This window comes from Styela clava, chromosome 13 (assembly GCF_964204865.1).
Source record: "Styela clava chromosome 13, kaStyClav1.hap1.2, whole genome shotgun sequence".
In the NCBI taxonomy this organism is placed as follows: domain Eukaryota; kingdom Metazoa; phylum Chordata; class Ascidiacea; order Stolidobranchia; family Styelidae; genus Styela; species Styela clava.
The window spans coordinates 18,502,689-18,574,777 of record NC_135262.1 but is presented as its reverse complement, the minus strand read 5'-3'; the positions used below and the strand labels follow the sequence as shown (position 1 = coordinate 18,574,777).

Genomic DNA, 72,089 nt, shown 5'->3' with positions numbered 1-72,089 from the left:
CCATATAATAATTATTATCACGAACCAGTTGGTAATGATATGGCAGGTACATATCCACCCCAAAGTATTACTGACGTCAATCAACACCCCGGTACAACATACTACAGTCATCAGTCAGATACATCAAACCACTCTCTTCTCAGCACATCTAACAGTTCTGATCCATCACGAGTTCGTCCAAATAGTTCAACAACACAAGAATCATTTGTTGCCGCATCTGGAAGTTCAAGTTCGGCAGCGTCAAATGTGCTTGGTGCGCCCCAACATTGTCACACCAGTCCTTCACCATGTCAGCCAAACACCTCTAAAATATCGGAACGACGTCCATCCACTTGTCAAAACATGCCTTACTATGATACATCAGATGACACATCTGCAACACCGACAAGATCAAGCGTTCCACCTCCGCCGTACGCAAGCCAATGCAAATTTGGAAGCAGTGCCTCACAGTCACAGTCGTTTCTCGGGAACCCACCCCATGCAGAATATCCTTTGTCGCACAGACCAACAAACTACGACAGCCTGGATCCAACCTCAAACAAATCCGCCACATCACATTCACCAAGACCAATTACAACAGGTACTGAATGTATATTTATGCATATTATTTCTACAATATCAATAGTCATTTGAGGTCATTATATCAAAATATAATTGTCTATTATTCAAATATATTCTCTCTTTTTGTAGGAATACATTCGCGTGATGGAGGAAGTTACAGCTGCAGCATTCCCTCGGAGTAAGTATTTTACGTTAACTGTACATATTTTTTCTTAAATATTTGATACTGGGCTTTTTTGTGGATTCTGACATGGAAGTGATAGACTTAAAGCATAACAATTAAAGTATGACATCACCAAAAAGTTGTTCCGCGATCGTTTAGGAAACGAACGAATAATGTATTCAACCAAATTATCGCAAGTTACTTGCTAATTTGCACCCATTAGCTAGCGACATTAAGTCTGCTGTTGACAATAAATATTACCGGTAATAATCATTTCTTGATTAAAGAGTAAACGATTGTGTTTTATATGAGTAACGCAATCAAATAATTGCCGCTTCCAGACAAAAAACCGACAGGTAGATCATAAAAGAATGCGGGGTAATGGCGACCGCAACTGTATATGAAAATGCCATTAATTTGTCGCACTTGTGACGACATTGTCACATCAGCGGCGCCGTCTGGTCAAATTCGATATTGACATTTTCGGTGCAGATATGATACTTAACATTGAAAAACTGCTATTTTGATTACGTTTTTTTTTTGCAATACCCATATTTTTTAAATGGCTATTTGCTGTTGAACCTTTAAATAAGAGATTAAGTGAACCTGCTTTCGTGGACAAGCTGATCTTTATGCAGCAGAATTTAATTATTAAATTTTACCTCAATTCTAAGTCTTTTTATACATGCTTAGCACCGACACTAACCAATTTCAAGTTTGCAATAAAAATACTTAAACGACATTTTTACTTTTATAAGCCCAATATAAAAATATTACCTTCAATGATATATGCAATTAAAATTATGTTTATCCGTAGCGGTTCTTAATATTTTCAAAACTATTTGTTGAAATGGTTTTATGATATCCAAATAGTAGAATTTTGTGTGTTTTAGAAATCGGAAAATATAATGCGCATCAAAATCCTTCAGTAAATCCACAATGTAATCAAACACAGTGTAGTGCTTTGTAATTCGATACGCTCCATTTATAATAATTTTTAAGCTTTGACACGCGACTTCTCATTTAATCCGGAAACTTTTTATGATTTGAAATTTTCTGGCTTTATAGAAACAAAAGTGGGTAGCCTAAATTGGCGCCATGACCAGCGACTGTAACTGAGCCTACCGGCGCCTACATCATGCTTCGCCGTGAAATATTGAAGTTTTTGATACCTTGTATTAAACATCAGTCGATCAATAGATTATTTTTGTCTAGTTTTGTTTTGTTTGAAAGTGCCATATCTACTTATTTAATGCATAAAAATATATTTAACACGATTGATACTTAGAAACAAAAGATTTGAGGTGTGATTTGACTTTTTCACTTTTTGGAACGCCATTGTCATCTCGATTGGCCCAAGGCCGTGGCGTGTCACATTATAGCGACACGACCCCCAATTTGGCAAAATCCCTTGTTTTATTATGTGATTAGTATCAATCAGTTAGTTGACATTATTTGACACCATAATTATTTACTTAAAATTATTTCAAATCAAGCACAGTCTGGTATGATCAAAGATGTATAACATTGAACATCACGGTATGTTAACCACGGCCCAACCTTGGAAGTGGTGTTATATTTTGTAGATTTTTACCTGACCGGGCAATATTGTATCTCAAAATTCGACACAGAAGAATTGTTTACAAATAATAACTAACTATATCTGAGTTAGACATAAACAGACGTGTCATAGAAACCTCGCTGACGACACAGATAACTTAAATGGCGCCTTTGGTCTGTTATATTGAAGCCAAATTTCTGGCATGTTAGGATTTTGTATAAACCCCTAATTGCAAAATATCAGTAACTTACTGAAAAACCTACCATTTGATATAGGATAACAATTCTGTATGGCCAATTCTGTAAATAACATCTAGGATATAAATTAACTTCTACTAATACAATCAATTTGAATACAGTTTGCATAAAATACGGGATTCTTTTCAAACTTCACTTCAATGGAACCTTGAAGGGCGCTAGTAAAAGTTGGCAAATATTACATTTTTCGATAACCTATTTATAAAACCTATTCGACACACTAGTATTTTTTCAAGTTTTCCTGTTTTTATCAATGTATCAATGGTATTTGCGCTTTTCGAAAAAAAAATTCGAATCGAAATAACTTCAGAACAAATATTCCTAATCTGATTTTTACCAAGCTTATCAAATTATCACGCTTGGTATAAAAATATAAAACGCTTGAGTGATTTAAATATGAATCATACTTGATGAATAATAATCGAGAATGATAAACCCACCTGTTGTGAATTAACTATTATATCATTTGCCCTATTTAAATTTCCGGTCAAACAAATCGAAGTCAGTATACACGATCTTAGTCTTTCTTTAAAAATGCTTTTATTTTGATATAAAACTTTGTAAACACGCTACTAGACGTCTACATATTTGTTATTAGCATTGGCACTTGAACTCATAAATACGAGAAATACGATATTCTTATATTGTTTAATAAGCATAGGAAATATGGAGTCGGTAATTTCTACGAAATGATTTTCAGTGATCCATTTGACCTATCCCGCGCCTAAATTTTTCATATTTGGAAGGGGAAAGTATTTCGTCTTATGTGGCAATTCGCTACAATATAATACGACACAGTAAATTTGCTACGTAATCGTTTGTAATTACATCCAAAATGACGTCATTTACTTGAAATAATGAAATCAATTTCAAAATTTATTGAATTAAGTTCATTGTTTTTGGCATTTTAGATCAAAATTCGATTGGGTTATATCCAGTAAACACAACTATACCTTGAACAGCAAAATCAGTCAACAGCACTGCTGCTTTCTCTGTTGTGTTGCCTACATTAGGGCAGCCAAAAATCGGATTACCAGTTACATAATCAATGGCTCACGTTTGTTCGCCTAAATAATATTAAACTGCATTAACCGAACAAGTAAATCCCCACGCCGTCGCCATTTTATTTTCGACTATACCCGTTCGTACAACAAACGTTTAAGAATTTCCTAGTTTCCTAAAGTGTACTTACATTTGTGTTGCCAATAAAACAAGTTAAATCTGGAAATAGTCGTTCCGGTCCCCAGTTTAATTTGCATGTTTATTTTTCTAAGTCATTATACTTGATATTCATCTCATTTATGGGAGCTTATGTGCGATACAATCTTTAATATTTGTACAAAATAGATATACCGGTTGCTACATATGGTTTAGTCATGCAATACGGCATATACAATAAGGTACATAATCTTAGATCGCGATTTTATGCTATTTATTACGGTGATGTAAAACTCAGATATAGCCTCGTTGATTTTTTTTTTCAAATATTCCGACACACGTTGCCTATTTACGTCTACCTACGATTGCTAGTTTTTTTTAGAGTATTTTTAATTCCTAATGTAATATTAGGAATAGAAAGCAAATATGACCTTCTCAAGATGATTAGCTCGTGGTTATGACGTGGTTAGATTCCATTAGTTCCCATTAAAGCTATAAAAATTGTACCTAAAAAATGATACTTAATCGGAAAACCGACTGTTTTTTCCTTTTTTAACACAGACAGAAAAGTTCACTGCACTCTGTCCCTAGATAGGATAGTTCATCTGAGATGATCATCAGGTCCAGATGTTTATCATATAGCGATCTACCGAATTGCTCCGTTATATAGTCAGTTATTTCTCCTTTATTTGCAACATGACCCATCAACCCAGGGAAAAATCGACATTAGTCCTCAACCTCACTCCGCGCACCCGTAAAATTATTTGTTGAAAAGCAGTTCAAGGTCTTGGCGAGGTCTAAGATGACAATTCTCAGTTTTTGAAATTTTGAAGTAGCATCTACCACGGGCCATTTAACTCATTTTATGTTTTAATTATTTCAGACTAACATTCATCAATTTGAGCATATGTACTTCAGTTTTTCTAGTAACAATAACTATTCTATTGAACAATACTAATGTATTTTATATACGAAAGTAGTTGAAAATTGATTTCCGAGCGCATCTAACCATTAAAAACATCTATTCATAAATTCGAGAATTCTTAGTTACTTGAATCGTTGTGTGACTGATTCATAAAACAAAGCCTTTAACTAGATCAGGAACGACAATCATTGATAAAATCAAATACTGTCATTTTAGATGTAAACAAATCGTTTAACAGAAAAATTTAAAATTCAGCAAAATACGATCAAATCGAGAATAAATGAAACTATAATTTATTGTTTATGTCAAGATAACGTAAAATTAATTTGTCAATTGACAAAATGGTCCCATTGTAGTAAATAGTTTGACAGCGGTAGAATAGTAGCGTTACCAATCGAGATGTATTGTAAATATTCCAAGACTAATTGAAAATTTACCATTTATGTAATTTTAATACAAGCTTAAGTGAAACAGTGTAAAGTAGGTATGTAGTCATGCCATGCACAAAATGAATTATATGACAATATACAATGACCATGCTGTCATTGACAGTAGTTTTTGACCGGGAGGGTTCTTGTTTTACATTGTACACTTTCGACACTGAATATCTTATTGCGTTCGCTTGTATTCACCGTTATAAACATCAAACTCTTTTACATACCTATATTTTCTTATCATGACCGTCTACCAATGAAAATTGTGACATTATGTCGCTAATGCTTTCGATTGAATGACTATATTTCATTCCTGTCTAAAGTAAATAAATAAAGACCAAACGAGTTAAAAGTTCAACTTGAAAACACTAATCGATTAATTCGTTTTGAATTTGATTAAATAGAAAATTACGACATTCGAAAGCAACAATAGGGAGTACAGTATTTTAATAGAACCTTTCCGAAAATACCTTGTTGTCTATTATCGATTTCTTGGGATGAAAAATTAGTTCTTTTAATAAATGCAATCGCCATACTCACACTATCATTACCCAGTTATGTTTTTTAATAAAAGTTACATCTATGATATAAAAATTTCACTTTTTTCCTTTCAGCGATGAAGCAAGAGAAATGAGGAAGATGCAACCGAGTGAAACTATAAATGAAAAATCGGGAAGATAATGAAATGTTTGCAAAACATAAGACGGAGAGCGAGAAAAAAACATGAAAGCATTCGATTGTGGAATTCGTGAAGCCAAAAATAACATCGACAAGAGAATGTCAAGGATGAATTCAGCATTGCTTGAGATTCGGAGACAAATGGCAGTAGAAAATCTTAGACAAAACTCATAAAATTAGCCGAGAAACGAGATTTTTGAGAGTCAAAATGAATAGATCGCTGGGCCCCTTTGCAAAAAGTGTATTTTGCGTCAAGCAAGTTTCAAGTTATTATAGTTAACGGAGGAAGTTACTATTACCTCTGGGCCTATATTCGATCGTACCACTATGGGGATTGTTTGAATCAACAAAGCAGTTGTATTTTAATTGAATGCTTAGTTATGTGAGTAGTGTGCGCTAATATAGTTGGTGTAAATTCACTACATAATTTATTTATTCTCAGAAAAAAATTGAGTTTTTTTACATAGTAGGTAATTAATCATAAAGGGGCCCATCAAACTTTACTGAAAAATCCAATACTTATATAGTGCTTAATTTCTTTCCCATTTCTTATATCATTATGATGCGACGACACACAAACATTCGAGTATATCTCATAAGAATTTGACATATTGACGATCTATTTACAAAAACCGACATATTTTCATTACTTTCACCGCTTCCATATTTATCACTGGAGATTAATTCTACGGCTTGAGGTATTATGCTTATGATGATGATCAATTGACTGGTCGAAATCGTATTCATTGTTGATTATTTTTTGACCTTACTTGGCCATGAATAATCCAATTATAAATTATTTCCAGCCTGAAAGGTTGCTTGTTTGTTTATTATATTTTAATTGCACGATCATTATTTTGTTTGCTTTTTTATTATTATTAATATTATTATTTTTTTGAAATATTCTTCTTATCCATTTCCTTCGATAAAATTCCGAATTACACGATGACAAATAAAAATTAAAATGGATGTCTGGATTGAACATATACGTGAGGGTATTAGTTCGTCAGTCGCTAACAAATCTCTAAATGTTTGCATACGCCTTGTCAGCATTATTTAAACAGCCTGGTTGTTGATGTCAGTCAATCAGAGTCGCTGCGCCGAAGAGCAAATGTAACTTTTACGTCTTCAAATTAGCTCTCGTGTTTTGAATGTAAATAGTAATATAGGATCGGCAGACCAAACGATCATTAGGTCATTACTCCAGAGAGGCAGATTATGATGCGTGATCTGTATAAACCGAACATAAAGAGCTTCTGTTCTAAATAAATGCGACAGAGTCGCGATAAGCAAAATGGAATTACTGTTACTATAACTAAATAATGATAATTTAAAGTAAAGGGCACCGGTGTCATTTACTCTTCGTCCGATTTGGCGGATATAACGAGAGAAACGGACGATGGTGAGAGAGCTAAAATAACCGCATTGATCTTAGATAATCCCTTGTATGTGCAGATTGGAAGTATTCGTTGTACAAATTGACTGAAATTTCCGTCATATCATATGTGGAGTAGTAATATTTTCAAGGCACAAATAAATTTTAATAATGATTATTGACTCGTCATAAAAGCGTGCAAACACGAACATCCGAAAGTACTTTATCATTTTAAAATCAGTAGGTGTTTATTTGGTTAATTTGTCACCTTGCTTCAACATTCGCTTGGTGACGCTAATTTTCAGGAACCTAAGCGGTTATCTTTTCCGAATCCTTTATCTATACCAGGGGGTTGGCAAGTAATTTTTGCAAGAGTCTTAGTAGTACTACCGCATTCGAAGAGTCTTTTTACAAAGGGCCGCACTTTTCAAAAGACCATATCATATATTTTTATATAACTTTATGATGGTGTCAAATGTAATGATGGCTGACATTATTGAACCGGAGATGAAAAAAGGCATTGCATTATTTTAACAATTTATAGTTTAGATATTTTATATAAAGTTTAAAAATGAATTTAAATTTTGCATGCGATTGCAAGTAATTTTCACAAATTTCTCCAAGAGCAAGGGGCCGCACGAAATGCTTTGGCGGGCGCTGCGTCCCGCGGGCCTTAGTTTGCCCATCCATGAACTAGACTGTAATATAGTTATGAGAATTTTAAAATAGCACATGAACTAGTCGAAGTAAGGGTGTGTTAATACTATATCGTTGATATTATAAACTACACTAAAATACATTAGGACAGTTTATAATATCCGTGGCGGAATGTTCCTAATAATAGATGTTATGAGTGGCATATTCACCAACCAAGTTCTTATCTTATATACCACACCGGCTAGAATACGGAAGAATTATTAAAACTTTCACGGAAAAGATACTTTCTCTTCAGCGTCTTGTTTTAGTACGATGTATACACTAAACAAACAAAATGCCTCGCGGTATAGTCGCTACCGGGATAGAGATATATTTTTAAGATTACTGACTAATTGTCAAAATAACAAAAAAACAAGATATAAATTTTATTTGAACCAAAAACAAATTACCTGCGATCATTTCAATTGTAAAAAGATTGGGCTAACGAAGCACGAACGGTCAAGATCACGTACGCAATGCATTTTTTAAATATGACTGGGGAGTTCGACAATATACAGGGAGGCCCTCGTTGTGCCAAAACGTAATATGTATTACTAAAACAACAGCCGTTCCTAAACTATTTTTTTTTTCAATCCTTCAATCCCTACAAAATCTTCCAATACAAGTCGGCGGTAGGTGTAGTTCTTAAAGCCAGAAAATTTAAAAACAAAATGAGATTCTCGACAATATCATTCTTCACAGTCTCAGTAGCTCTCGGCACTTAAGTCGGCATCCACTAAGTGAGTGTACGTGGAAATATTTTGAGTACATTCCGAATGCAAAAGCTACAATACCAAAACCCTATTAGTTTGGTCACTTAAGAAGGCCTGGCTATCGACGAGAATATGAAAAGGCCCACTCTTTGCAAACGGGACGATTTCGATATTTTATTTGTATTAAAAATAATCTGAACGAATTGGCAAAAGAATTTGCAGATCAATATTCGGTTCTTGGCTGTTGCTGTCACGGTTTATTCACTAAACTTCACTAATTGCTACACCCAGTATAAAAGTATTTAGGCATGATTTTATATAGCATTCTAAGTAATTTCCAGAATAAATAGACCCAGTAACGTTTTGTGTATTCGTTTATAGATAATATCGTATGTCAGGAGTTTTATTAGGAAAGGAAGGTAGGTAAAGCACAATTCAATAAATATTTTTTAAAAACATTCTCTACAAGTAAATCCGTCTAGATATCAAAACTGAAGACAATGTATATGATGATATTAATACAATTTTACTTAAAACAGAATATAATTTATTAATTTCGTATTTTCTGAGGTCATTGGGCATGAGATAAAAATCAAAACCAACACAAGGTAATCCTTCTAACTGGCAGATACCTACCACAATTTCTCGTTACCGATACATTTCAACATCAGCCATTTTGTGAAGCTTCTTCGAAGCTGATTTGTTTGTGGCACGACTTTTCTAGGAAATTTGAAAGTTTGAAATTTTTGCACTAAACTGTGTTCAACACCAGACCAAATATAGCCCCCTGGTAAAGTAAATGAACACTCAAAGCATCGCGCATTTCAATATGAGGGACTAGAGTGAGTGCTAGAGGGCAAATCAAGATTCGTATGGCTTTTAGTTCGATTTTATTTTATTTATCGCGTTTCTGTTAGACTTCCCAAGGTGCCGCCGCTCGATAACCAGTATTGGTTTCGGCGTCTTCTTTCACCCTGGAATACGAATTTTTTATAATTCCCTTGATTTGTGTATGAATAGTTCGCATTTTCAACATGGTGAGGGAATAAATTACTGATTACTGACTGATTTTCATTAGTTAGAAGTTCATTTCATAATATAAAAAATCCCTGAAAACAAAACAAAATTTAACGAGTGCAGTAAATTAGTCTTTGTTAGTCGGAATCAAAATACTTTTTACATGCCTTTATTTCAGGATTGCAATGAATTTAAAACTGAAAAATCACAACTTCAGCACTTTGAACAACCATAATAAATGAATAAAAAGCTGTATAAAAACATATCAGTTGGTATGCTTTTATAGCAATACGTCCGTGATTTACGTTCGGTGGTTTGGACAAGGAGATCGTGATCTGTTTCACGTTTTTGCGAATAAAAGCGCTTACTTTTTCAGATTTCTCCCATCATTCTGAAAACTGGAGATAGACACTAACATCGTGGGCATTTAATAGACTGGTAATCTTGTTGATAATTCCAGGACATACCATTCATAGCAAACTAGATTAATATGACGAAATGATGAACTTGCGCGGTTATGAAAACAGTATATCGTGGGACAAACATTCTACCTTCCTGTTATTACCGTTTATGCACCCTTTTTCTGGCAGAAATTTGCGAACAATGAGTTTTTTAATTTGTTACTTTCACATGCGGCCTATATCACTTCGTTTTGTCCTCTTAAATAAGTTTCGTTACTAAATAATGAAATGATATAATTGGTTACGTTACTTGATAATTTATAGAATAAAACTAAATTTATCGTGACAAGCTCAAGATAACTTAAACATCCTAAATATAAGTAATTGTATCGCTTTGGGTGAAATCTGTTTTTTTTTTTTTTTGAAAGCTCAACCATTGAATAATATAGGGTTTTGTTTGCAAACTTTTTTCAAGAAAAATGTCACATCTACTCCAGATTATTATTTTTATCTTCCTATTAGCCACTATACAGTCATATTATTTAGTAATTTGTAAATTACTAGTACTAACAAGAGTAACATGTGTGGTCGAGAATCGTGAGGCAATGAGCGCTCCTAACCACGAGAGCGACGTCTCACGCCCTGACCCTGTGAACTTATTCAGAACGTTTAAACTTTAAAGTCTGATTGAAAAACTGTTCCAGTGATGCTAGATTTGACCCAGAATGCAGAGAGTTGACAGGTATACTTTCGCATAGTTACTATTCACATGGTTATCATTTGCCCCACACTTAACGCCCACTTATCTAGACCAGTCGTTATCAAACGGTGGGGCGCGCCCCACAAGGGGGAGGGAGGCGTAGACAATTACTTTCGCTTCACTATCTGTTATTTGTAGCTTACTGTTAGCTAGTTATTTTTGAGGTGGGACGCAAATTCTAAAAAAGGGGCGCGACTTGAAAAGTTTGAGAACCACTGATATAGACATAACACTGAAATCGGTATATTTACGTACGGACTACATGTGGTAAACGCAATTGGGTATTAGTATAACAGTTGTCATTTGTGTCTAATAACGCAAACCAACGTTTTCGACGAATAAAAATCAAAACTAGTTGAACATAACCAATCGTAGGTATACATTTTATAGTTATAAATCTCTTTTTTTGACCAAAAGTATAATGGCTATGTAAGTGAATAAAAAGAGACGAAAGGTGGATATACAGGTCAGTAACGTAGATACTGGAGATGACAGATATTCGAGATGAAATCTGATTACTCGTTCAAATACTTACCAGCCAGATTTTCAATCTCTTTCTAAAGTCTAATCGAGAAATAATGAATGATAGATATTGCTGCATGTTTCATAGCAGAGATTGCCCATCTGTCCAATTACATGAAATTTCCAACAGAAAATTTCGACTTGAACTACCGTTATATAAAACGTTCTTTCCTAATTGATTTTTTGTATTAAATTGTTGCGAATACAACAGAGAAAATAAGTTAATAATGTTAATACAGATAAGTGTAATATGTTTATTAAAGAGGATTGGGTAACTAATGATTTCGAAGCCCTGTTAACCCAGGCTATCGCTGAATCAATCCCAACTTTGCTTGGATTGCAAAGCAAGTTCATAATCTCAAAAAATCACAATTGCTCAGATGTCGAAGATCAAACATAATTTGATAAACATAGTTTTTCTGATTGAAAAACTTGCGTAATCACCTTGATATGTCGGTTCTTGCTCAAAGGCGACATCTTGTGGAATATAGGTGCTGTTCGCCACGTGGAAAGTGGTTTTGAGCCCACACGTTTTCGCTAGTATTTGCATTATAAACAAAATCGGCTTTTTATGTCTTGAGTCATGGATGAAACGGTATGGAATACAGATGTATGTAAAATAGTATTTCGCTGAAAGAATGAGACTGTCCCGAGAAAACCAGTATTGCAAGACAACTTGACACAATACGATAAATTCCGGTCGAAGCAATGGTAGAAATAAACTACATTTGTTTCTAATTTTGTACTCAATGAAAAAAAACGTAACGAATTGATATCTTTTACTAAGAAAACGTGGATCTTTGGTTCACACTTAAAAGATTACCATGTTTCTAATCCAAATAGCTGCATTCGGTTATGCGGTTCTTTTTGGAGCGCACTGAACACTAGAAACTATAGAACAGGTGGTGGCAAATTTTTTTAATATAAGAGCCGCATGCATCAAGTCAGAAATATGTGAGAGCGGCATAATTTTTGAAATTATTAATATCAGGACTAATTAAATCAGATTGCATTGTAACTGTTACGGTGGTATAAATTTGGGAGATGCGCCTCTGTGCAGTGCGACGTGAAACCGACGTTTGGGCTATTAGTCGCTTCGTGCTGTTTGGATCCAAGACTGCGACAGCATCAGAGGATCGATGGTCAGTTACGGCTTCCTCTACCATCATGTCCATGCATGTGAAAACAAATAACTGGCTAACTAATTCCATACCCGACATTGACTGGTAACCGGACGAGAGGCCGTGGTTCGCAATATGATCAAGCCGTCACATCGGCTTCCCTTTCCCCTGGGATAAATGTTAGCCGCATGTAGCCCGCGCGCCGCGGTTTGCCACGCAGTCAAATTTGTTGAAAGAAAAATCTTGAGTGTACAATACTCCTCACATGAGTCATCGCCCAGAGTAATAATGAAAAATACAATATCATTGCAATGAAAGCCAAAAACAATTTACACAACCAAGCTTGATACAGGAGACAGCATATTGCTAATTCGACTGAAGTATATAATATTTTTGAAAAATAATAATAATGCCTCGGATATCAAAATAAACCAAAAAAAAATTAAACAGTTGAATTAAAACATGACACCTAGGATGGGTTTAATGAAACATGCCTGGGCTTAATTGATGAAAAAATACATCAGCGCAGCCAGATTGGGCACTGAAGACTTGCACTTATAAATAACAAGTGTGCGTAGTACGATTCAAAAGAAAAAAGTTATCCAGCATCGACTATAGCAATAAATACGTACATGGTGTTGCAACAAGTACAAATTGCATGAGTTTAAGACATAGGGTTTCTGTGTATTCCGATACCTTTGAAACATCACTGAATGTCTAGGTGCATGTGCTCAGTGCGCTGCAATAGAAAGCTCAATTTACAATATTCTTTTCACTTTAGCAAAATCTCGTTGAGGACCGTTGAATATTTTAAAAATATGAAGTCAAAAATAGGACATCATATTTGGTATCTTAGGTAAAAAGATAATTTATTATTACGTCATAATGAAATACGATGATGCTGTTATAGGCCAAAAACCTACGCAATTCAGGCATAGTTTACGCAAAATCCTAGAAACCTATAACTGCGAATGATTAGTGTCGTTTATTTTCTCGGAGAGGTATCGCTGGGAATTCCTGCAGTGAATTTGCCAAATGCTATCGTGATATGAATCTAGGTCACGCCCACAAATGGCAAGTAATACCGAAAACGTCAAATCTCTTGGTTAAATCGGCAGTAATAGGTCGTATCGCCAATTTCACACCATATGCCAAAACGCACAGCACATGGATTTTGTCGAGGTGCGCCCCTTCAGCAATAGTTGACTTAAAATTGATAATAAATAAAAAATTGCGTAATGGATTCACTCAAATTTCGTGAGAAATTTACTAGGATGAGCTTTCACATGAAAGGAAAGTCGTTTAACATCAGATGTACTAGTGGATAGCTGAATGTACATCTCCTCTCCGACATCCAATCTGATATCTGTACGTTGTCTTGGAGGACACGTACCGTGAAAACCCTGTTTCACATAAGTAGGTGATCGCAAAGAAAATTTTTCTTCATTGCCCCCTTGGAAGGATAGGGTATTCATTTTGCACAATTGGCGAAAAGTTTGATAAAATCTTCGATAGTTCTGCCAGTGAACGAAACAGCCGAATTACTGAATGGGTTACGAATCCAATTGAAATTGTACGTCTCCTTGGGAAAATACTGAAGAAAATTAATTTGGAGTTCAATACAAATGTCGTACAATATTGCTTTCACAGGGCAATCTATTTTGAGATTTATATTTATACAAGAAAGTTTTGAAGGGAAGGAAAGCAAGATAAATTGTTGATATTCACGTTTCAAAGTTAAATTCATGCAACTTGTAAAATATATCAGCCATATAAGCGAGGCACTGCAGCCATGTTTGCTTGTGCAAACTGCAAGACGAACTAAATTTGTTTTCTTCTCAAATGCAAATAGTTCCTCCCGTAATTTAAAACTCTCGCATAAGCTTGACCTCGGCTCATCCAGCGTACAGCTGTATGCAACAATAGATTGCAAGGGAGACTCATATCTTCGCAGACAATAGGAAGAGTGTGCTTTTCACCGTCTTGACTTGATGGAATTAACAATTTATATCACGTCGTTGAAAACAGTGGTTAGTTCAGAAAGCAACTTGTACAGCGGTGTACAGCACAATGAGAGCTTGAACATTCCGGATTTTTCTGTTTAATTCGTGTCACCGCACCTTTTACTGATCCAGGCTTCATCAGTACACACATCCATGCATTTTTCCATGTCTATTTTAAGTTAAGGACGCGTCACTTTGCTTTGAAAAAGATTTCTTTAAAAATATTAGGGCGTGGTAGTATTAGATAGCTATGTTTTTACAATATGCATATATATATATATTGACTTGAAGCGCAATACAACATCATTCTGGTATAACGTGCAACTAACATGCTAGAAATAATGTAGATATTGAGTGCGATCGATATATTATGTGACAACATACATCCATACCTTGTTAAAATATTTCCGGGTCGAAAAGTTTAAAACGTGGCAACTGAACAGCTATATAATCAATACACAACAACTATGATGGAGCCTACTGCAAAGTACGCGTATAGCCTACAGTTCGGCAAATTGCAATCGCATTTGCAGCTTCATGTAAAGTCACTAAGTCGGAGTTCCAGATGGAAAACAACTTTTCATGCTCGTAATTCTTGTATTAGAAGCAATTGACTTGATAGTTTTTACCTTATTTACTGTATGTGCATTATGCACGACTTAAAGTAAGAATGGGTCGTTTTCTTGGAATAACGTCGTGATAGGTATGATACTGTCACCGGGCATCTTACACACAATATATGTTATAAGCCGATTTGTTATGTGCACTCTATTGTGTCTTAAACGTATCCGTTTGAAATGGGGGCGTTCAAACAATGTGCTCTGAAATCAAATTACCAGTACCAGCCAATATGAAACAATAAAACGCCGAAGGGCAATGAACACAGACTAACCGCGGTACTGTACCTATATACTGATGAATTTTGAGCGACTTGTATCAGTTTATCTTGTTTATCAGCTTAGCTTGTTATCACCGCATAAATCATCAATTCTGAAAGACCATAATATTGCAAGACAACGTTCGAAATTCTTTGCTGATACGTAGTATTTGTAATCAATCAAAGCAAGTGATTTTACAGTTTTTGAATGTATTGATATGATTGCGTCAGTTAGAAACGTAGTCAAGATGGATAAATGCTGTATAATATTATTATCAGTAAGCTGTACTTTGTTAAATTTCTGGGTGAGGTATTACATCAAATGCACATACATATCAGGTTTCGAAACTCATAAATCAAGATTTCATGATTTATAGTTATTCAGGGATAGTTTTGTTATTTATGTCAATCTCATTATCTCATATTTATCAGATATACTAGTATAGTGTATCTTGTGCGATTTATTAACAAAAATAAGCTTGACTTATCTACATGACAGATTGTTGCAATATAAAGATATTGTCAGTTGAGTTGTAAAATGGCTACAGCACTTCAGAAACTTCCTCAATTATTACTTCGCCAATATAATCTTGCTTCATGTCAATGTCTAGCCAGAAACCTGTCAGATGGAGAGAAAAAATTACTAGATCAAGTCAATGAAGAATTGTCAAATATAAGGGAAAGTGGTTTGTGGAAATTCGAAAGAGTCATAACTACCAAGCAAGGTATGCTATATTGTGTTGTATTAGTTTTTAAAGATTACATATAAACAGTTTATAAACTACGTCTGTGTCATTTCACAAGCTTCGATTCGAGCTACATTTAAGAGTCGTAGCTCTACTCCTCAATACAGTAATCGCAATACGTCACATTCCTGTTATCAGAACCACCGTGGTCCAAACTAAACTAGACAAATAATATTAGGGATACAAATTCTTTTAGGAATCGGGGCCGTGTATAATTATATATTGTAGTCAATGCTAAGCTGGCGATACGGTCAGAAAATACCCATAGATCACATGCAGCAACATAGCGGACCTACAAATAATCAAACTAATTGATACTCACATTTGATGATAAATCACAGAACAAAGTGGTGCAAAACTTGTGGTGGCTTCAGATGCATCTTTGAGACCAAAAGCTCCCTCGATGCGAACGTAATCAGCTTTACCAGCCGGTCGGTTGTCGGTTAATTACCTCGCGTTCGTTAATTAAGCAAACATAAACCGTAATCATGATTATATCGAATTCGCGTGGAGCGAGCTATTACCGACGAAAACGACTCCGAGGTGGAACCAGAAGCAAGTTAAGCGCAGTTCCACATACAGTAAATATTTGTTCTAGTATTTACTTTTTTTCATTTTCCAAGATTCTCACGTCAAGGTACAAAACGACGACAGAAGGATTCTAAATTTCTGTGCCAACAACTATCTTGGTTTATCAAGTCATCCCGAAGTAATTGCCGCAGGGCAGAAGGCTTTGACTGATTATGGAGCTGGGCTCAGCTCTGTGAGGTAAGGAATACTTCTTCGGAATAATATTTTGTCAAAATAAGTTTGAATTGAATTTTAAATGCATGATAGTTCAAAATGGGGGCCACGAAAAAATTGTATGATTTAAATTTGAAATCATATATATAGGGTACATAAATTGTCACTTTCTATTCGTGACATTGGCGCTGTATATATATACGAATAGGATGTGTTGTAAAATTATGTTGCACTGAAACGCCTATTATCTTATCTTTGTATCTGATAACTTTCGATCTCAATATTTCCCACTGTTGGGATCTCTATTCTTTACTGGAACTTACGTATCGATCATTTCGTGTTCTGTCAGGTTTATATGTGGTACCCAGACAATTCATAAAGAATTGGAAGAAAAAATATCAAAGTTTCATGGCCGCGAAGATGCCATATTGTACGCAAGTTGTTTCGATGCCAATGCTGGTATATTTGAAACTGTTTTGAATGCGGTAAGATGCATCATTTATCACTAAGGCTTTTTTTCAATGCTTGCCAACACTGTCAAATGCTGTGATCCAACGAATGTTTAAACTTAATAAAGGCATTTTAGCCTAACATTGAAATACCGGTTCTAAAGCGACTATTGTGCAATATTTACGATTTCGCGACATTTAATATTATCTACAATAACAGAACTTGAGATAGCTAGAAAACAAATTTACTACTGATGTAACTAAAACATATATCTATATGGGATAGTAAGCTACTTTGAGCTAGTGTATCTAAATAAAATAGTTATCTGAATACATTTGATCATACTTATTCTCTACAGGAGGACGCAATATTGTCTGATGAACTAAATCACGCATCTATCATCGACGGAATCCGACTTTGTAAAGCAAATAAATATAGATATAAACATTTGGATATGAGAGATCTTGAAGAAAAACTGATTGATGCACAGGCAAGAAAACTAAATATGGTTGCTATTCTATCTCTGCATTTAATGTTTTTTGCAGGCATTGCATGGTGGTTGGGCATTTTCCCACAATGTAGCCATACTTAATGTATACAGAAAATCCCAATATGCATTCATATCACAATGATCAGTTATAGTGTTGCAGAATCAATACACGTTTTTCTCGGTAGAATTTAATCTCACTTTCGTAGGTTACGTAAGCGGTTTTCGAAAATCAGGAAGAAGTGAGGAAAAAGAGTTGACATTTCCCTTTAGGCCTACAAGTTTACAAACCTCAAAAAGCTTTCAAGTACACATTTAACAATCACAAAATTGAGTTTTAGTGAAAGGCAGCATTTTTTTTCGTGCAAGTGCACCATGAGTTTATTTTCTGATAATTTGACACCGCGTGGACAAGAAGTTTGGGAACCGCTGGGTTACACTATAATAATTGTATACAGATAGAAGTAGTAATTCGCAGAAAAAGCGCAAGTGATTGTGTGTGAATGCACTACAACTCACTTTTATTATAATTCTTTTGCATTGTATTGAAGACCATTTTTGACTTTAGAAATGTCGCCATAGAATGATAGCAACTGATGGTGTATTCAGTATGGACGGGGATGTTGCACCACTTCGCGACATATGTGATCTTGCAGAAAAGTATAAGGCATTTGTATTCATTGATGAATGTCACGCTACTGGATTTCTGGGGGGAACCGGAAGGTTTGTATAACCCCTTACACATTACCACAATATTCTTCAAAGTAGAGACCCTAACAAGTATAGTCAGCAACAATGCGTCATATTTGGTTACTTTTTCTATTTAGAGGAACAGATGAACTACTTGGCGTCCAGAGTCGTGTGGCCATCATTAACTCAACTCTGGGCAAGGCATTGGGAGGTGCAGCGGGTAAGACTACAATACTTATTCCGTAGTCATATGAGTATGTTGTAGCATTAACTACGGTGCGGGAACACAAAGCTTACGCTTTGAAAATCAAAAATCAGCATGTAGCAATACTTGAATAAATTTACTCATAACAAAGATTATGAACATCCACTCAGTTTTAATTAAGTTAATAAGAAAGACAAGACGACTGAAATAAGCTGGTCAAAAAGCGTACGTTTTTGCATGACATATTAATCTAATACTAAGCTTAACATAATAGTGATTGATGTAAATTATCTGCCCTTATTGGAATCTTTCCCTTCAGATTTTGTCCTAGGATTTAGTAATTGATGAATAATTTTGTAAATTGCTGTTAAAATCTACAAAAATCATTAATGCCAGTACAATATTTTTTCAGGAGGATACACTACTGGCCCAAAACCTATCATCGATTTGCTTCGGAATCGATCTCGTCCTTATCTTTTTTCAAACAGTTTACCACCTCCAGTGGTTGGCTGCGCAAGTAGGGTATTCGACATTTTGACGAAAAGTAGTGGGCTAGTTGAGAACATAAGCTTAAAAACTGAGAGGTGAGAAGAATGGAAGTTTTATTTGTGTAAAAATGCAAACCAATTAGAAGTAGCTAACACAAATAGTACAATGCTATGACAGCATTAATAATGTATCAAAAATTATCAAAAATAATATCGTTTTGCTTCAGATTTCGAGGTCAAATGGTAAAAGCTGGGTTCAAAATCTTAGGAAACAATCATCCAATATGTCCCGTTTTTCTCGAAGATGCTAAGCTAGCTTCTGGAATGGCTGAAAAACTATTACAAAAAGGTTGGTTGAATTTTGAGTCTAGCTGTTCAAAATTGCTGCTGTTCGCAGCAATCCTGTATTTTATATTTAGAATTGAATTTTTCAAAATTCCAGCATAAATCAAAACAATATGAAAAAATAAAATATGGAAACAGCAAACTTTTTAAACATTTATCGGTATGTTATTTCACAGGCATATATGTCATTGGATTCAGTTATCCAGTAGTTCCAGTTGGCAAAGCAAGGATACGTGTTCAGATATCAGCATCACACAGCAACGAAGACGTCGATAGAGCAGTCGAAGCTTTTGTTGAAGTTGGAAAAGAAATGGGAGTCATTTCATAAACATGGCGTCTTTATAACGTTAAATATTTTATTACAAACTGTGCTCGGTTAATTTCGGATAAACTTGAATTGGCGCAGGGTGCATTTTTAATTGCTTCTACGATATGTTCATTTGGACAAATGTTTATTGCCAACGATTATCCAAGTAACAATATTCACATAAAAACATTGCATTTCCTAAATATTATGGATGACACTTTTGAAAGGTGATATCATCATGTGGAATATGGTGAATGTATACTGTGCTAAAATCAAAATTAGGATGAGTCGTCTCGTGTAGGCTACCCCATATTATACCAGTAGCAACTGTATTCAATGTTGTCAATGTTATTTAATAAAATATGAAAATATATACATATATATATATATTCACGCTGCAATGTATCTATGGACTTTAACGAGAGTAAGTCTACTCGGGTGCGTTATTGTTTTGCGTCTGTAAGTAAGGATGCTAAATATGATTACTTTCGAGTGTTCGATTCTTATCCGATTCCTAAATTTTCGATTACGGATCTCAATTCCACGACATATCTTTCCGAGAAAACATGCACAGCTAAGCAATACCATATGAAATCAAACAAGAGAGCGATGTTCGAATATATGGACGGACAAGAAGGCCAAAACTAAGTAGTATAGGCATCAATCTGTCACAGGAGACTAAATCGCGAAATATATATACCGTATATATATAGTGAAATTTGCGACGTCGTAGCAACTCAACATCGCAGTAAAGAAGTGGAATGGAATCGATTCTAGTCGATTCCCCGAAGAATCGATTGTGTAATCGAATCCGGATTCGATTCCGCCATCCCTATCTGTGAGGTTGGCCTGTGCTTTCACTGCCGGTACCAGGAGACATGCATGGATTCAAAACAAATTGAAACTGAAGCTGTAGTTTTTTAATTGACTTCGTGCATGAACTACAAATTTAGATGATGTATACGTTGTTAGATGTAGCCTAGACGAAAAGGTTTTTGCCGTGCGTCACACTTATTATTTCATAGGAAGATGACTACGACTTGATTTGTGCAATTACAAATAAAATCCTCCTCTTAACGCGGACTTTGTTGGGTAACTTGCTCACACTGCGCTGTCGTTGTCACATTTTCTAGTTCTAATGTCTTTAGATTTCATGAATAACATCAGCGATTCCCCTCCTATATCTAACTATACTATATGTAATTCCTGCGCCAAATACTATTTTAGCGTATAAAATTCAAATGAATATCTTTTTTCAAAGAAACTTTGCAATTTTAGTCGCTTAACGGGAAGGGGAGTCGCGGAAACCAAAACTGTTTACCGAGTAGCGACACCCAATGTTCAATATCTAATTAAATTTGTAAGGTCGGAAATTAGTTTTTTTAAATAATATTATCATTGTTAAGTATGGCTTCGGCAGCTGAACCACCACCAACATCCACTATACCAGTGGTGGCGCGTGGTCATTTTGACAACCGGGGCAAGCTACTGCGGGACCAAGTCACCCCCATCTACGGGGATAGGATGAGCGCTGTAAGTTCTCCCATCATTTTATGAGTATAAAAACCATTCCATAGATAACAACCAATCTGCAAAAGCGACAATTTTTAACGATAAGAAAGTGTCTTTAAAACCGGTCTAAGTCAAGGGATTGATAAATGTAGACATAATTTATTTTGAAACCTCTTTTAAAAGGAAAGGCAATATTTACCCAGATAAATACAATGACATATTAACAGAAACTTCGGGAAAGCAGACAAAACCTATAATAAGGTTTAAAACGTTACTATGAAGAAAGGAAAGTTAATGCAAAGATAAGGACATGCGTCGCTCACTCATAGATATATATGCTGCTAGACTTCTACTGCTTGAACATATATGCAACACGCCGCGGTTTCTTGGAAGCAAAATGCTCAATAACGCGCTGATTAAAGTCATGCATCCCAGATATAACGTCTCTGTGAATGGATAAAACAGCCAAGGAATTTAATCTATCTTGCTTCATTGTGTTTCTGAGATACGTTTTAATACGCTTCAGCGTGCTGAATGTTCGCTCTGCGTCGGCGGAAGAAATAGGCGTCGTCAAAATGATGTCCAGAAATTTTGCAGACGCCGCAAAGGTAGTTACTAGAGTGTTATCTATGAGGAACCCATAGAGCGCGCAAGTTAATGTGATGTTCAAAAAAGTTTGATTGGTGTATATACATCGCAATTCATTTTCCAATTTACCCACGTTTATCATGGGGTAAAATTTGGAGACAGTAGCCAACAAATGGATGGGAAATTGACGTGCAAATTTTGAAAATTTTTTGGGGTTCATCAAAGAGAACGCGGCAAGGTGTTCAGTGCGCAGACGATCGCCTATTTGATTCACCAGAATGTCACAGCATTCCTTTGCAGACAAAATCAAACGCTGCGTTGTTTGCCCGCGGCGTAAAGAAGCACTCCATGTGTCGTCGTATTTTATTGTTTCCCGGATACGAGATACAGCATCGCAGAAGTCTGAAATACACGACTGCACAGACGCTCCATCCATTAGCCTTGACTGCAATGCGCCGTATAATACATCCACGTGATAGAATATTGTGGAGAAAAAATGAAAACTCACCATCTTCTAGCAGACGCTTTAGACCTGCCGCCTCCCTCACAGAGCGTTCGTCCCAAACCGGAGAGCTCTGAATGCCATTGAAACACTCAATGAGCTCAGACCTAATTTCGGACACGCCCTGCACACGCGTGATTGGAAGTTCCAACGTGTTGGTGCACAAGCTGGGAGACGGCGGCTACATATCTGGCGAAGGAGGTCAGAGCGCTTCGGCGAAACGGAAAAAAATGGAGAAAACCCCGAAACATTTGCAAAAAAATATACGGACGAGAGGGGTATCAAGACACATATTTTTAATAACGAGGTTAAATTGGTGTGCATAACAATGTAAAAAATGCGCATGAGGAAAATCTTATTTTATATAAACTTGAACACCATGTTTCGACCCACTCATGACTGCCGCGCCGTCATAAGTTTGAGCTATCAATTTTGACTTCGCGTTGTAAGGCTGTAACACTTCTTTCAGTACAGCCGATATCCCGCAAGCCGTGCGATCAACGATTGGTACAAAGCTGTGAAATCTCTCGGTAGGTTTACCATCTTTCACAAACCGAAAAATCACAGCCAGTTGGGAAACGCACGTGATGTCAGTTGTCTCGTCAGACTGAATCGAAAGGAACTGGCAATTCTCAATAAGATGTTGTAAATAAATTTTATACATTGAGTCGAGCAAATCATTTTGGATATCCTTAGATGTCCCTTTCGAAACAGTTGCGGCATCAAGATGATCTCTCAATACTGTATCTAGGGATGCGGTGTATTCCACCATATCCAAAAATACCCCTCTATTAGAAGAGCCCATTCATCGTGCCCACGGAGGGACAGCTCGTGACAACCAATGAACTTCAAAATATCTATCAATCGACCGAGAACATGGCGGTTTTTCTCGACGTTTGGCGTCTCGACGTTGGTTGTGCCGACGAATAGAAACCGCGCGTCCTTCATCCAACTGTGCTGCAATATTAACATTTCCGAATGTTCGGTATTTTACTGCATTGTCCAGATGCTCCATAGAAGATTGATGATCCCTGGCACGCTCGGAAAGATGTTTAAGATCTCTAAAACCAAATTTACGCCAACGTGAGTCACGGGCGATAGCAAAAAGTAGGCAATAAAAACAAAAAAGTGCATTTTTGTCCTCGCTGTAACACAACCATTCGTGTTTTTTATACCAAGTTTCTGCGCAGAATGTACGCCGACGCTTTCCTCCGTCATGGGATTGTTCCAGTGAACAATTTTTTGGTTGATAAGGCCCAAGACGTTGTACCTCTAATTTTTGTTCCAGCGGCAGCTGCGAAAACGGAGTGCGAAGTAGTGCATCAACCTTATTCATTAAGAGGTGTAAGGCTAAGAAATGCGAAGCCGGAAAGAAGTGAGGAGCTCAAAAGGAATGTGGAAAATCGAAAGCAAATGGACCAAAGGTCTCTAACTGATTCAAATAGCGAAACAAGCGACAAAAACGAAGGCGAGGAAACTATCATGCGTGAATATGTCAACACGTTGTTGTAAGAAACGTCGGCATTGTGTCGTCATAATTTCGGGGCTAGCCCCGATCGGCCCCGATGATTTAGTAAAAGAAACAGAAAACAAACGAGACAAACGCGGCGAGTGGAAGATAAAAGAGAGAATACGATATACAATGAGCAACCGGAAAAAATCGGCGTCGCCCCGTCGACGTTCGGCGAAGGCTTTGCGAGCGAAAAATGAACCATGTCGGGAGAATATGGCTAGTGTAGACAGTCTGTGCAACCAATGACATTAAACAACATGATGCGCAACTCCGGCATTTTTGTCCGAAGATCGTATTCGATAGCACGCTCCAATGCACATACTTGACGAGACGTAAACGAGCGGATGTGTGCTGCTTTCAAGGCGTAGCACGAATGGTGTTCATGCCTGCTTTGACAGTTGTTGTCGATTTTAATGATATTTTGGAAAGTTAAGGTGAAAAGAAATACTCATTGTTAATTGCTGCTCATTGTAACATACTATTGCGCATTCACTTTTATTTCCGTATTGAATCAAAGTGTTAACAAGTTCACCTAACATTTCACTCATACCGGTCTATATTGTATAGTCTGATCTCTCAAGTATTTGGAGCCACGAATGCTTATAATTTTCGGACTAAACCCTTTTATTAGTTGGTTTATATACCAAATTCAGTAAAATATTTTTTACATAAAACATGAGATATTGGATTTATTAGCTTTTCCATTCTAAATCATATAGACTGCTTTATTTATTCTTAAACGAAAATTAATAAATCTCCTCTCTTTCTTCAGATGTGAAAGTTGTGGACAAACCTGTCTAAGCATTGTGAGACTCCTGCAGTACAAGAGGCAATAGCAGAAATAGTAAGTATATCAATCAAGAAATTATGCCGACATATAGCAAAACTTTGAACTATTCGTCTAATCTCAATTTCCTATTATTTATTCACATAGCTATAGCAGAAGGGGAGATGGCGACATATCAGTGACAGTCTGATTCCAAGAAATATAATTAGAGTACTCCATAAATGTTTGCAATAGAAAAACAACCTATGGAGGCATGCAAAGACATTTGACCCTCCGGTAGAGTTGTGTATGGCCCCCACATCCTGCAGGGCTTGAGGAAAATAACTAAAAATTCCAAAGCGTAAGATTGCATAAGCGGTCTTATTTGTAAAAGGCACAAAACACGCCAGACAAACTTAAAACAGCTTTGGAAAATGAGGATTACGGGTAACTCACTGCACCTGTGTTATATTTGGTTTATCAACTTTTGGTATTCCGGAAGGGGTATAATCATCATTCATGATAAAATACTATCTTATATATTTTGGACAACTTCAATCTAGACCAGGGATCTCAAAATCGCGCCCCCAGAGAACTTCCAGTGCGGCCCTCGAACGCTTAACAATAATTGTAATAGTATTTTGGAAGTTTTTTTTTATCTAAATGTAATAAATTTTTCAAACCTTTTAAAGTGAAATTGATTATTCACACAGAAAACAATTTACTGAAAGTAGTTTTGGAACATTAATTTTTTTTGTTCACATTTTGACCCAATTAAGAATACACATCAAGCTAGCAAAAGAATACTTGAATAAAGCACTTGAGTGATTAAATCAAACGCAAAGTACATGAAGAAGGTGGCATTTTCAAAGAAAATGAGAGTTGCAGCATTTCTGCTTTTTACAAAATTCTGAAGCACATTGTTTAATTTGTCATATTTCCATCAATACAATGAAAAAACACAATAAGCTCAGCAGTCAATATGACAAATTCGAAGACCAACTTCGAACAGAAAATTTCCATGTGTTTGTATATTAATATAATTATACAACGACTTAGTAACTAAAAATCAATATCAATAATAATTCAAGCAATCCTATGCCACGCAATGTGGTGCGAAATGTCTTGTTGAAAAAATCTGTCATTTGTTTTTTTACTGATCTATACATTAAATGATAAAAGTAACTTTTTTGCATTACTGGAATTAAAAAAAACTTTCGCAAAGATCCAGATTAACCCATGATCATGTGACCTCGTTAGTTAGAGTTGGTACTATAAAATCATTTCAGCCTGGCCTTAGTATGCTGGTGACACAAAAAAGATGCCAAACGTCAGGACAAATGGAATTATTAAAACATTGAGTTTATACTGTAGTATTTTTGTTAATTTTAGGTTCATATATTTAGATTAAGTTATTTTTAGTGTATGTATTATTCTTTCCTTATTCAAAGCTTGTTCAAAAATGATTTTGATGGTTGTACATAGAATTTTATGATTTTTTATAATAAATACAGTAACTTGCAAATGTTGCAATAATAGTGGAATGCAAATATTAATATGTAATTGCATTTGAAATTGAAGAAAATAATAAAACTTAATCCAACTGTTTAGTTGCATCACAATATATGTCACAAACTAAAACTATCTTAAAAGTATCTTCTAAGTATACATTATCAAAAACTGTTTGCGGCTCTTTTTACAATTTCCAAAATGCAATGCGGCTCTCGAAAACCCATGAGTTTGACACCACTGATTTATTCTAGACGATTCAAGCATTGCTTTGGGAAATAATATCACTTCAATTAAATTGAAATAATCTTGCTATATTAAATACAAAATCGTTGCTATCATAAAGGTAAACCAATTCAGCCACTCGAAATATATTGGCCTTCACAAAGCAATGGAGGCAAAATTGAGAGTTCATGAGCTATGAACATTTGTTCTATTCTTTGTCTTGAACTTTTCATACTCCACAGCCCCTATTAATTTTTTTTAATTTTAATTACCATGTGATGGTCATACATATCTTTAACTTGTATTTTCTGTCATGATGTATTATCTCAATGTGCCAAACTATTAATTAGTGTGCATATTTTGCTTCCAGATGACATAAATGTATTGTCTTGTTTATTACCTCAGCTTGGAGTATTGACAAGAAAAAGGTGCCAGTAAATTAGGTAGAATTTTTTTTAACTCTTTGTTATAATCAGAATTCACAATCAATAGGAATTATAAACATCCAACAATCAATGAGAATTATATGCGAAATCCCTCAGAATAAATTTGTCTAAAATCGGAGGAAGGCAAAAAATATAGGTAGTTTCCATCCACACAAGCATTTCAAGAAGACTTGCTCGAGCCAAACTAAATGAGCATCGTCAGGTGATCGGTAAGGCTGCAAGTTGAATTCAGCCCTGCAACCTCCTGCATAGAAGATAATAATAATTAGTGGGCTATGAGCTAAATTCCTAAATTTAAACAAACCTATCTACGATGCATTATGTACCAGCAATATTACCTACGATTAACTGAATATGTAATATGTCTAATAAATTCACCTACAAAAGCAAGTTCGATAGGTGCAAACTTCGTGTTATGGAATTGCATCACAGCACAGTTTTGTATGACACCCTCTTTAAATGAAATTTCAATGATTAAGCGCAAACATTAAAATTACTAACATTGAACTTTGTCATTATCTGCGAAATGTTCCACACAAATCTTTCCGCTATCGCGTTTGTAATCTTCTCTGATAAAAAAAAACGTCTATGATGTCCAGAATTGCTCTTTACAGCTTGCCTGCCATTCCAGCTTTCCAAGTGAGCAAAACTTCTAAGATATAGTGATTATTTTGTTTCGTTACAGGCGAAAAAAGGCAGGTACTACACGTAAAAAAGACGCCGAGTAGCAAAAGCGAGCGGAAAACGGACGCGAAAGGCGACGAGAAATATGTGCATTGGAGCGTATCATGAAATACAATCTTTTGCCTGTAGTCTTATGGAGTGACGTCAGAGTTGCCTATCATGTTGTTTCATGTCATTGGTGCAACCGATATTGAGGTATTTTTCGAATATTTTTTATTATACCGAAAAAACAACCGGGGCATTGCCCCGGTTGCCCTATTGACGCGCCGCCACTGCACTATACACAGGAATTATATGAGACGACCATCAAAACATAAATGCTACATGGCAACATCTATAATCGAACCCACCAGATAACTTGTGGCGATTCCCCAATTGGCCAGGCAAACAAAATTGAGAAATGCTAAACTGCATGTGTAAATTGATGGAAATAGCCAAGTTCCTAACTCTTCCTTTCAATTAGATTTAGGGATGGAGTTGGCTGAGCGTTGGAAACCATATTTTATGATAGAAGGCCGTATGGACATTGAGTCAGTTGCTCTTGAACCTATATATAACATATGTCATTGCTCAGGGTAATGCTTGGATTTTAGAGTTGAACTAGGTAAAAACAAATGATTAATGGACGAAAAATAAAATAATAATCATTCGTCATAAAAAGAGACGAGTAATGTGAAATTGAGAAACCAGTAATATAATAATTACATAATATATCAATTGTCAAACATATACAATATTTAATAGGTCAGTAGTAATAAATTATTTTTCATTTGGAAAGTTGATATCACATGCTTCGTGTTTCTCCACGGAGGGCATTCCACATAATTACACCCTCCCTTATAATTGAATGAATTTTGAGTGTCAGCGTAAGTCTGGGAAGTACATGGAATGATGATGTTGATGCTGATCTAGTGTTGTAATTGTGGACACTGCTTTGTTTGGCAAAGTAGTTATTGAATGCTTTCGGAAGGCAAGAATTATAAATTTGTTGCATCAATTTACAAATTTCCAGTTGATAAATGCCAGTATACTTGAGGATACAAGATTTACAGTACATGGTATTCATGTTAAATACGAGCGGTAGGCCTATGAAGAATTTTAACAGTCCCATTCTGTAAAACTATAGGATTTAGTTTCTACTTGGAAGCTGATCCCCAAGCAAGAACTGCATATTGAAAATATGTTTAAAACAGCGAATAATAAATCTTCAGTGTATTTCTGTCTGTTTAATGTTGAAGTTTGCTACTAAACGTGAAATTTTTTTCCCACTTCATTGATGTGTACTTCCCGCGTCAAAGTAGGATCACATTGTTCTGAACTTGAAACTGTACACTGTGAAATCCCGCAAGGGTCAATAACCGGCCCAGTAATGTTTATACTTTTTGTTAACGATCCCCCTCGTGCCACTAACTCATTTGCCTCTTGCTGACGATACCGGATTAATCGGAAAATAATATGAAGTTGTCCTGTCCTGGTAATTTTGAATTTCTCCGAGGCGGATTGATCTGCTCATTTGCGTATCTTCTGATCCGTTTGACACACAAACAAGGAGTAAGCCTATGCTATGACTAACAGTATCGGATTATGTCAGCAATCTTCTTTATGAGAAGTGACGAGATGTTATATGCGCCTGTGGCCTTTTCTATCTAAGCAAGATTGGTGTTGAAGACTTCGATCACGATATTGTTGGTCGCAGATAAATTAAGCTTCGAGAATACTCGCAAAATGCACGTTCGTTGTGGACAGGCAATTATTAGGTTCTGTTGCAATTTTTTAGGATGTCAATCCATCAAGTAACCAATCATTTATTTCGGTACTCTGACATAAAAACAAAATAGCACAAAAAGTAGACAAACAAACAAGTAACCAATCATTTATTTCGTTACTCTGACATAAAAACAAAATAGCACAAAAAGTAGACAAATAAACAAAATGCATAGATACCTGGAAGCGAGCATAACTTATAGCAAGAGAGCTATGCTCAAATATATGGACACGTGGGACAAATCGAAATATTATACCATCAATTCACCGAAATCCATAGGGTATCCTGAACAAAACTGAACACTGAAGCAGCTACATAGCTACGTTACGGTGACTTACCCAGTACGGCACAGTTTTTCAATTCCACATTTTTTATAACGGGGACTGCAAACCCTGCTTTTGCGAGACAGTTCGGACTTCCATATTGGCAAACCGGCACCGCGCAAAAAACCTAAAAAAAGCGCAATCTAAAAACGTCACAAATGAATTCCCCGGGGAAAAAATAAATCGATCTACCGAAGGAACAAATTTCTACAGAAGTATTAGAGAGTTTTATTTTTTTTTAGCTAAAAACCGCAAGTATAGAGACAAGACGTGCCATACGCCCATCGTTTGTGAGACAGCTAGACTGGTACACGGATTTCACAGGTCCTGACAATTCTGTTTCAAAGTGAATTGAAATTCAAACTGATTCGAGTTACTACGGTATTACAACAGCAAATACCGCAGTCCACAAATATATCAACACCAGGCGAAGCAGTGTCACGGCAACAAGATGTTGATCAAATCATGGCGTTCTCGCCATTGTCACAGACGATGCTATTGCTACCGTGGTTGTAGATGAATCAGAAGACTCAAGGATTCCGGATTGGTTGTTTATCGTACGGCAACTCCAATATCAAACTTAAAACAGCATAACAGATTATATCACTAAGGAACTAAAAACACGACCGAACTCCAGCCCGGCGGCCGGAGAAAAGAGATCTTTTTTCTCTTAATGTAGTGTAGTTATAAACATAAAAATATATATATATGTACACACAATATAAACACGGACACTTTAGTCCGCGACAGAGCCCCTTCCTTGTTCAGAATGGAACTCAACAAGTTTTATTCTAAAAAAAAATGTGAAACAGATATAGAAACTGCACTAATTTAAATTCAAAAGACCTCAAATATCCAATTTTCAAAAATGTATGTACCCCACCTTCCTTCAAACTAGAGGCATATTTACCTGAGAAGTTCCAACAGGGCAGCATAAGTGAAAGAAAATCAAACGAATGAAAATATCAATGATGTATCACGAAAATATCACGAATGAAATGGAACAAACACTATAACACGAAAAATTCAATCACAGTCGCAATCTCTCGAGTCTGTTAAGTCGCCTTCAAACACAGCCAGCAAAAATATAACTCAAATAGTTTTCCTTCTGTATCTACACGTTCGTCATCTCAGCAATCGGGGGGAAATGTTCCCCTCCTGGATTTACTCCTCCCCGCAGGGCTCCCGCTCCGATATGCAACCATTACTGGTTCATATTGACCACACACATGAGATTTTAACACTTCAGGGCTTCACCACCGAAGTCAATACACTCAATCCCTTTTCTGAAAACCGGTCACAAAAGTCCAGCCAGCCTCAACCACCGTCTGCACATCGAGCCACCACCATCACCCGAAAACCCACTCATAAAAAAAACATTGTTGTACACACAGGGGGGACAACTCCATTTCCCAACCTCCGCGCAACCTGGAACACAAACAGTCCCTCCATCACTAGACATCATCGTCCGCCACACCAAGTTCACCCGAACGGAAATGATCCACAGTCCACCACCGTCCAGGATCCACCACACACTCACCGCCTCCGCCGGATGAACACAGGCCCGCTCCAGCTCCCGCCAGACATTACTCCACCCCTATCCATAAAACCAGGCATTGTCCCACCAAAGTTGGTTAATTTTAAGGTATTTCATTGGCGATTTCAATATGGGATAACCTATTTAGTTGGGGCTCGGCAACAAATTCTTCCCTGCATTCAATTCAAGTTTTGCAAAATAGAGTTCTAGAATACACAGCAATCATAGGCGAAGGTCGTATTAGTGATTTGCAGCTTTTCGTCGTCAGGATGGATTTGTACATCTGCTAGAAATCCATACTAAAAATTGCGAAGTTTATGTATCTGTAAAAAAGCTCTAGCACTATTCCTCCATTTCAAGAGGTGCAATATTAGTAATTTTATCTGCATCTAGCGCATGAAAAAAAAAATGAAAACTATAAAAATGCCACATAGTTCCCCCATCTTTTGAGCGACTTGTTATATTTCATTTCCTACATCAGCGTTGATTTATTTGTTATTTGCCGTTCATTCTGAACTTCAGCATTTTTCACTCAACCAGAAATCAAGCAATAGTAGCAGTGGCGGCGTGACGTATCGCGCTAAGCCAGTGGTTCTCAACCTTGTTTGCATCATTTACCCCGGCGGTGTGGCTCAACGGGCTAAGCGTTAGGAATACGCTCGCCACCGCACCTCTAATTACTCTGCGTGGGTTCGCAGGTTCGAATCCCATGCAGGGATGGTTATGTGCGAGAGGATTGCTGGACTCCTCGCCGTCGTTGGGTGGTTCACGTAACCGCTGGTCGGTTACGGCTTCCTCCATCACCAAGTCCATGCTTCCGAAAAACAAACAATACAGTAAAAACTAATCCCATACCCGACTTGGAATGGTAACCGGACGAGAGGCCGTGGTTTGCCATATGGATAAGCCGTCTTATCGGCTTTCCTCTCCCCCGGGATAAATATGTAAATCCTAATCCTAATCCTAATCCTTTTGCGAATAAGATTACAAGATTTACCCCCAATATAGCCATTGGTGATAATTTAATAATAACTCGTGATGCGAAGTATGAAGAGCTCTGACTGTAGACGCGAAGTCTCTCTATCTCTCTCTTTTCTTTCTACCTTCTTTCTCTTACACCATTTTCTCCGCGAGAGTTGGGTTCGGCGAAAAAAGAGCGGTGGGGGAGAGATGGTTGGGGTGCAAGAGTGGCGGAAGGAGGTACGAATGGAAGTGGGAAGGAGAGAGTGTTGGGGTGGAAGGGGGAAGGTAGAAATTGAGAGGAAGGAGAGAGTGTTGGGGTGGACAAGTGACGGAAGAAGGTAAGAATGGAGGGGAATATTGGGGGAGAGTGGAGTGGGGGCCTGATAGAAGGGGAATAAGTGGGAAGAAGAAAGCGGAGAAATTTACGAAATTTTGATCCTAAAAGCTAGTTTTTTTTTTAATTTCGAGTTAAAAACCTTTATTAACAAAGAATTAACTCAAGAATGAACAGAGAGGCTTGGCCGGGAAGCTGCTTTCAGGAAAAACAATCAGATTTATTGTGATGGCTGCTCTTGTTTTTGGGCAATCAGATCTTCAATGTCTGGTGAAATAACGAAGAGCTCAAAAAATTTCGGTTGAAATATAGGTCTACTGATAATAAGAGAGCTATGCTCAAATATATTGGCACGGAGAGCAGAACGAGATATTCCATCAATAATTCCCTGAAAATTTTGCATGGTAATTTACCAGTACCTGTGGGCCTATCGGAGTACCGTTGACGATACGAGGACTATCCCAGCTTATCTAGTACAAAGTTACAAAATGCACATTTTCGCGCCAAAAAATTTACACATTACATCTGTATGGTTACGCCGTGTTGAAGTATCGCTTATAAAAACAACTGCTGCTTGCCCGCGGTAGCTTGTCTTTACATCAAATCTTGATATAATTCAGACAAAATACTATATACTAATAAATATTCTACCATGCGGAGCTTTTGAAAATAACTTTGAACTCAAACGTGCTACTAATTAATGATCCCTTCTAATGACACCTATCAAATCTCTATTGCCATGAGTGTTTTTTTCAACTTAAAACTTACCATTTTTTATGAAGCTTGTTTAATTAGAACTTCGTTAAACTTTACCCCGAACGAATCACTGTCGAACTCACATTCCACACTCCAACGCTGATTTTGCGACAACATTGTGACGCATTGATAGGCTAATGGACATCAGCCTATCCAATAATAGGCTAATACATATTTCTCGCAAGTTAGCCTCCCAATAACACAATATTTCTCGTAACAAAACAAGCAAATAGCTGCGGTTTTTGTTTTTCCCAAATCTTTTTCCGCAATAACAAAATTTACCCCTCAGAATGACAAAATTCACCTCCAGGGGTAAATTTACTCCCGGTTAAGAACTGCTGCGCTAAGCATTTTAATACGCTCGTCATTGCACCTCTGATTACCCCGAGTGGGTTTGCAGGTTCGAATCCAGTGGGAGATAATTATGTGCGGGGGGATTTCTGAAATTCTCGTCGCCATAGGGTGTTTTCCCTATACGCTGATCGGTTAGGGATTCCTTTTCAGTCTATGCGCCTGAGAGAGAGAAAGATGTTATTTCCACAAAACATTGTTTCAAATAAAAAACAAATAACTGGCTAACTAATCCCATACTGGTAGCGTACGGTAACAGGGCGAGTAACAGGTCGTGGTTCGCCATATGATTAAGTCATCTTAACGCCTCTTCTCTCCCGCGGGATAAATGTGTAAATCCTATCCCAATTCCCAACAAATGCTTTCACTCTCGTTTGGAAATTTTTATCCGGATCTGGCAACCATCAAAACCCACTCGTTATTTTTTTTGGTCCGTCCGTTGGTCTGTCGGTAGCGATCCTAAGAATGGTGGTCGAGTTTCCATAGCTTTTAGTACAGTAGTAGGAATTTAGATGTCAAAACGCAAGTAAGATCTATTATAAACAGTCATTTTACGTGAGAGTAAAATATCGTTATTTACGTGTGTGTTGATGGTTGAGTGTGTGTTAATAACTTATAACCAGTGATCGGATTCAGCCGGTTCGCACCGGTTCTATAGACATATAGAACCGTCTCACGCAATTTTATGAGATCATCGAACCGGTTAGCATAACTGAAAAAAAAACATGACTTCTTGTAGCAGAACCGACTGAAAAAAATGATTTTTGTGATGGAACCGGCTGGCAAAAAATTTGAATCCCACCACTACTTATAACTGTAGGTATACCGGTAAGGTAAAAGTCACAGAACCCTGAAACCAGAAAACTTCAACAAAAAAATGAATTCATGTTAAGCAAGTGAGGTACTGCGATACAGTCAGATACGGTACAGTTTCTGTGCTATCGTTCTGTGCCCAGTGGCTACATACAGACATAACTGGAAATTGATGTGAAATCTGTAATATACAAATATAAGGTACGTTTCTAGTGCAGCTTTGAGGTTTGATTATGATAGCGCCCAACGCGCGAGCCACTGTCTATTATGACCAATGTACAGATGTATATGGAATATGCACATTATGCTAATATAAAAAGCTGGTAGCCTATTTGATTCACTTACCAACTATTTATTACAGATATCTCAATGAGAGGTATCAAGATCAGTTCCGACATTAGCAATAATACAAAGATGTAATATTGCACTTCAGATTGAATAAAACTATAATTTTTATACTCAATCTTGAAAACATAAAACACCCATTTTGAGGACTACTGGCATAGATTTTACACATTATATAACAGGCATAAACTAAAAAATAATTCCCTTCACAACATTGTAAAATTCTTACTCGGTACTAGAAGGACCTCTTCTTGACTGGGATTCACAGACCCATGTAAAGAAATCTCAATACCAATTCTTGCAAAACTCTCAAAGGTTATGCCAAAGTATTGTTTTTGGTTCAGGATTTCGCAAAACAAGTACTTTGATTTTGTCAAAATTATATTTAAAACTCTAAATTTTTTTGGAGAATTACTGTAAGAGGTGAATAATCGAAAAGATATATATTTTATGGCGATTGACACTTTTATTAATATATTGAATTCTTATATCGAATTAGCACCTTTGGGATATCAGAAATGGCATACCACTAATACATTGGCACAAAGTAAACCATTATGTGTTTTCAATGATTCGTCAATATCATCTAACAATAAGTTAACTACTACAGTAATTCTTGTATACGGGTTCACAGCTACTACAACAACAATGCTTATGCAACTTTCATTACACGAACTCTTCATATCTAGAAATTCACAGAATTCATCTGATGTGTTTTCTTCTGCTCAAGATATCGGTTCTCTGAACTGGTTGGTAATGACCTTATTAACCTAATACTCTTTGGAGATGGTGGAAAACCAAACGTAAATCTCTCAGGGTTGAATTCTATCCACAACTCTTACGAATCAATGAAATTATTTGTCGTAACATTTTCAAGGTTTCCCGTTCTTTATAATAATTTGAATCCATGATTTTTCATACCTAAATTTCATAAAATCAGATTTCAGAAATGTGATGTATAAAGCTTAAAACTACACAATATCAAACCAGGATTGTAAGACTATCATAAAAGATGCCCAAAGATGACACAGCAGTTTTTTTCATTGGTTGTACTGTAGTCATTAAATCCCTTACCTAACACAGTAACAGTAGCTGTTTGTTCCGAATAAAAAGGCATATAAATATGTCATTTAAAACAGTTTTATGTCCCACATTCTTCTTTTTCACAACAAAAATAAAGCAACCCACTCAATAAAAAAGCTTCGTCACACATAATATATTTCCTGGTGCATGTACGATGATTAACACACTCTCTATTCATTCTTTGGTTTTTTTCAACTTGAATAATTTTGTAAGGTTCAACATGATCTTATCTCGAGTTGTTTGTTGTTCATGTAAAATTATATTATATATTAAGCAATATTTATTCTTTTAAACTATTCAAATTTCATAGCATATAATTTAATATATTAGATTTATCAATGAAATAATTGAATATTATGGGAGCTTTTCTGGATAAACCCAAGACGGATAAAAAGAATGAAAAGGGAGGAAATAGTGCATTCAAGTTTGCAACAAGTTCCATGCAAGGATGGCGTGTGGATATGGAAGACAGTCATTCAGCTAAAGTAGGCTTACCTTCACTACCACAATGGTCATTTTTTGCAGTATTTGATGGCCATGCTGGCTCTAAAATAGCCGAATATTCATCTCACCATCTCATTGAACATGTCCTGTCGCATAAAAAGTTTGAAAATTTTATAAATAACGGAGAGAAAGGTGGAGAAATGCCTGATGAGGATGTCAAAGAAGCCATTCGAGATGGATTCCTTAATCTTGACCTAAAAATGCGTGAGATTTCGTCGACTAGAAATGACAACGATAGAAGCGGTTCTACTGCAACATGTGTGCTAATATCTCCACAAAAATATTACTTTGTGAATTGTGGGGATTCCAGATCATTGTTATGTAGAGATTCTAAAGTTCATTTTTCAACAGAAGATCACAAGCCTAATAATCCTCTCGAAAAAGAAAGAATTCTCAATGCTGGTGGAAGTGTGATGATTCAACGAGTAAATGGTTCTCTCGCAGTTTCTAGAGCACTGGGAGATTATGAATATAAGAATGTAGAGAGTAAGGGTCCCACAGAACAACTTGTCTCTCCTGACCCTGAAATCTCAGTGGTAGAAAGGCACGAAACGGATCAGTTCATTGTTCTGGCATGTGATGGAATATTCGATGTATCTAGTAATGACGAGCTGTCTGACTTTATAATATCTAGGATGGAAATTTGTGATGATCTAGTTAAAGTCTGCAACAGCGTCGTTGATACAAGTTTGAACAAGGTAAGATAAGCATATGTTAAATATGTTTTTGTGTGCTACATAAAATAGCAGTATAGATACATATTTTATTAATAATCAAGATTTTAAAGTGAATCAAGTATTGTTTACTTGATGAAATTTATTTATGATCAAATATTTTAGCATGGATTTTAAAAGATTTTAAATGTAGGCCTACGTAAAATGATTGTTGTCTGCCCAGACTACTAATATAGTGCCAATGCATGGAGTCCACAGCAGCTGTTTGGGGGTTGTATCTACCTTTTTCTAAAGATATTCTCAAATTTATTTTGCCACTTGCTCAATCTATATGGTAAAACTGTCCTAAAGTTGATTGGCATTTAAGCAAGTTTGTGAAAATGTGATGATCATTGTCAATGTCTTTTATGAAACTAAATAACTATTACTGCAACAATATTCCCTGTTAATTTCAATACATATCGTACTTGTGCGTCATGAGTCACTTCTCTCTTGGGACAATGATGTAAACAATCTGAGGCAACTCCTCAGTGTCTTCTTTTATATTAATGTCCTAACACCATATGGTGTTGATTAGTGGTGGAAATTTATCTCGCAAATTAAGTTTCTTAGATTTAGACTTGACAGTATCTAAAATACCTATATTAGTCTATTCCAAAAGAAAATTTCTATAGCTGAACTAGTTTGAAATAGTTACCTAACTTATTTTTCAGTTTTACCATATTTAAATATATTTTTTAATGCTATATACACAAATTCATTTTCTCATCGCTAGCATACATTGTGTTATAATTTTCCAGGGGAGTCGAGATAACATGACATTGATAATTTTGGCATTTCCTTCGGCACCGAAGAGCAATTCTGAAGCAAAGAAAAGAGAGGAAGAAATGGAGGAAAAATTGAAAAACCTAGTTAAAGGTTCTTGTTTGATCAAGTGTATTATTATTCTACATTGTTTTAATAATACATGAATATTTGTAGCTTAGAGAAGTTTTGATTTGGTGTAGAATTTTATTTGACTTCATACCCTCCGTAATTTAAACAAAGAACATTTACAATATTCTGTTCTACGCTTAGCAATCCGAACATGCTAACATTTTTATTTTACCATGATACTTCTCGTATTGTTGCAATATTAAAATCTATAATAAGCAGACAGCCTCATTGATAGTCCCATTACATAATCAGCTATTTTTAGCTTTGCAACTCATGGTGCAAGTAGAGACTGAGATCTCGAATATGTTATTACATCACAAATATAAAAATATATATGTATGTCTGTATTATAGCAGAAACCACCATTATTTTGAAACATCTAAAACACAAGTAGGTAAATGCTATTCCTGTAATTAGATAAAATTTATTCAGATTTCTTAAATTTTTGTTTAAAATTTGTTTCACATATTTTGCATAACTCCTTAATTAAACACTTTTTAGATTTCAGATATAACGATTTTTGTAGTGAATATTCGTTACCTTGTGTTTGCTACTTTAGAAATATGCAGTGAGGTGAAGGATGAACCATTAGAAATTGGAGGATTAATGCAAACAGTAGCAAATCGTCAACATGAAATCAAAAATCTTCCCCCAGGTGGAGGTGTATATGCAAAGTAAGGATTTGTTATTTTATTTCTAAATCTCTTAAGACTAATCTTTGTTTTGTCTTTTGTTTTTCTCTATACACATATGTTTGTATAATCAATATGTTATTCACATTCAAGTTTAAACATTTTCTAATAATTTTCATGATGCATGCCAATTTCCCCATTATTAACCAAAAGATAAAATTAATAATTTTTTCTTTGCAAATATATATTTCAAATATTTAGTAATCTGACAAACAACACAAGCAACAAAAATTAGTGAGACCTCTCATATCTTGAAAATAATTGTTCAGGGTAAAGAAAACGGTCTTTGTTATTATGTATAATTTTAAATCACAGTCAGTCTAACTCTAAATAGAAACCCTCCTTGTATTGTAAATTAATATATATAATTAGGAACCTTGTTATTGAACCTTGAACTACTTATCTATTTCGATATTGATGGAATCTCTCATAGTATTATTTTTGTCGACCATGTCATGTGCGGTCAATAGAAATTCATTTGTTTTCAATTTGTTTTAGATTACTGATTATCCCTTCCCTTAAACCTTCATTTAATATATTTTCACTTGGATAAGCATTTTGAACCTGTTCACCTATTGTGGAATCAATAAACAGTATTTTAGTACTCTTAAGTCACTCATTGAAATTTGTGATAAGGTAACTGGAAGTATACTATTCTTTGGCTTGTACTCCTGAATTGCTGTCATAGTTGTGTATATCCTAAGAGAAACAATTTTTATGTATTAGATCTGTCGGTCAAATGTAATTAAAAGTAATTGTTTTGTCATTTAATCACTTGCGATTTGCAATTCAGTAAAATTATCTATCCTGGATATGTTTTTGAGCTAATAATATGATATCTCATTAGTGAATAGCTGATTTTTCATTTTCTATTCATTGTCTGTTATATGTTTTCGAATAGACATCTAAAATGTTGTGTAATATCTTATATATACAGTTTATTTATGTATTATGATGTCACACTATTACTATAAAAATAAAGTGATGTCATTGACATTGTTTTGATCAGTTACTATAATGACGTAGCAAATTTTTGGATGTAGATTTCTCAATACTGCACCTTTATTCCCTGCTTATTGGTGACCGTCATACCATTGATTGCCCTCACCATTGTAGCGCAACATAAGTCAACATTACGTCATAGAACTCAGTTTGTGTACGATGGTTTCTTTCGCTGTTCTGGCACATCTATTGATAACTTTACTTCCCTGTGCTGTATTGACTGTAATAAATAACCCTGGGTTTGTTCGCTTAATATGAGAAAAATCTATTAACAGTCGTGGTCTCTTAAAAAATTATTTTGTAATGTCATCGTATAAAACCAGGCAAGTGCGAAGGAAACTTTGTTGAAACATTCAGTTGTGAAAGCATACAATTGAATCAGTTTTATCATTTGGATTTAAGTTGTTTGATAGCTTTTTGTCAGAAATATCAATAATAATGGTTGATGACATCATGATCTGTGTCCACTTTTAATTCTTGAATTTGACACATATCATAATTTTGGTAAACAAGTGTCTCAATTGTTATGGACATCATTTGTTCTAGGTTAATGTCATCAGTATTCTGGATTTAACATGTTAAAACCAATCCAAAACTTTGAAGCAAACAAATTTAGAGAATGAACACTAGCCTTAGATATATGACTTGGAGAGTACAACGCTTTTTACAGAATGGAAATTCCCAACTTCCGCGTTATTGGAATATTTGGAATCTTTATGAAATCACCTTATTAATATGATTCTAATATCAAAGCTATCAAGTCATCTTTCTGGAAACTTTATTTTTCGTTCATGGTTTATTTTCGTTTTAGGCGATTCCTCATTGAAAGCGTTTTTAAAGAAGTCTACACTGGTAAAACTGCTTCTGAGGACTCATAATTGAGGTAAACTACCATATCCATTACTACACATTTTTCATAACTGTGTAAAAAAAAATTGTTGCATCTGGAAATATTCAAAATATCTAAAAATTTTACATTTTGTCAATGATATGTGAATGCAATTTAAAATTGAGTCAAAAACTAAAATAATTGTGTCTTTATTGAAATTGAAAAATAAAATATACCGAAAGAAAAGGAGTTTGGATTGGGACATATTTCAAATTATACTTTGGTAGTAAATAACATATATCAACAACTATGATAAATCTTAAATATTCATATGTTGAAACTGCCTGTATTTCAACTTAAATTTTTTTTTTATTATGTCATTTAATTTGTAAAGTCATCAACATCTTTGGACACTTCCTATGTAACATATTATATTCTAAATTAATAAGTCCCTCTTGCCTCGTTCATACTTTGGTATTGTATTGCACAGTTAAAAAAAACAATAGCAAAAGTACCATATTTGAAACAATGCAGTGATAAGTTGTTCAAGCTGTACACTAATGATTGAATGTGTGGGAGATGACAAGGAAGTATCTTTGTGTATTTTTTGTTTTGTTTTGGGAGCTGTCTGAGAGAGCTAGTAAACCATTACCTGTAGAATACTAAATGAATTGAATTTATTGAATGACAACATGGTTTGCTCGATGCAAGGTCACAAACATTGACTCATAAATGAAGAAAATCGAAATGAATTTATACAATTTATTTACTATTGCCATGTGTAGACACTGAATGAATAAATGACGACTGAAACATACACTGTTTGCCATTGTTGACTGATGTCAGTTGGCTGACTATTCAATTCATGCTTCAGACCTATTCCTAACTTTCCACACCTCTCTACCTGAGAGATGGTTTCTAAAAGATTCAAAGGTTCCAATCAATTTAATCTATGTCGGGGATCAACTTTAAAAGCTAGTATTTACTAAGGTTTATTCATTTCAGTAACTGATATTCTATCAAGTTTTTTCATTCCAGTGGCTCATATTTTCTCAAATCATGACATGTTGCGTATCCCCCCAAAACAAAAGTAATTTTTCTACTGCTGATACATAGTACTAATTGGAATAGTTCTTAATGGTATTTGATGTATTGGGATTTAGGTCAGTGGGAATGAATGAGAAAACTTCCAATGCCGGCAGCCTGTAGGCTTAGTTTAAGTTTCTTTTTAATGGCAAGTACCTAAATTGGGTTAATTGTTAATAAGTGTATAAGGTACTCCCGTAGTGTGTGTACCACTAGTACCAGGTTAGGGTTAGGCCATAATTTTATTCCGATTTTCCTTTTTTTAGTTCTATTACTAGTTCGAGGACTGTCTGTTTTAGCCAGGTGAATACACCCCCTGCCCAAAGGTTTCAGTCCCTTTACACAACTTGATGTAAAGTAGGCGAACAAAATTAGTTACCGCCATATTGGTACACACACTTTTGGAGCGCAATCTATAAATAATAATTAGAATGCACAGTATTCATATTTTAATACTTATATCTCATTATTTTTTTTCAGATTTATGAATTGAACTTTTTGATATGTATTATAATTTTTGCTATTGTTCCTGGTGGAATGACGCAAGAGTTAGAGCCACCCCGCTATCAAGTGGGTCCCAAGTCGCATTCTTTCATCGAAGTGATGCGGTAGAAGATCCTAGCTAATCTGTGGAATATAATTCAAATCTGAAGGAAACTTCAAACAGCTATTTTATCAATTATAAGCACTAACTAGTAAACCATCATCCCTGGATAAACTTGTTGCTGTTCCGAAACAACTTGGAAGATTTCGAAACTAACAGAAATTACAACTTAAAAAAACTACTTTCTTATTTTTATCACTGTAACTTCCAGTTGTTTCTGTTGTAATTAGAAATAGAACCTCGAATAGGATCTGTGAAGCAGTATTTTCTTGTAATTTAAAAAACTTTCTTAGCTATCAACTCAAAAATTAATTTGTTGACACATATCCAGTATATTATGCTACTGAGCACAGGTTGTGCTTGTAATATAAATATGTACTTACTCTATATGTATGATTTGGCTGATACCTTTATGAACGTTTTGAAATATTGTAAAAATGTACTACAGTAGTGTGAAAATGATTTTGATTATTTGTTGAGGCTACAAAATACTCTATTTTTTAAGTCGCTTTTATTTTACTGTTTCCATTTATGGATGTCGTGTTGACCGTTGATGATTTAATTTCTCGTCCATTACTATTCGTCGTTGGCGTTATTTCTTCTCATTTTACGACTGACTGATTATCTATCCTTGTGTGTAGTAGTTGCAGCAGCATGTAATTTTCATTTTGTATTTGCTAACTGCCTTGTTTTCTACTACGATTATCGTTCATGATTTTATGTCTCCCTCCACCATAGCTGATGAAACGTCTTGAAAAACACGATGTTGTCGTGGGTTTTATAATTATTATTATAAAATTAAATATACATATTCATATCAATTTTCATAATGATGAATGGGATTTATTTTTATTTTGGTGGATTGTCATTCATGTTCATAACGATTTGAACTTTTTAACGATTTAATATTCTTCGTATCAGAACAAATTTATAGTTTCCACAACCATAAGACCCACACCCACTTGTGATAGCTTTTTTGGAAAAATTCTGGAGAACTTCTCCGTCATGGCCTGAATTTATATTTTGGAATGAATTCTATAATTTCACACGGTTACAATACAACAAAAAAGAATATTTATTAAAAGGAGTTTTTAGTCGGTGATGTTAGAACTAATAGAAAATTAGGACTGTTTGAAAGAATTCTTTCTATCCTGTGCTAAGGTGAAACATATATAATATTCATCAAATGTCTTTTAGTCTAAAATATTCGGAAGACATTTGGTTCAGTGGAATTCTAGTTCTTCTGAAATCCTAGCAGTCCTTCCTTATGAATTCTGAGAGATTAACTAGTCTATCTTTGGTTACTGCCAGTCACTTACAGGCTGGTAATGAAATAAATTGATATGAATTACATTCTATGAAAGGGATGGTGAACCTTTTTTAATACATGGGTCAAAAACTATATTTTCATTATGGAAAAAAATACATAGGTCATACATATTAATACAATGTTTGCCCCAAAGGAAACTTTCTGTTGCAACTTGCAATCTTTGGTTGGTATTGTGTAGTTTTGATCTTTACACCTGCGGCATTTATATCAGGAATTAGGTGATTTCTGGAACTAAATTTTATAAAATTTATGTGCAAAAAATGCGGATTTGCATATGAATTAACGAAACATCGAATCTTTTTTGGTTTCAAAAAATAAGATTTCAAATTATGAATTTTATACGGTATGCACCTAACCAAAACATCGAGTTTTGATTGGTATACTCACTTTCTATATGGTCATTCAGTTTGATACATTCTAGTGAGTAGCCTTTTCTTAAATATATTTCCAGATATCTGCATTTGCCACTAGTTAGTTATAAGTGTTGCCAAATTTGACATCTTGTTACTTTGTAATATCTTCATCTGGTGATTCTAATCTACTTCTAGAGTTCTCAACGAACCTGCTGTTATTTTCTGTGCTATTTGTATAAATTGTTTTGACTTAGTATAGATGAAATCCTGCATCATTGTCCTATTCAGGAAGCTTATCTGTTACCTTTGGATTGAATTTAACAGAATCTAAACTTGGCTCTACTAAGTGGACATTATTAACATATTATTTGAGTATTATATTATAAGCATATTCAATAATCTGTAAAATTTGTATGTTGACCTTTGTGCAGTCCATGGTGAATATTTTTTTCACAAATGACACCCATTCTAAAATAATTTTTGTGCATCACGAGCTGTTGATGGGTTTGCTTATGTAGTACCTGGATGGCTTTATTCATTGTGTATTAATAGACATGATGATTGTTTACTATCTGGAATCTAGTATGAACTAGGCATGTAAGCTTGCTCACTTTTGTAATTGTTTTTGATTTCGCAAAAATTGATTTTCAAATGCTTAGGTGTCTCTGTCTCTTTTGTAATTAGCTGAGCAGATGGCAAATGATGAGAAACTTACTATTTTTCTCATAATAATTTCTTCAAAAAAACTCGTTGTTGTTCTTTGACATACCACAGCTCGAATTATGATTAGTAGCTGACATCGGTCGAATTTGATTAAATCTCTATGTGATCAAGTCTGTGCTATTGGCCAGGCAAAGTCAATAAGTGTATGCTAGGTAATCAGAATCAAAAAACAATTTTCACCAGACTTCAGGGCCGTTTAATAAACAATTTCAACCCTGGATCATGGTGGAGGAAAATTTCATCAACTTGATGAAAAAAAAAATTCAAATTTGCGTCCGGGGAGAGGCTGGGTGGCTCCGACTCCACAACCAGACTGTCCCGTGTCCTCTATCTGTGGAAGAAGGTATGGTCGACATCGTATGCAAATCCTGTCCTATTTTTCGGGAGAAAGTATCTTTGATACTTGTTTGACCGGACAATGCATCACACTTTTTAGCTGAGGATACTAGACGCTCCAGGCAATTGAACAATCAAAAAGACTTGCTTTTTCCATAGCCCGCCTCAAAGAGGCAGGCGCGTGACATCGTACATAATTCTATCGCCGTGCAGTGATGGCGGCGGAAATGATTAGGATAGAGTTTATATATTCATCCTGGGAAGAGGGAAGCTGACTTAACCATATAGCAAACCTCGCCCAGTTACCAGTGTATGTCAGGAATAGGATTTCCCGGGTCTGGGAAAACTGGGTCTTATTTAATTTTTTTCCGAAAAATAACACTAGGGCATTATTTTCGGGGGATGTCTTATGTTTTCATTTATAAAAAACAAAATTATCAAGTAGAGAATTACGAGATTTTCAAATCCACAAAATAAGAAAATCGATATCCATTTACTTATAAATACCACGTTTTTATTCAAAATGGCTGCAAAACATAGATTATCAATCATTCAAAACGTTTAGGAGAGATTTCTTTTTATCGGTAAAGTCAAAAAATCCGCGTTATTGACTAGGTCTTATTTTATATTAGGGCTTGTATTAAGAACATTCATAAATTTCAAGCTAGGTCTTATTTTCGGGAAAACACGATACGATTCGTCATGTTTCGGTTAAACATATCATGATTCATCTTGCATTCTCCTTTTACGTCGAAGATAAATAAAGCACAACCGGTGTGCAGCAAAACGATGTAATTTGTCTTCGTTTCGAATTTCTATTCAGAAAAACTTCATCAGGGCATGATATATATAAAAAGCACACTATCGCAACTAGCGTGTTCCCCCGAAAATAAGACTGGGTCTTATTTCAATTTTCTTCCGAAAATAACGCTAGGGCAGTGGTTCCCAAACGGGGGTTGATTACTCCCGTAGGGGTAATTTGTACTGGGGAATCCAGACGTTCACCGTTTTAACAATTTCTTCCGTAATCCCCATACTTTTGACTAGTCTGCTCAAAAGCTGGACATGCAATGCTCGCATCTGGTACATGAACCTAGTCGTCTAGTCACGCACTTCGTAAGGACGTATTAACAATACTTTGTCGTACAGATTGTAGGCTAAAATGCTGATGTAGCGCACGTTCAGCATCTTCAAGCAAGTCTTTGGTCAAAAAAGTAATAACGATATGACTACTGTATTTTTATGAAAGGAGTAATTGAGTTTCTGGTAATTCAATTTAGGGGTAACGATATTAAAAAGTTTGGAAACCACTGCACTAGGGCTTATTTTCGAGGGATGTCTTATATTTACATTTATCGAAAACAAAATTACAAAGTACTGAATTACGGGATTTTCAAATATCCATTCACTTATAAATAACACGTTTTTATTCAAAATAACTGCAAAACAAAGATTATGAAAATTTCTTGCTATCGGCTAGGCCACTGGTTCTCAACTAGAGTGCCATGGCCCACTGCTGGGCCATAGAGACATTTTCAAGTGGGCCACAAGCCTATCAAAAATTACTATTATTATTGGAAAGTTTAGTTTTTTTTATGTCCTTATAGTCAAATTTTCATTGTAGTAGCAATGAATGATGCTGTTGCTTTTCATTCTAATTATTGAAGTGAAAGTATTTATTTTTGCAAAACGAGTCTTGTTTTTTTTGTAGTTTTTCCCTTGCATGAGCCAATGCTACACGAGCTGCGCTAAGGAAACGAAAGCGTCTTCGGTGCACCTCACATTATTGTAAACGTTTCGCGGCCGCACGGGTAATATGTGCCTCCAAACCTGCCGCCGATCACGCGCTTAGGTTTTGCTCGCCGTTCCACGTTAAGCCATTATTATTATCACATGCACGAGTATTGTCACTTTTTCACAACTTAATTCATTTTTGTCACAATTCGATATGTTTCTCCCATTTCCAAAATCATTCAATAGTGTTATTGTCGGCACTTGCGAGAGAAATGAAAGGTGTATTTCTGTATTTCATTACAACGATTTATTATTATGCTAAAAATACTAAATAGGTTTAACGTTGTTATGAACAATTTTCACGCGTTTCGCCAGATTGCTGGCATGATTACAGATCGCGTGGCCAAAATAGTATATTTTCATCGAATCGAATAATTTTAACGAATTGTCGAATATCGGGTTGAATTCGGGATTACCGATTCTCAACTTTTGGGTCGGCTTTGATCTTTTTGTTACAGTTTGACTTCTTGATTTTACTTTTCTATTGTGGCTGTTTCATTTTCGTATTTAAATAGTAATAAAAACCCTGCTAAGTCATTGCGTGAATCCTGAATGCTGTTTTGAGTTCAAATTATGATTAAATTTGTCGCGATAATGGCAATTCTACTGATCAAATAATAATTCCTTGGTAAAATTTTGCACAATAATTCCACTTAGTCTGGCTGACTCAAACTGTAAGCGTGGATGACTTTTTTTTTTTGAATAAGTATTAAATAAAATGGTATAACCTACAATTTGTGAGAATATCTATATGTGGATAACAAATCCTTAAATTCCGGGATTTTGAGGAAATAATTGCGAGATCGTGATTGAAAAAATTTTGATAGTAAAATGGATGCAAACAAACAGCAAAATATTATCCAGTTCAAACAGCTCTACTTCGCCTTGCAGAAACTTCATTAGAACAGCGTTTAACACGTTTAATATATAAAAAAACAGCAGCAAATTTTTCATTAAATTGGATTATCCTTTTCTGCAACGCCTACTTGTGTCCTAATTGCATTCTTTTGTTTACGTTTTGTGTTTATGACATTTTTGGTTAATTTTGAAGGTCCGCCGGTCCCCAAATTTTATTGTGAAATTTTACCGGTCCGCGGAATGAAAAAGGTTGAGATTTGAGAACCACTGGAATAACAGATTACATCACTAAGAACCAAAAACACGACCGACCTCCAGCGGTCGGAGAAAGGAGCGAAAGACACAGCTTTTCTCTCAGGTGTAGTGAGTGGTCGGAGTCCAGATCCAACAAAACAGCATTAAACAAGGGTCAACATAACTGTTTATAAACATAAAAATATATATATACACAATATAAACGACTCAACAAATATTAGTTATATATATATATAAAATTTCAAGCAGTTTTATTCTGGAACAAACTTTCACAATTTCAAATCCCTTAAAAATGAATAATAGTTCAAAATTGAATATTGAGGCCCCCTTGGCTCCAGCCTACGTTGCCAAATGTTAGATACATCCCTGCAGCATAATAGGTAGACTATTGCTTTCGGCAGCAGTCAACTTGCAAAAATTTCAATATATCAAAACGAAACTGCTCGTAAATGTTCACAAGAACAAACTTTTGCGTGACTGCAGTTTTGAGAAAATGAACCTTTACGTGGTTTGACTCTTGTGAGAATGTAATTGTGAGAATGGATTTTTGCGCAAATGTACTTTTGCAAGAAAGAATTTATGTGCAAATAGGATATTGCGGTAATGTAGGTATAATCTAATGGATTGGGTGTTGCATGTATGAACATAGGCGTAGCCAGTGGAGGCTCTTGAATATATTTCAACCTACGTTTTTTTCATAGGCGATTTCACACAAAGCGATTTAGCACACAGCGAGACACAAACTTGTACGGCCGTACAACATTATTTTGCTCTATTCATGAACGCTGATAGCTTGACATTTTCGCCTACTATCAATCCACCCTCCAAACGAATCAATCGTCATATATGGACTGTGAAGATGTTTTTAAGCAACTCAGATTACACATCTCGGGTTAAAATCCAATTCCCCTATCTCGCAAAATAAGTAATAAATTCGGCAGCAACTGTCGAGCCACTGTAAATATATATGCTTTGTTTAAAACTTTGGATAGTTCATGAACATTCAAAACCTGCCTAGTGTGGATCTCGTGCTTGAAAATGCGGATGCGTGAGCGGTTACACGTCAGATATTAGTGAAAATAATTGTTTTTGACCGATCTTACAAAAACACAATAACCTCAACGGGAGAGAAGTTTGCCAAAATCAACGAGGATCTTCAGATGATTTCACAAAACGAGATTAAAATGCACTCTGGTTGTTCATATATATATACCCTACTGAGCCACGCAATGATATTAGGACAGGCAATAAAATATGGCCAAATTGTAAATGGGGAAGCAATTCCGCTAAGCTACCTTGAGTAATGTTCTGTGGTCGTTTGCAAAATTATTGGTTGGCATAGACAGCCAAGTTGGTTCACTAACTTCACTTATACATTTTTTGGGGATTTATGGGTGTTGCAAAATATGTAAATAATACCAGAAAATAATAATTAGTATCCCATTTTTGATAACGAATCAATTAAACCTAATATGAATCTGCAGCGCCTATATAATTTAATAAATGATGCAAAACTGACACGATTATGAAAAAGAGATATTGCGAAAGAATTTTCCAGAACACAATGCAGTGTCCATAATTAAAATAGGTGAACATTTTTTACACCATGACGGTAGACGCCATCGCACTCGCCTCCTCACGACGGTCCTGATATACTTTAATGTAAGCTGTAGCCACCAGCCAGTCCTTTGTCATATCCTCCGCAGGTCTATTTCATGTCGGTCAATGATCACTCATTTTCCACTAGTTCGTATATTTCTTTTCTATTTTGGAATACATGGTAATACTGACCGGGAATAAGGAAATTACTGGTATCAATATAAGACAGAAAATATCTGCATAGCAGCGACACCAATATAAAATAGAAGTATTTGTAATTATGCTTCAAATAGTATTCAATCTGACCCTAGCAACCTTGTCCGCAAATTCCCGGCTGTATAATATCATGATGATATTCAATAGCATCTTCACTTTCTACCAAAAGCAAATGATATTTCCCTCCTGCGATTTGATTCATTTTTTCTTCATTAAACCATGGCTCTGATGAAGAAATAGCAATGACAGTTACCTATCATTCAAACAAAGAAAGAGAAAGTGCTTTTATTAATTGTAAAGAATCGACCTTGGTCATGTAAACCAGGGGTGTGCAACCTTTATTGTACGAGGGCCAGATACAGTAACTGAGTGGAGCCGCGGGCCTCTACATATAAAGGCTTTGGATAGGAAAAATTTAACTTAATGAAAATTTTCTTTGTAAAAATATTGCTTCGGCTAACGTAAGATTTTCTACAGACAAAAGACCGAAAACGGAAAACTTAAAAATCGCGTGTATTGATATTTGTTTATTTTAGGTTAATTTAATGAAGTGCTTGAAGAACGGATGTCCAATTTGAATTTAATATCGAATATCGTAACCTTCGAATATCGTTTTTCGTGTTTACAAGAATACCGAATATAGCGCATATATCCTATCGCCGTAGTCCACGATCTGATTTAAAATATTTTACAATTATTTTATTTTTCATCGTAAGGCACGGCAATAAATTGCCTGGCATCTCATTGGCCTGTTTGTTTCCCGCGGGAACGTAAAATGATACGATGAAAAAAATTTGAATTTCATGTATGTGTGCTCATTTTCGTACATTACGTTCTCTCTCTGCGGTCAACTTTTGCCACCTCTTCTCACTTCCTCCGCCGCGGTCTTCGTTTAGCCTAGCCTAGTCAACAACGCCAAAGGTAAACAAACATGCCGTTCGTAGTTTTAATTCGGTATTTTTCTGTATTTCTCCTTGTATACCTTTTCTATTTATAATGCTGTAATTTAATTCTAGCATGAATTTTTCACGGGTTTTAGCCATTATTATAATTTCTACAAATATTATGTCCGAGATTTGTGTGGGCTTAAAACGGATTAGGGCTTTTACAGGTAAAATGTGTCCCTACATGCGTAATTTTCTACCTAATAAACGAATTAATTTTGTAGGTAGAGTTACTACTGTAGTTGTAGGCACAAACAATTGTTTCTTTTTGTTATTGATCTTGCGACATCGTTAGGGGTCTTTGCAGAAATGATGAGTTGAAACGCATAAATCCTGAATCCTGAATTATTTGCAAACTTTATGAAAAGTTACAATAGTAGCCTATCATATCTTATCGGAATGCGGACAAACCACACGTTTAACTCAAATAGCTTCTTCTGTACTTAATGTATAATCTCAACATTTTTGTTGTTAAAATATCATTGCCTCCATCAAAATAGGGTATTCAATTTTGCTTGTCTTATGCTCTGCATGATTTCCTCCTTGGCGACAAAGGGTATGCTCTTCAAAAATTCAAAGCCGTAAATTTTGCTTCGCCATGCATGTGGCAATTCAATGTATTTCGACATACGACTATTTATTACTTTGCGGGACAATATTGATGAATTCGGCCTAACACGTAGTAGAACACAATCTATGTGAGGCTTTATTCTTCTTGACGGCGTTTTCCAAACTTCACGTTCTTCAGCGGTCGGTATTGCGGTGAAAAAGTTCGAACAACCTTCTCTTGTACCCACGTTTCGCTTCTGAGTTAATGCATCTATATAGTGCGTTAATGTGCTTATATGATTTAAATGGCGTTTTAGAGTAAACTTCCCTTTCCCACGCACGATTTGCCTTTTTCAAATCACTATTAGGTGCCACTTTCCGACAAACTTTGCAGAATATCACATTCCTTGACGCGGAATTGCAATAAATTTCGCACAAAGTTTAACATTTTGTTTTTTAGCTTATTCATACCAGTATCATAATTTTCTCATTTTTAGTCTTGTTTCCTTGAATATACTTTTTACTCACACGCCAGATAAAGAACACTAGTATATTGGTTTTGGTTAAAATGCTTAACACTCTTTTCAGTAATTTCTGGTGAAGCATACTTATTATATAATCATTCGGTATCATTCAGTATAACCGCGGGTACACTATTCAAAATTGACGCTTCTCCGCGGGCTACACAATTTTTCTTTGCGGGCCACAGTTTGCACACTCCTGATTTAAACTAATACGATGCGGAAAAACATATTGTGATGTTCACGAAACAATTTTTAGCATTGGGTTTTATAATGAATTCTGCCAACAGAGCATAAAAAGCGTAGCCTACTGTCTTGGGAGGATTACATCCTGTACAATTGGGATCTTAATCTGGAATTAAGCTATTCCACCATTATCCAGAGAGTTTTTCGTCCGCGGCGGCGAAGGCGTTACCATGGTGGCGATATTGGACTTAACTTGGTTTTATCAAGGCATAGATGTGGAAAAAGTCCACTTCTGAGGTGCGAATGTATGATACCAGCAGAATACTGTATATAGGCAACAAGCACAACAAGAGAGACTTGTTAAAATCCAGCTATGTCGCGTTTTAAACACGAATAGGTAATTTACCAGAACCCAATCATATTGCAATTGCCGCAACAGACTAAGCCTCCTTTGATATGGTTAGCATAGCCAAGTCTTGCATTAAGATCCTACGAAAAATGATTATTGTCTATTATCATAAAACTGGAAACACGTAGGATTTTCATACCGATGTGACAGGTTTAGGGATTTAACTTTTAACTCCATGCAACGAATACGTATTGATTTTGTGATATTTTCCTTTGACAAAACAAAACTTACAAACGCTCCGCTTTCTCGTAATTCCCTCGATGCTTCAGAAACATCATCATCAAATTTTCCTGAAGAGAATAAATAAACAACGTCCAGTACATTGATGCGATTACCAGATTCTTTGTTCATCATGTTGTTGACAAGGTACCGAATTGCTTTGCCAGTATTTGATCCTGAATATATACAACGGTATTCAAATTAGTATAACTTTGAGTTGGGTTGCGCGAGACTAACTCCCTATCTTTCCTCCTGTCTATGCCTTTATATTAGTGGATCCATATGCTGTAGCTGGAATAAACATTACTATTCTAACCAATTAAAGAGTCACACTAACACAAATGTACTTCTGTAACGTTTCGTCCGACCAAATTTAGACTTCCTCAAACACGCAATTTATAACAACCAAATAATATAGTACTAATTGGAAATATATTGTGAGCAAATATATTTAGAAACATATTTTAAAATGAATTCAATTACTTCGTGATCCAGCTAAATAAGATATGGTTCATTTATATGATTTTCGTATAGGCTAATATATGTTCCCGGAATTTGATTGCTGTATAAGTAAGAAAGATTGTAAGAAAAACATGTATTCACGGATATTGTATTTACTTACCATTATATGGTTAAATTACTAGCTACATAACAAAACTACATTATACCTTTTCCACCATGAGGCAGTCTATCAAATTTATACCAGAATTCAGATTTTTTATTCAAATAGTCATCCATATGAATAATATTGTCGGTGTCCACATCCTTATTAAATCGCATTACAGAAATCTTCATTGATTCCGAAGATATGTCGTAACTCCTGAATTCGTTTGTAAAATATTATTATTATTTCCAAAAAAGTCTTCAATATTTATTTGTATAAAAACGATGTACGACACAAATGCTTCAACAAAAAGTGTTTCATAACGATTATCTTTGGAACTGATTATACTATATTGAATTTTTTTTGGTTTTTATTATGTATTGTTAAAATATACTATTTCGTATAGCTGTGGTGACAATAATAAAATTTATAGAATATCATTTCGAATTGTATTTAGACCGAGTTAAATGTTCGTACCCCAACACATCCTTCATAAATTGCTTCATTTTAACCCAAGCATTCACTCCAATGTATTCAGAAGATTCCAAAACTATATAAATATCCGTAATTGAGAACAAATTGCAAGAACCTTGAAAAAGAGATGTTAGCACGTTGCTAATATATTAGAAGTTATTCCAGATTATAGTTCAATCTAAAAATCAATTCTATGAATAAGTGTTGTTAACGAAAACTTAAATATTGTCAATTGAAAATCATCGATTTTTTATATGGCGGAACAAGAACATAACCATAACCGGTTTGAATAATTTACACTTATCGTCAACCACAATTTTGCTACTGCATCACCGAAGGCCTCTTGTAGTAGAAGCAGTGTTTTATTGTAACTCTATGACAAAATTATTTAAAAACAACAGAGTCATGATTCTCCCAATTAACATTATATTTAATATAGGCTGATTTTTGAAAATACTTAAAATGTTCCTAATGCTTGGCTTCATTCTGATGACTGATTCATTAAAACAAGAATTGTAGTATTAGTAGTAATTATATGTATTACTTACGACCACAACATGGAATTTTCCCGCTCCATTGTTGGTTCGGTAAGCATCTGATTGTTCTAGTGGGGGATACCGTGTACCCTGGTTTTAAACATTTAAAATGACATACAGTAGTGACCTCGTTTGTTTTTGAACAAGTCACAAATTTGCCCGGAACATGCATGTCGATCTCTGGTTTGCATCGATTGACTGTAAATTATATATTCAGTATTACAGTATAAGGTTGTTGATGCGAATTGGTTGTAAAATAAAAATATATGTTTTATCATAGACATAAAAGTTTTTTAGATCACACGGATTGTATAACAAATATACTTACCTTTGCATAAAACCACAGTTGAATTCGACCATTTCAATCCAGATGACGTTTGTAAACATTTGATTTTACTTGATCCAACTAACGAATGATAAGGCGCACATGCAAATGCACATTCAGAACCAACGATGTTGTCATTGCTACAATATATTTTTCCATTCTCTGGAGTTGAAATTGGATAACATCTTGTTTCTTGTTAGTGCGAAAAGATAAACAGAAATAAGTATTGCGATAACAATTATTAAACATAATTCCCGTCACTACCATGATCCTTTTAAAATACTTTACATCTCAGGTAACTTAAATTTGACTTTTCAAATTTATATGATTGATGCCGCTTTAATTATTATGTGATTATAAAAAAAAACTTTAAACTACTAATATATGATGTATCGAATTACCGTCGGCATTTTGTTCACATTTCGAAGCTTCTTGACATGCATGAATATACAAGCAAATGTAGAGGTATTTTTCCAACTGTTCTTGGAGCATTACTGCTGCAATATGAACAGCACTTTTTTTTAATTTTAAACCGTTATACTGTATATACGACACATTTCCAAGGAGCGAATTTCAGTATAACACTCTTGATAATGAAAGAATATCAACTCAATTCCAACTCCTTAAGACCTCTGATTACGTATGCAAACAAACAAGAACAAGTGGATCAGTTTAAAATTAACGGCAAAACTTAACGCATAATAAACGAATACTCAAACTACTAATTTTTAAACTTGCTTAACAACAACCGGAAACTGGATCAATACATATTCATGCCGAACTTCATACATCAGAATAACGATAGATTGTAGCTTGAATTCCATTACGGCATAAGACGGTATCCAGGCCGGATAGCGACTGTCAAAACAGCGATTGTCATAATGGCGACTTCATAATAGCAACGTAATCAAGAGAGCAACTGTCATAATGGCGACCGCATTAAAACAGCGACTGTTATGATAGCGACTTAACTTTTTGTACATGAATGACGAAACAAAGTTATGGGAGAAAGAGAGCGCGTAAGCCTTGGATTGAAGTGATGTCGCTGTTGTGGCAGTCGCTGTTTTGACAGTCGATCACTTGATTACGTCGCTATTATGAAGTCGCAATTATGACAGTCGCTGTTTTGACAGTCGCTATTTGGAACCCGAGCCCATAAGACGTGTCTTTGTTTTATTATTGATCTACTTGGTACGCATCATTTAAATATTACATATTATTGCAGCATGGGTATGCTTGCCACAATTTGATTGGTCATAGCGTATATATGTTCGATCTCATTTTATTATGTGAGAAACATAATATCATCATTGATCTTCAAATAGGAATTTAATCAAAAAAAGTTTTGTTTAACTCCCTTCACGTTCGAATCATAGAGTGAGACATCGATGCAACAAAATGATTATATAATAGACGGACGTGGGAAGTGTCTAGTCCAGTGATTCCCAAAGTGGGCGATATCGCCCCCCGATGGGCGAAAACGATACAGACGGGGGGCGAAAAAGTCGAAGGGGGCGATTTCGCGAAACCTGTTTTTGGTCGGCGCATCGTGCACTTGATTACTGTACTCTGCGTGCTTTCGTAGGTTTGAATCACGTGGGCGATGGCACACGCGAAAGGATTGCTGAAATGATCTTTGCAGTAATGAGGTACGGTAGTTTGCGTATTCATGTGGTCGGGAAATCTGTAGTAATCTGGCCCGGGACGCTTCACTGAATGGACCTTTTACCGACCTTTGACCCCGGTAAATTCTTCCCTTACTTTATTTACTGAAATTCATTTTTTCGGTGCTTATGAGTGGTTTCGCGAGTTGTTGCCTATAAAATGAAGTATTTGTTTCAAACTATCATTCTAATTCATACCATTCAACAATCTGTTTTTTAAAAGTACCGGTAAAGAATTTTAGCCTAGTCTATCACAGCTATTTGTACACTAATTTTTGATTACTGTAATTGAACTGAAACTGCTAGGATGAACATTGACTTATTCAACTAAAAACTAACGAATATAATTCATGATCGCGAAAATGAGGTAATGTTCACGACCACGCCTGAAAGTCTGTCTGAGTGGGGAATGTGCCTGAGGCTCTGAGCGGATGCGAAACGGGGCGTTGGGGAAGCATCCACACGGCGGTTTTAACGATGAATTAATTTTATGTAAATTCCTTTTTTTTTTACGTAACAGAATTTATCGTGAGACACGTTCAGACTAAATTTTATTATATCCTAAAAATTATATTGAACAGCTACTCGTTTAACGAGCCTACAGTTCAATTATAATTAGACAAATGGAAACACGCAGAAATAAAATTCATATTCTATTCGAGAGATTCATCACTGCTTAATTTTTGTAGGAATGTATATCTTCTTAAAGAAAATCTTTATCAAAATTTCAGAAACCATGCGAAAATATTTCACTTCGATGTTTGGAAGTACATATTTGTGCGAACAATTATTTTTGAAAATGAACATTACAAAGAACAAGCAAAGAACTAAGATTAGTGATGCCTTTTTAGAAAATCTTCCAATCTTGGCGTCGTAAAGCTATCAAGCGTGATGCAGCAACAAGACAGTGTCACATTAAATGTCATTGTAATTATTTTTTAATAAGACGACTGAGTCAAGTTCACGAATTGTAGCAGTTTTCGCACGATGTTCCGTTTTTAACTTTCAAAAAATATATGCGATCCGCAAAAGAATAGCAACTCCAAATTTTGTCTTGCGAGCGACGTAAAATTTGCGGACCCCTGGGCCATCCGAGTCCACGAATCGAAAGCAAATGGCTGATTGATTCTATGGCCTGGTGATCGGACTGGAGGACGTGGTAGGTAGAGGAATCGGGGATGAATTTTACCGAAGACCGTTATATATCATGTATTTTGGTAAAGGTCATCAGCAATGTTCCCTCTAATTTTTGTAGTATGTTTCCGCAGAAATTTTGGTGTGTGCGCACTTTTTTAAAAAAGGACTAATATTTGTGCAAAAACCAATGAAGAAATTCTGGCGTTCTAACCGGGTAATAAGTGGGCTTATTAAGAAAATTTTGATTATTCAATAAGTTTTTCTATAGACTGTAAATGCTTCAGTGAAGGCTATATGTTGTCAGTAGATAACAATGAACATACATGGAAAATAATAAATGAAATTGATTGTAACAGATGGTTTTATTTGAATTCAAATAAAGGGTGAAAAAAGAACATTGTTACATTACATCGAAATACGTCTGTGCGCAGTAAATCTATGCGTGTGCGCAACCTCTGAAAGTTGTGTGCGCGCGCACACGCGCACACCTTAGAGAGAACACTGGTCATCAGGATGTAGGGATCAATGAGATGTACGAAATTCATTATTATAAGTTTTGGAAATTTAATTTTTTTTCATTATTTCAATGTGAAATGGGGTGAATTTAGGGAGATAAATGCTATAAGGCAAGAGTAGGCCTACACGGCGGTCTTTGAGAAGGTAGAACCCAGAGTTATTTCATTGCCGACCTCGGATATGGTGAAAGAGGGGTTTTCAGCCGTGCTGCTATTGCTATCAAAACAACTAAATCGCCTTTCCATCAGTAAACGGGGTAATTTTAGATATAATAAATAAACTCGATGAAGTACACCAAGCTCATCCATCTCATTAAAAAACACTATAAACTATGATTTGTCTCCTTATTTGGTCTATAATAAATTCGTTTCAGACTTTCAATTTTTTTTGCAGTGCCGGGGGGCGATGAAGTTGTGTAAACTACTATAGGGGGGCGATGGTACAAAAAGTTTGGGAACCACTGGTCTAGTCAGTGAACGATCATGGGGAACGGTCTTACTAAAGAATAGCCGAGGAAATTGTAATTTTTGACAATAATGACATTTGTTATAGGTAGGGTTACCAGATTTTTGTGACTTCAAAGCGGGACGCCTCCAAAGACAACGACCCCTTTAGCTGTGATTTTGTAACTTTACATTTTCCAATTTTACTACAAAGGCCTACATTTAAAGCAATCCCGGCTTTCTTCATTGACCATATTGAAAAATAGAAAGGAATTGACGTTAACGATACAAAATAATTTGAATTTAGATTTTTCATGTACACCAAGAGGAAGGAGGAATAAAAAAATCGGCTTTCAAGCACTGAGAATTTACTTATTTGCCTAATCATAATTTTTTGTAGACAACACCTTCTTCAAAAAGACGTTGTTCAATATTACTCTCACGTAAAAGTCAGAGCAGGACCAATTAGTATTGATTTTACATGTGATAGATAGGTTCGCTAACAATGAAACAAACAAAATAACGCATGCAGTAACGAGAACATGTTAATTGGTAATGTTCGTGTATTATGATGGATGACTGAAAGCAAAAGTGGGGCTTTTGGCTGACTTGTCAGGACGGCGGGACAAAACGTAGAAAGCGGGACTGTCCCGCCCAAAGCGGGACGTATGGTAAGCCTATTTATAGGCGAAGCCAGAGGGTCAGCCCCGACGCCCGAACCTGAAAACTCCCTTATAACGCGTGCTATTATTTTCGCATGGCTAATTTTATTCTAGTCACCGATTGTTTGAATCCACATGACGTTCTTAAATAAACCGGTGTTACCAATATTATATCGGTAAACTATATTTTTGAAAATATCAAAAATATCCCTTTGCGAACGAAAGTTTTGTGTCTCAGAGACGTCGATATTTGTTTTTTTTCTTGTGCATCCCTGCCCTCGACATTCCGTTTCATGCTCCCAGCTACGCTATACTCCAGCTTATCTTGTTGACAAAAATCACAGCATTGAGACATTAATCTTTTGAAAATGAAATATACGGAGTAATCAATTTGAAGAGTCGGTGGTCAGATATTCAAGGTCACTTTAGGAGACCGCGGAGGCACTGTGACCAGCTATTGAAATCACAATAGCATTTGACCTTACCAAAAACAGCATTCAGATGAAAACGAACACATATACTGGGAATTCCGTAGTATGTGCATCAAAATGAAGGACACAGGAAAGTAGTATGTGTACCAGGTTAGGGTAAGGCCATATTTTTACTCCAATTTTCCTTATTTTAGTTCCATTACGAGTTTGGGGAATAGCCAAATGACTCCCGTAGTATTTGTACCTGAAATTATGGCCTAACCCCAACCTGGTACACATACTACGGTCCGGTGTCCGCCATCTTGGTGCACATACTACGAAAGTACCATATACTGTAACAAAGTCAATCAGATGTAACTATTGTGTTTAATATAATATTCTGCCTATACCAAAGTGAAATCCACTGCATATTTCAACAAAAATTGAACTACAACGTCTTTTTCAATTTATATCTTCAAGTTTTTTAATTTAATTGGATGATAAATAATATGTTAAAATAATAAATTTAATGTCCAAAAATCATGATTAATCATTAATGTAATAGATATTAATACTACCCCTAGCCCTGCAGACATTTTACGATGTGAAGTTAATAGTTTTGCTGATTTGAACCGTACGTTTTACCTTACTTACCCTGTGCCTACTCACTTCTTCTTGAGTCAACTCTGATTGCTTTTATGGCTGTTGTCTTTGTCTCATCAACGTTTGACAAACTGACATATCGTAACGATCGTGCAGTTACTCTTCATACGACTTCGTGCCACCCCTTTCACCTTAGGTGTTTGGGACACGCCCCCCTCAGATTGAAAACCATTGTTTTATGAATATTTCATCCAAATTATTTAATCGATGTGCAGGGCAATAAATCGGCACTAGTGCTGCTCAACCATTGAATACTGGTTTTGCTTTCTCTGTCGTATTTGACTTTACAACTAGAGATGTACCAATACCACTTTTGTTGTCTATATGCCGATACCACCATTTTGAAAAAAAAACGATATTGCTTATACTACGTAATTATTACTTTAGGTATGCTGGACAAACGGGCAAAAACAATAGTCTGTGACCATTGTTCATAGCGCACAATATTTCAGCCCGAAAAAGAGATATTTCAGATAATAAAAAATTGATGTTTGTAATCCAGATGCATTAATTGCATTAAATGCATTGCGCACTGAAGTTCGTAATTTGGTGTTCAATTAGAAAACTCATAGGGTTTGGCTATGATATTTGGTAAAGTAAATAAATGTTACTAATCCTATCAAACAAATGCATTGAGTTGCGTGCGCAGGATATTAAATCGTATTGCAGAAATCGTCGCTGGTTCCGAAGATATGTCGTATCTCCTGAATTCGTTTGTAAAATATTATTATATATTATTATTTCCAAAAAAGTCTTCAATATTTATTTGTATAAAAACGATGTAAGAAACAAATGCTTCAACAAAAAGTGTTTTATACCGATTATCTTTTGAACTGATTATACCGTATCAACAATTTTTTGGTTTATATTATGTATTGTAAAAATCTACTATTCCGTATAGCTGTGACAATAACAAAATTAATAAAATGTAATTTCGAATTGTATTCAGACCGTTATAAGTTAAATGTTTGTACTCCAAGTCAACTCAACCTTGAATTTCTTCCATTTAAGCATTCATGTATTCAGAAGATTCCAAAATTATATAAAAAACCGTAATTAAGAACAGATTGCAAGAACCTTGAAAAAGGGATGTTAGCACGTTGCTAATATATTAGAATAATTTACGCTCATCGCGAACTACAATTCTGCTACTGCATCACCGAAGGCCTCTTGTAGTAGAAGCAGTGTTTTATGGTAAATCTATGACAAAATTATTTTAAAACAACAGAGTCATGATTCTCCCAATTAGCATTATATTCAATCCAGGCTGATTTGTGAAAATACTTAAAATGTTCCTAAAGCCTGGCTTCATTCTGACGGCCGATTCATTAGAACAAGAATTATACATTATGTATTACTTACGACCACAACATGGAATTTTCCCGCTCCATTGTTGGTTCGGTAAGCATCTGATTGTCCTAGTGATAAATACCATGTACCATGGTTTTAAACATTTAAAATGACATACAGAAGTGACCTCATTTGTTTTTGAACAAGTCACAAATTTGCCCGGGACATGCATGTCAATCTCTGGTTTGCAACGATTGACTGTAAATCATATATTCAGTATTACAGTATAAGATTGTTGGTGCGAATTGGATGTAAAAAGAAAGATATGTTTATCATAGACATAAAAGTGTTTTAAATCACACGGATTGTATAACAAATATACTCACGTTTGCATAAAACCACAGTTGAATTCGACCATTTCAATCCAGATGACGTTTGTAAACATTTAATTTTACTCGATCCAACTAACGTAAGATAAAGCTTACATGCAAATGCACATTTAGAACCAACGATGTTGCCATTACTACAATATATTTTTCCTTCTCTAGAGTTGAAATTAGACCACATCCTGTTTCGTGTTAGCGAGAAAAGATAAAACAGAAAAATCATTGCGCTAACAATTATTACACATAAATTATTCCTGTAACTACCATTCCAGGAGCTCCAGAAGTATGTGCACCAAGATGGCGCACGTCCTGAACATAGTATGTGTACCAGGTCAGGTTTCAGGTTGTGCGCCATCTTGGTGCACATACTTCTCGAGCGCCCCATTTCAGTTATCTAAACTATTTTTCATTTCAGATAAGATTAGACCCCCCCAAGATTATTTGATTAATGTTACTTTCATTTTTTTTATTGATAATAAAAGAGAACTTACAACTAATATAATATGATGTATCGAATTACCTTCGGCATTTTGTTCACATTTTAGCTTCGTAACATGCATGGATATACAAGCAAATGAAAAGATATTTTTTCAACTGTTCTTGTAGCATCACTGCTGCAGTATGACCTTATTTTTTTCAATTATATTCCGTTATACGATATATGTATATGAAGTAAATTTTGGTATAACCTTCTGGCAGTTATAAACTTTCAATTCTCCAATACGTCATTTGCGTACAACAAACGCATGAGAATAAAAGTAAGTAGAATAACAAGCGAAATAGATTTTCAGTTTCAACCAAATCAACAGCAGAACGTGACGTATAAATAATACTCGAAATGCTATATTTTTTCAACTTGCTTATCCTAGCTTCCCATTTAACTTAAAAACGAAAGTCGCATTCTTGAAATTTCCGACTAACTCCTGTGTACTCATGCATAGCGTGAACGATAACTGGAAACCCGATCAATGCATACTTATACCGAACTTCATACATAAAAGTAAAAATGGATTGTAGCTAGAATGGCATTGCGACACGCGCTGGTCTTCTTAATATTGATCTAATTGGTACAAATCATTTGAATAATTGCAGCGGTAAAATATTTCATTTTGTATTCGTGCTCATATATTTAAGCATTGCTCTCATGTTATTTATCCATCAATTGGCCGCTGTTGGTAGAACTAGTTTTCATAGATAGATGTATATGACGTTCAGATGTAATGCTTATTGTTATTAATTTATATTCCAATCGAACTACATGTTATTGAAGTCGCACTGACAAATCAAATTTTGCTCCTGCTGAACCAGCAATTGCTGCACGTGTGGCCAGGGGTTGCCGACCCATGCTAAATATATATATGTTGTAAAACTGTTTCTTTAATGCTATTTCGATCTCTCGATGTAAATCCCTCTCTTATAAATAAAGCTGTGTTTGTACACAAGGTAAATCAATCCAATTAACAAAATTTATATCAAAACCAAAAACTGAATTGTCATTTTCTCTGAAAGTCTCTAATAACACACTACTTTTTTAATGCCGCAAAAAATCGCTATGTAATCGCTCAAACAACCACATTTTTTAAGAACGATATCCTCGTCAGACTTTAAACTTGAATATAGTTGTATTTGGATATCCAGGAAGTGCCGTATGTACCAGTGAAAATGGTCAGTCAAATACATAAAACAGTTGCTTTATCGAATAATATTGATAAATTTGAGATAAATTTTGTAGTATCAATTAGTATCCAATTATTGATAATAAATCAATTCATTTAACTCAATATGAATCTGCTGCGCCTATATAATTGTATAAATGATGCAAAACTGACACGACTATGAAAAAGAAATATTGCTAAAGAATTTTCCAGAACACAATGTAGTGTCCATAATTAAAATAGGTGAACATTTTTACACCATGACGTTAGACGCCATCGCCTCCTCACGACGGTCCTAATATATTTTAATGTAAGCTGTAGCCACTAGCCAGTCCTTTGTCATATCCACCACAGGTCTGTTTCATGTCGGTCAACGATATCACTCATTTTCCACTAGTTCATATATTTCTTTTCATTTTTGAATACATGGTAATACTAACCGGGAATAAGGAAATTACTGGTATCAATATATATATATATATATATATGACAAAAACTTTCTACATAGCAGCAACACCAATATATACATAGAAGTATTTGTAATTATGCTTCACATAGTATTCAATCTGACCCTAGCAACCTCGTCCGCAAATTCCCGGCCAAGGATAATAATAAGGATATTCAATAGCATCTTCACTGTCTAACAAATCCAAATGGTATTTCCCTCCTCCTGCGATTTGATTCAACTTTTCCTTATTGAACCATGGCTCTGATGAAGAAATAGCACTGACATATACCTATTCATTCGAACAGAGAAAGAGAAAGTGCTTTTGTTAATTGTAAAGAATCGACCTTGATCATTTAAACCAGGGGTGTGCAACTTGTATTGTACGAGGGCCAGATACAGTAACTGGGTGAAGCAACGGGCCTCTACCTACACGAAAGGCCTACCTATTGCTTCGGCTAACGTAAGATTTTCTACAGACAAAAGGCCGAAAACGGAAAACTTAAAAAAAATTCCGTGTATTGAGATTTGTTTATTTTAGGTTAATTCAATGAAGTGCTTCAAAGAACGGATGTCCAATTTGAATTTGATATCGAATATCGTGACCTTCGAATATCGTTTTTCGTGTTTACAAGAAGACCGAATAAAGCGCATATATCCTATCGCCGTAGTCCACGATCTGATTTAAAATGGTTTACAATTATTTCATTTTTTATCGTAAGGCACGGCAAAAAATTGTCTGGCATCTCATTGGCCCGTTTGTTTCTCGGGGTACGTACAATGTGTTGCTAGCAAAATTCAGTTAGAAGACGATGATACGATGAAAAAAATAAATGGGAAACGAATAGGAATTTCATGTGTGTGTGCTCATTTTCGTACATTACGTTCTCTCTCTGCGGTCAACTTTTGCCGCCTCTTTCCACTTCCTCCGACCGCGGTCTTCCTAGCCTAGTCAACAACGCCAAAGGTGAACAAACATGCCGTTCGTAGTTTTTATTCGATATTCTTCTGATTTTCTTCTTTTCGTGTATACCTTTTCTATTTATTATGCTGTAATTTAATTCTAACATGTATTTTTCACGGGTTTCAGCCATTATTATAATTTATACGAATATTATGTCCGAGTTTTGTGTGGGCTTAAAACGGATTAGGGCCTTTACAGGTGAAATGTGTTCCTGCATACGTAATTTTCTACCTACGAAACAAATTAATTTTTTAGGTAGAGTTACTACTGTAGTTGCAAGCACAAAAAATTGTTTCTTTTTGTTATTGATCTTGCGACATCGTCAGGGGTCTTTGCAGAAATGATGAGTTAGGACGCATAAATTTCTAAAGAAAGCTGCTATTCAAATTAATTGTCATACCGACTTTGAATGAATTCAGTGAGAAACACGTTTTTATAACATTGTGCATTTTGCTAGCTAATTTTGCTAATAGGACAGTGGCACTAGAGACCAAGAGCCGCATTTCGTACTTTATTCCCGCGAAGAGCCACAATATAAACAAGAACATCAGATATAGGCTACCATTATTCAGCTCTGTTTTAAATGCTTATCGTGAATGTCACTAACCAACATGATTATGACAGAAATTTACAAGCCATTTATTGTTATGCATGCTACCTAGTGGGACTTCTGGCTTTCCTTTGATTGTTCAATCCTCTTAAATTTGTCTTGCATGTCATTGTAGCTAATCGGACCAGTTCTTTCACATGGGTGTCAGTCAGAACAGATCAATGCTTTGATGTCGAGAGTTTTAGGGTAGAAATTACAGATTCGCAAACGTATGTTGACTCATACATTGACAATATCCGAAGCGACAGTTTACAGCCGTTGTAGTGCAATAATGGCGTCTCACAACAGAGAATTTGATTGTGACCTAATAATGGTCGAATTTGTAAAGTAAATGGCGGCGTTCATGTATCTTTGATGTAAAAGAAGAATGCACGAAGAATCATAATATGTTTAATCGAAACATGACGAACTATAGTTTAAAGTTATTTTTTTCCTAAAATAACCGGGGCAAAAAGAGCCGCATGAAACGGAGCAAGAGCCGCATGTGGCTCGCGAGCCACGAGTTGGCCACTCCTGTACCAGATTAACTAAACAAAAAACTCGTTTCGCGGGCACACTATTCAAAATCCGCGAGCCGCACAATTTTTCTCTGCGGGCCACAGTTTGCACACTCCTGATTTAAACTAATACGATGCGGAAAAACATATTGTGATATTCACAAAACAATTTTTAGCATTAGTTTTAATGAGGAATTCTGCCAACAGAGCATAAAAAAGTGTACTTTCTTGGGAGGATTACGTGCTGTATAATTGGGATCTTAATCTGGAATTTAGCTATGCTACCATTATCCAGAGAGTTTTTCGCTCATTTTTCGTCTGCGGCGGCGATAGCGATATTGGACTTAACTCGCTTTTATCACGGCATAGATGGTGAAAAAAGTCCACTTCTGAGGTGCGAATGCATAGTGATACCAGCAGAATACAGTATAGGCAACAATCACGGCAGGAGTGACTTATTAAAATCCAAATATGTTGCGTTTTAAACACGAATAGGAAATTTACCAGAACCCAATCATATCGCAATTGCCGCATCGGACTAAGTCTCCTTTGATGTGGTTAGCATAGCCAAGTCTTGCATTAAAATCCCACGAGAAATGATTATTGTCTATTATCATAAAAATAGAAACACGTAAGATTTTCATACCGATGTGACAGGTTTAGGGATTTAACTTTTAACTCCATGCAACGAATACGTATTGATTTTGTGATATTTTCCTTTGACAAAACAAAACTTACTAACGCTCCACTTTCTCGTAATTCCCTCGATGCTTCAGAAACATCATCATCAAATTTTCCTGAAGAGAATAAATAAACAACGTCCAATACATCGATGCGATTACCAGATTCTTTGTTCATCATGTTGTTGACAAGATACCGAATTGCTTTGCCAGTATTTGATCCTAAATATATACAACGGTATTCAAATTAGTACAACTTTGAGTTGGGTTGCGCGAGACTAACTCCCTATCTTTCCTCTAGTGCCAGGGATCGAGAACTTTTTTGGTCAAGAAAGCCATGAAAAGTACATATTATCAATTGCATTTCCGTGCATAGCATTTCTTCACTTAATCAGGCCTGAAATTTTTACTCAGAGGTCAACACTTCTGCTGCTGCATGTTGTCGCCGCGGGCGTTGAACGACTGCTCACATGCAGCACAAGTTGAAATCTACAATACTCATCTCCCTTCTTTCGTTTAGGCATCTCCGTAGTATTTCGAGAACTAGCTTTGCTAGTCCGATCTAAATATGACAAATACCCAGGGCTGCTCAACTGGCGGACCGGACCTTCAGAGTATTGGATTTGGACCGCAGCTGTTTTTCGAATTTGAATACATCGTTTCTTTTCATTTCGAAATTGTAATGTAATGCGCTTTTTGCTAAACTACTGATAAGGGAAAAATTGCCATAGCAATATATTTTTTTCAAAGCATCGACTCACTTGTTTACCTCCCTAGCATTGGCCAATCAGCAAGATGTGAATGATGGCGTAAAAACCGAACTTTCAGCAACCACATCGTTTTGCTTAAATTTTTGTGACTTTGTGGTTTTTCTTAATAAAAAATGGGTATTTTCCACAGCTAATGTGTTCTAAATTTTCAGTCCTAAATATGTATATATATTTTTACGAGTGCTATGTGGGCGAATATTTCATATCTTTTCAGCAAAGTCGGCGCTCAGCTACACGATGAAGCCCCGTCTTACTGATATCGAATCGCGATATTGAGTAATGCTCTTGTACCGTATTTCGTCAAACGATACATTTGAATAGTTTGCATAGCTAAAATATATTTTTGGTATGACCGGACCCCGGCAATTTTCAAGTTTTGTGTACGGACCTTTAGTGAAAATAGTTATGTAACCAGTACGTACAAACGGACGAAAAACTTCTCTCTATTGCTTTGCTGCTCTACTATCGCTCTGTTATGTCACAAAATATGTTTCAGAATCCCCTAGTTTTGTCACAATGCCCATCTGATAATTCTCTTACATAACACAGACATAGATAGATTCGATGGGCGCGCGTTTTCAAACGTATTGGCAAATTTTGCTATAAAAGAGTTTGAAACCTTGTAGCAATAGTAGGCTTAACTTCAGAACATTCGATTTTTCTGTGAACCATATGACGTCACTAAAAGAGTCATATAGGGCTCGCGAGCCATGGGTTCCCGACCCCTGCTTTAGTCTATGCCTTTATGCTAGTGGATCCGTATGATGTAGCTGGAATAAACATGGCTATTCTAACCAATTGAAGAGTCACACTAACACAAGTGTATTTCCGTAACGTTTCGTCTGACCAAAGTTAGACTTCCTCAGACAAGCCGTTTATAACAATCAATTAATATAGTACTAATTGGAAATAAAGTGAGAGAAAATATATTTATAAACATATTTTTAAAATGAATTCAATTACTTCGTGAGCTAAGTAAGATATAGCTCATTTATATGATTTTCGTATTGACTAATATATGTTCCCGGTGTAAAACTACATTATACCTTTTCCACCGTGAGGCAGTCTATCAAATTTATACCAGAATTCCGAGTCATCCATATGAATAATATTGTCGGTGTCCACATCCTTATTAAATCGCATTGCAGAAATCTTCATTGATTCCGAAGATATGTCGAATCTCCTGAATTCGTTTGTAAAATATTATTATTATTTCTAAAAAAGTCTTCAATATTTATTTGTATAAAAACGATGTAAGACACAAATGCTTCAACAGTAAGTGTTTCAAAACGATTATCTTTTGAACTGATTATACTGTAATAAATTTATTTGGTTTTTATTATGTATTGTTAAAATATACTATTTCATATAGTTGTGACGATAATAAAATATCATTTAGAATTGTATTTAGACCGTTATAAATTAAATGTTTGTACCCCAACATATCCTTGAAAGATTTCTTCATTTTAACCCAAGCATTCACTCCAATGTATTCAGAAGATTCCAAAATTATATAAATATCCGTAGGTCGGAACAGACCGCAAGAACCTTGAAAAAGGGATGTTAGCACGTTGCAAATATATTAGAAGTTACTCCAGATCGGTCAATCTAAATATCAATTCTATAAATAAGTGTTGTTAACAAAAACTTAAATATTGTCAATTGAAAATCATCCATTTTTTATATGGCGGAACAAGAACATATCCATAGACCGGCTTTGAATACTTTAGACCATAGGTTCTCAAAGTGCTCCGTACGGAGCCCCAGGGCTCCGCGAGAGAAACCCAGGGGCTCCGCGAGCTATTCGATTACTTTTCAAAATACTGACTTGGCTAATTTTGTAATTGTTGAATATAGCCACGAAATATGGCATAGAGGCGGAATTCAAAAATTATTTATAAGCAGGAGCGCAGCCAGGATTTTTAAGAGGGAGAGGGGTTCAATATTGAAGTCGGAAATTTCCGCGGAACACTCTTCTAGACTAAAAAAAAATTTTCAGCGGATAACGAGATTTCTGCTGCGTAAAATATTCAATCCATGAATGATGCGAGCATTTAAAATGTCTTATCATAATAATTTAATGGTACTCATCGTTACTCACGTTTGATTCGAGATTACTGAAATAAAAGTTTACTATTCTAAAATACCATAAAATACGTGATAAACTGTCAACTATAAATAAAATGAAATCGTATTTTAGGGATTTGTCAAATATGATTTGTTCTTTCGCACTCGAGATTATTATTATGCGAGATATCGCCGTTTCAAAAATCACCAGGTCGGCGTTAAAACTCAATGAGTACAATTTACAATTGTGCAACCCATGACCGATGCGGGCATTTTGAAATGACTTGTTTATTGGTTTAATTGGGTTCAATGTAACCTGCAGTTGTGCCGACTCACGACAATAAAAATCATTACTTCTCAAATTACCACGACAATCCGCGGACATGAAATGAGAAACAATGAAACGAAGTTAAGTGAACGAAGTTCTTCTGGAATACCGTTTATCCTGAACGACGCTGTTATCATAAGATATTAGAAGCAAAGTCATATATATATATTGTCCACAAAAGAACATACCTACTACTGGAGCCAGTAGTCTGATAAGATATTTGTGCCCGTCCTGATTAAATCGTAATCATGACAGATAGAGCGGCAGATTATAGCGAATTTGACAAATTTGAGCCATTTTTTCAACACTAACTCCGCCCCCTTGCAGGTCCGCCACTCCGATTCTTTGCAAGATATCGCCGTTTAAAAAATCACAAGGTTTGGGCAAAATACGAAGATTGAAATTTATTTTATTGCAGGTAGCTACATCACATCACGCGCACAATTGACTGTGTTTCGATTTTAGTTACTACGATGGATAACCAAAGAAAACCTAACATAACACCAAATTCTGTGATTACATCGACTAAAAAAGCGTTTTTAATCTGTCACGAATCTGCAGAAACAAAACTTATAGTGGTATCTTTCGTTTTAAGTTTTAGTTTCAATATATATTTCATAATTCCGCTTTTCAATCAAGAAATTTGAGTTGCGGATTTACCTATTTTTAAATAACATGTTTTTCACATTGAACTCATAATTCCCCACGAGAACAAAAAAGCAATTATTGTCGTCATTGTGGAACAATACATATATATGCCGAAGGAAATTTAGATTTAGGGAGGGAGAATAAACACAGACATTAGGATGTTTGGGGTTTGAAAAGCACGTCAGTCTGACGAAAACAATCGGTTGTAACAAAATGCAATCGCGAACGTTATTAGCGATCCTTTAAGTCTTCCAAAAACATCAAAAGGGAAAAGATTCGACCCCTAATTTATTAATATGTTTGTTAAGTGTCAAATTTACAGCCTTAATAGGTATAATTTATCTTTAAAATTTAGATTTATTTATGACTTGTATTAACCCTATTAAAAAAGGTTTAGCAATTAAATGAAGTAAAGTACTTTTAACTTACTCAGTAATATTAATCGGAAAGTAACAATTTTAAAATTTATTTTGGGGCTCCGTGAATAATAGTCAACCACTTCGAAGGCTCCGCAACACAAAAAGTTTGAGAACCCCTGCTTTAGACTACGCTTATCGCGAATCACAATTTTGCTACTGCATCACCGAAGGCCTCTTGTAGTAGAAGAACTGTTTTATTGTTATTCTATGATTAAATTTTTCAAAAATAACAGAGTCTTGAATCTCCCAATTAACATTATATTCAATTCGTGCTGATTTTTGAAAATACTTAAAATGTTCCTAATGCTTGGCTTCATTCTGATAGATTATGTATTACTTACGACCACAACATGGAATTTTCCCGCTCCATTGTTGGTTCGGTAAGCATCTGATTGTCCTTGTGGGAAATACCATGTACCATGGTTTTAAACATTTAAAATGACATACAGAAGTGACCTCATTTGTTTTTGAACAAGTCACAAATTTGCCCGGAACATGCATGTCGATCTCTGGTTTGCATCGATTGACTGTAAATTATATATTCAGTATTACAGTATAAGGTTTTTGATGCGAATTGGATGTAAAATAAAAATGTAAGTTTATCATACACATAGAAGTTTTTTAGATCACACGGATTGTAAACCAAATATACTTACTTTTGCATAAAACCACAGTTGAATTCGACCATTTCAATCCAGATGACGTTTGTAAACATTTGATTTTACTTGATCCAACTAACGAATGATAAGGCGCACATGCAAATGCACATTCAGAACCCACGATGTTGCCATTGGTACAATATATTTTTCCATTCTCTGGAGTTGAAATTGGATCACATCCTGTTTCTTGTTGGTGCGAAAAGTTAAACAGAAAAAAGTATTGTGATAACAATTAATAAACATAATTCCCGTCACTACCATGATCTTTTTAAATTACTTTTCATCTCAGATAACTCAAATTTGGCTTATTTATATGATTGATGCCGCTCTAAATATTATGTGATTATGGAAAAAAAAACTAATATAATATGATGTATCGAATTACCTTCGGCATTTTGTTCACATTTCGAAGCTTCTTGACATGCATGAATATACAAGCAAATGTAGAGGTATTTTTTTAACTGTTCTTGAAGCATCACTGCTGCGATATGATCAGCACATTTTTTTTAATTATAAATCGTTATATATACGACACATTTTCAAGGAATAATTTTCCGTATAACACTCTTGACAATTAAAGAATATCAACTCAATTTCAACTCCTCAAGACCTCCGATTACGTATGCAAACGAACGAGAACAAGTGGATCAGTTTAAAATTAACGGCAAAACTAAACGTATAATAAACGAATACTCAAACTACTAATTTTTGAACTTGCTTAACAACAACCGGAAACTGAATCAATACATATTCATACCGAACTTCATACACGAGAGTAACGAGAGATTGTAGCTTGAATTCCATTATACGGTATGCGATGTGTCTTTTTTTTATTATTGAATTACTTGGTACGAATAATTTAAATATTATTGCAGCATGGCTATGATTGCCACAATTTGATATGTGAAAAACATAATAT

The 72,089-nt window shown here is 35.4% G+C and overlaps 5 protein-coding genes and 1 long non-coding RNA gene across 8 annotated transcripts in view; 3 read left to right on the top strand and 3 right to left on the bottom strand.

Moving 5' to 3' along the window:
* Positions 1 to 6,377, top strand: part of LOC120332683 (uncharacterized) — a 12,079-nt gene extending 5,702 nt beyond the window's left edge. The window contains exons 5-7 of the mRNA XM_039399983.2: positions 1 to 580; positions 691 to 739; positions 5,674 to 6,377. The exon at positions 1 to 580 is cut by the window's left edge and continues 959 nt beyond it. Coding sequence (XP_039255917.2) covers positions 1 to 580; positions 691 to 739; positions 5,674 to 5,740 — 696 coding nt within the window. The 3' untranslated portion in view covers positions 5,741 to 6,377. The remainder of the gene's footprint in view (positions 581 to 690; positions 740 to 5,673) is intronic.
* A 6,256-nt stretch (positions 6,378 to 12,633) lies between these two features.
* Positions 12,634 to 16,585, bottom strand: LOC144431337 (uncharacterized). The gene is made up of 2 exons (XR_013479951.1): positions 16,291 to 16,585; positions 12,634 to 15,841 (listed from the first exon to the last, which is right to left on the bottom strand). It is a non-coding gene; the product is annotated as an uncharacterized LOC144431337 (long non-coding RNA).
* On the top strand, positions 15,761 to 20,070 carry LOC120332924 (2-amino-3-ketobutyrate coenzyme A ligase, mitochondrial-like). The gene is made up of 9 exons (XM_039400267.2): positions 15,761 to 15,947; positions 16,592 to 16,736; positions 17,062 to 17,197; positions 17,521 to 17,652; positions 18,218 to 18,372; positions 18,477 to 18,559; positions 18,957 to 19,128; positions 19,260 to 19,381; positions 19,554 to 20,070. The coding sequence occupies exons 1-9, from the start codon at positions 15,761 to 15,763 to the stop codon at positions 19,703 to 19,705; spliced, it is 1,284 nt and encodes a 427-aa protein (XP_039256201.2). The 3' UTR covers positions 19,706 to 20,070.
* Positions 20,071 to 36,013: 15,943 nt separating this feature from the next.
* LOC120332307 (protein phosphatase 1A-like) lies at positions 36,014 to 44,367 on the top strand. 2 transcript variants are annotated; one of them, XR_005568078.2, is made up of 6 exons: positions 36,014 to 36,901; positions 37,678 to 37,795; positions 38,373 to 38,487; positions 40,319 to 40,390; positions 41,903 to 43,417; positions 43,457 to 44,367. XR_005568078.2 is itself a non-coding variant. In XM_039399525.2 (5 exons), the coding sequence occupies exons 1-4, from the start codon at positions 36,056 to 36,058 to the stop codon at positions 40,383 to 40,385; spliced, it is 1,146 nt and encodes a 381-aa protein (XP_039255459.1). In that variant the 5' UTR covers positions 36,014 to 36,055; the 3' UTR covers positions 40,386 to 40,390; positions 41,903 to 44,367. The 2 variants fall into 2 exon arrangements, 1 of the variants encoding a protein (XP_039255459.1); XM_039399525.2 differs by having other exon boundaries at positions 41,903 to 44,367.
* Positions 44,368 to 47,927: 3,560 nt separating this feature from the next.
* LOC120332354 (matrilin-2-like) lies at positions 47,928 to 54,942 on the bottom strand. Of its 2 annotated transcripts, none has more exons than XM_078119413.1 (7): positions 54,659 to 54,942; positions 54,261 to 54,449; positions 53,945 to 54,130; positions 53,400 to 53,511; positions 52,987 to 53,138; positions 52,331 to 52,494; positions 47,928 to 49,743 (listed from the first exon to the last, which is right to left on the bottom strand). In XM_078119413.1, exons 1-7 carry the CDS (start codon positions 54,747 to 54,749, stop codon positions 49,582 to 49,584), a joined length of 1,056 nt encoding a protein of 351 aa, XP_077975539.1. In that variant the 5' UTR covers positions 54,750 to 54,942; the 3' UTR covers positions 47,928 to 49,581. The 2 variants fall into 2 exon arrangements, with proteins under 2 accessions (XP_077975539.1, XP_077975540.1); XM_078119414.1 differs by having other exon boundaries at positions 54,261 to 54,419.
* Positions 54,943 to 63,598: 8,656 nt separating this feature from the next.
* LOC120332362 (collagen alpha-6(VI) chain-like) lies at positions 63,599 to 71,812 on the bottom strand. The gene is made up of 7 exons (XM_078119037.1): positions 71,556 to 71,812; positions 71,168 to 71,356; positions 70,853 to 71,038; positions 68,486 to 68,597; positions 68,096 to 68,232; positions 66,338 to 66,501; positions 63,599 to 63,820 (listed from the first exon to the last, which is right to left on the bottom strand). Exons 1-7 carry the CDS (start codon positions 71,644 to 71,646, stop codon positions 63,656 to 63,658), a joined length of 1,044 nt encoding a protein of 347 aa, XP_077975163.1. The 5' UTR covers positions 71,647 to 71,812; the 3' UTR covers positions 63,599 to 63,655.
* Between the last annotated feature and the right edge of the window lie 277 nt (positions 71,813 to 72,089).

What these genes read in the sequence shown, in the direction of transcription:
- LOC120332362 (XM_078119037.1), bottom strand. Translation starts at nt 71,646, where the DNA reads ATGCTTCAAGAACAGTTAAAAAAATACCTCTACATTTGCTTGTATATT. An exon ending in AACTGTGGTTTTATGCAAAA is followed by an intron (nt 71,039 to 71,167) that starts GTAAGTATATTT and finishes TATAATTTACAG; the next exon opens with TCAATCGATGCAAACCAGAG. An exon ending in TCTTTCAAGGATATGTTGGG is followed by an intron (nt 68,233 to 68,485) that starts GTACAAACATTT and finishes AAACGAATTCAG; the next exon opens with GAGATTCGACATATCTTCGG.
- LOC120332924 (XM_039400267.2), top strand. Translation starts at nt 15,761, where the DNA reads ATGGCTACAGCACTTCAGAAACTTCCTCAATTATTACTTCGCCAATAT. An exon ending in GCTGGGCTCAGCTCTGTGAG is followed by an intron (nt 16,737 to 17,061) that starts GTAAGGAATACT and finishes GTGTTCTGTCAG; the next exon opens with GTTTATATGTGGTACCCAGA. An exon ending in TGAAAAACTATTACAAAAAG is followed by an intron (nt 19,382 to 19,553) that starts GTTGGTTGAATT and finishes GTTATTTCACAG; the next exon opens with GCATATATGTCATTGGATTC.
- LOC120332354 (XM_078119413.1), bottom strand. Translation starts at nt 54,749, where the DNA reads ATGCTCCAAGAACAGTTGGAAAAATACCTCTACATTTGCTTGTATATT. An exon ending in AACTGTGGTTTTATGCAAAG is followed by an intron (nt 54,131 to 54,260) that starts GTAAGTATATTT and finishes TATAATTTACAG; the next exon opens with TCAATCGATGCAAACCAGAG. An exon ending in TTTATGAAGGATGTGTTGGG is followed by an intron (nt 53,139 to 53,399) that starts GTACGAACATTT and finishes AAACGAATTCAG; the next exon opens with GAGTTACGACATATCTTCGG.
- LOC120332307 (XM_039399525.2), top strand. Translation starts at nt 36,056, where the DNA reads ATGGGAGCTTTTCTGGATAAACCCAAGACGGATAAAAAGAATGAAAAG. An exon ending in TTGATACAAGTTTGAACAAG is followed by an intron (nt 36,902 to 37,677) that starts GTAAGATAAGCA and finishes ATAATTTTCCAG; the next exon opens with GGGAGTCGAGATAACATGAC. An exon ending in ATTGAAAAACCTAGTTAAAG is followed by an intron (nt 37,796 to 38,372) that starts GTTCTTGTTTGA and finishes TTGCTACTTTAG; the next exon opens with AAATATGCAGTGAGGTGAAG.